The sequence below is a fragment of the Ixodes scapularis genome, unplaced genomic scaffold (assembly GCF_016920785.2).
Source record: "Ixodes scapularis isolate PalLabHiFi unplaced genomic scaffold, ASM1692078v2 PGA_scaffold8__174_contigs__length_109621045, whole genome shotgun sequence".
Taxonomy (NCBI): Eukaryota; Metazoa; Arthropoda; class Arachnida; order Ixodida; family Ixodidae; genus Ixodes; species Ixodes scapularis.
Genome location: NW_024609883.1, coordinates 24,039,434 through 24,111,522, shown reverse-complemented (window position 1 = coordinate 24,111,522; position 72,089 = coordinate 24,039,434). Strand labels below are relative to the sequence as shown.

The 72,089-nt window shown below is 46.0% G+C and overlaps 1 protein-coding gene and 1 pseudogene across 1 annotated transcript; one reads left to right on the top strand and one right to left on the bottom strand.

The window, feature by feature from the left end:
• Window positions 1–24,226: 24,226 nt before the first annotated feature.
• On the top strand, window positions 24,227–63,902 carry LOC115312043. Its single transcript, XM_029970935.3, has 5 exons — window positions 24,227–24,340; window positions 52,032–52,201; window positions 52,838–52,932; window positions 53,019–53,090; window positions 63,699–63,902. Exons 1-5 carry the CDS (start codon window positions 24,227–24,229, stop codon window positions 63,836–63,838), a joined length of 591 nt encoding a protein of 196 aa, XP_029826795.3. The 3' UTR covers window positions 63,839–63,902.
• A 4,833-nt stretch (window positions 63,903–68,735) lies between these two features.
• On the bottom strand, window positions 68,736–69,299 carry LOC115312046 (annotated as a pseudogene).
• Window positions 69,300–72,089: the final 2,790 nt, after the last annotated feature.

The following is a 72,089-nucleotide window of genomic DNA, read 5'->3' as shown; positions in this document are numbered from 1 at the left end:
CCTGCGTCTGCTCGGTTTATGCATTCCAGCCTTTCATACGGTTGGCGAGGGCACCTGCCCGGGTAGCTGAGATAGCACGTCCTGGAAGTTGCGCATTTAGCCTGGGACCAGAGGACTTTAGTGGTTGTCCTCTGGTCCCAGGCTTTTGAAACCCAAGAGGCGACGCTTCGCTTCATGGATAGATGTTGTTTTCTTTCACTTTCAGAGCCAAAATTTCCTTTTTTGTTTTGAAGTGTTCACATGACCGAAGATATGTGGGGTGCTTGCCTTTACATTTGACACATTTCATGTCTTCATAGCAGTCATCGACGATGTGGTCGCCGCGTACCTGGCGCATGTCTCGCGGCCGCGGCAGGACCGCGAGCCATGCCCAAAGCGCTGATAGAGGGAACAACGAACAGGGTTAGGTATGTAAGCTGTACCCTACATTTCAAGTACCCCTCTTTCACGGAAAATGCAAGGTGCTGATTTCAAATGTAAGTACCTGGTGTCGCGTAGGAAGTTCTTTGTCACCTCTATGATTATGCCTTTTACAGCAACAACACCCTGGCTGCGAATGCCTTCAAGAATCACTTCCTCTTGGCTCTTCATCAGGTCGTCTTCAGATATAGCACACCGAATGGTGTTGAGTGTACGGCGTGCAGAGACGCTCACTTTCATGTCCTGGATATGGTTGAGGCACAGCAACGCTGTTGTCTGATTTTTCTTAAATGCTTACACCAAAAGATATCCAGAGAAAGCCTTGTTTGCATTACACTTTTTCCTAACAAACCTTTTAAAGGGCAACGGCAACGAAAAATAAGTCTTTTTTTTTTTTAAAACAGCCTGTTTCGGAGAAGCATATGTCAAAAAACATTTTTTTCGCGAAAAGATTTTTTTTACAGCAATATTTATTGTGCGATACTGATATTAGTTTGCGGCTATTTCGTCATTTTGAAATGGCGCACCCCAGAGTTGGTATTTTACTTCACGAGGTGGCTATTATACGTCACGGCGTCACGTGCAATAGCATCTCTTCTCATTGGCTGAGAGATCGATTGACAGCTTAGATCTTGGTTGTTAAACATTTGTGACATGTAATTTCCTTTTAAGTGGCATATTTCTACTTTAAAAAGGTTTACAAGAGGGGCACTTTCGTTTAGATTCATACCATAGCAAACAAAAAGTTCGCCATTCTTTTACGGCCGCCGATGTCTGTGCTGCCGCCTGTTTCGACTACCTCGACTAGTCGTTTCCCCTAAGCGATCAGTGTTTCGTGTTGACCCAGACGTGTGAGCGAGACTTCCTGGTGTGTTTAGCAGCTGTCGCAGGTGTTAGTGTTGGGAACCGACGCGGAGTTTCGGCTTTCATAGCGCGGTTTGTTACTTTCCTTGTTCTCTTTGCTTTTTTAGCGTGCTTTTCATTTATTTTTATTTGCTTGCGTACCCAAATTTACACTTTTTTCAGATGTCAGTTTCTGTAAATTGGCGCCGTTTCTGTGTAAAATGCCGACAGATTAGTGATTGCGACAGCGAGTCTTTCAGCAGCCTTGCCGCTCCGAAAGCTGAATGCTATTTGGCTGGAGGCAATCGGGCGTTCGCGTAGCGATAACCGTGTATATGTATGTTCTCGTCCTTTCGCTCCGGGGGCCTTCGAGATTCGCACCGGTGCACCGAACTTCCGCGTCTGAGACACAGCTGTTACGTAAAAGCGTGGCACAGCAAGGTGATTACGTAACAGCTGTCCGCAGAAGCCTTCGGACGTCCGAATTCTGCGTTAGCCGACAGATTTGTTTTCTCGGCTTCCGTACCATATCACGTAAAGTTGTTCGAATAGAGTGTGTAGTGTTCTAGTTCCTTCCTACCTGTAGAAAATGAGCCTCCCACGACGAACGGTATTGTCTCTAGAGCTTGCGATCTCCAAAATGTTTTCCCATTGAGTTATGGTGCCAAATAAAATTTCCAACTTTTATCCCTATGCCATCTTTGTTTGGTATAACAACTTTCTTGTCAAGTTACGGTAGTGCCCTAGTACCTTTGTGCACAAAATGAGCTCCTCGCACAGCCAGGGTATAACAAAACAGCGGATTTCTAAGAAAAAGCGAAATTCCTATTGAATGAAGCATGCGATTCTATTTTAGTTGATAACTGAATATCTAAGCCACGTGTCTCAATTAAACTCGCCACACTGTCTCCTTGATCAAAGTTCTGATGTCCTAATCAATATAATCGTAGAAGCAGTCTTAGTTTTCAAAGGATAAGGAAGAAACAAGAATCAGCTGATTGCTCTGTTTGAGTGAACCCGCCGATTTTAATATTGTCAATACAACAAGTTTCACACACGCTTCGTGTCGTTTAGCTCCATCGCTCTCATCCGGTAGGCGACCTGGAGCACAACTGGGTTTAGCATGCCTCCGAAAATGTCGGCGTGATCTGTGATGCAGAAACTACCAGCAGAAGCGACCTCCGGAACCTCCAGGCAGCAGACGCACTCGCGGACCGTCGGCATTAGCTGGCAGCGGCCGGATGGGCACCTGGGGGCATGTAATATCGCAAGTCAATAGCAGCAGTACACAATTTTTTTTTTTTCAGTCTTGACAAATCGAGGAAGTTGCGTGACACCCAATGGCCAATTCGTCAAAGCGTGCCGCGTCTCGCGCGAGAAGGTAGCAGCAACGCAGTTCCGTGTCCCGCCTGACGAAGAGCAACTGGAGTTGAATTAGCAGCGGGTGTCGTCCAAGCGCGCCGAAGGCTTGGGAGGATCAGGCGGAGCGACGTCTTCGTTGCTGGCACAAGGCATAAGTAGATATGGTAGCGAAGCTTCCATAGACGCCCACTTGTCGAAAAAATGGAAGCTCATGGGCAGAGCTGCTTATTTGGAGAGTTTGACCATACATTGGTTTGAATAGGCGAGCATCTCGGGGCCAACCACAGGCCTTGAAACAGCACCCAGCGTTGGTCGTGAGCTCCACATATGTGACACGACTAATTTAAGCCGTTTCAGCGTCGCTACAGTAAGAAGGTATAACTCTTCGTGACTGAAAACTTGGCGCATGTTAGGCTTTCGTCACGTCGATATTCAATGGTAGAATAAACGAACGTGCGGTCCAAACCAGGACCGACTTGCTAGAAGCACCGTTTCAGCTGAGACTGGGGGAAGGAAAGAACTGCCAAAGCCAGCGCACGAGCCATGCGGAACAGTCTGAACCCGAGCCGAGCAAACCGCGTCTCAAGACGCTCGCGCGCCCCACCCTTTGCACTGTTTTAATAATAATAATAATATCTTTATTTGCCTCTCGAGAGCGGCGGCAACGCGGAAAGGCAACAGCCGTACCATGGAGGCCGTGGTGCCGCGTTTAAGGAACATGATATACGATGAGCATATACATGCAAGATGACGACGAGATGGATTGTTGCTATTGCGGAGGATGTCCGTCCAATTTGAAGATCTGCCTCAACATTTCGTTGAGGCAGAGCAGCAGCGGGCCAAGGGGATCCGCAGCCTGCCGTTCGATCGGTTCACGGTAGCAAAAAGAAGCCCCAGGGGCATGATGGTGCTGTCGCTCACTGGGGTTGAAGCATCAGGCTCCAAGGGGTAGCCCAGTCAAAGCAGAAAACTGCCGCCTTTAAGGTACCGAGACTATGGTGCCTGGATCGCGTCTTCGACTGGTGTGTTTAGCGACCTATGCCGCCCATACATTAAAAGTGGTCCCGAAGTGGCAACAAATGACGTCACAGAAGCCGGAGTGTCATGATGTAGCCTGCCGCGATCCTGACGGTTGGCCGTAGAAATGCTGGCGAAACGCACGAGCGAACTCGAGTGTCGCTGTCGTCACGGCGTCCGAGGCGTCCCAACTTCCGGCTGCTGTAGCTTCCGTGAACTGTCAAAGTGGAGAGCAACCTACAGTAGAACAGGCGTCTGCCTTATATGCCACAACTGTTAGGACGCCGCCAGGATCGCGACCGGCGACAGCATGACACTTGTATGACGTGATCAGGCGGAAATCGAGGGACCACTTTTTTGGCCACGGTAAACACACCAGTCGGAGACGCTTTCCAGGGACCATACCGAGACGCAGGGCTTAGATTGAGGCACCGCGGACGCCCGGTGAGGCATCCTCTAAACGTCGTCGTCGTCGTGCTGCTGCGAGATTGAACTCTTCTATTTCACGCTTTAAATATGTCGTTTTCAATATTGTGACATCGGGGTTTGCTGACTGGTCGACGCGTTGTCACATATTTAGTTTACGCTCTAACCTCGGGGGTAATATTTGGCGCTGGCGGCGGCCTTTGCTCCGCTTATTGGCCAAACTCTCCCAATATACGGCCCTGCTCATGGGGCTTCGCTAGCGCCATCTGTGTGTCGTGATAGCATTTCCGGCGGAGCAAAAAAGTGACGTCACTTCTGAAAACCACCATCGAAGACAAAGTGCTCACCAAATTTAAAAATGCCGCAGGAATGAGGTTAAGCACCTTCTTGGAAATCTTGATTCTACCTGTCAGCGACGGTTGTGGCCCAACAAGATCACCAGAATGTGCAAAAGAGTGGCATTGCATTGGCTCTCAAGTAGCCCCGCATCTATGCGAAGGCTTTCTTGCGAGGTGTGGAATAGCCATCCAGGAAGCCATACAAGATTCATGGATAGTGGTTATTTTTAGGTATGTAGATGACTTTCTTATTTTGTGCACCACAGAAGTCGACGAACAAGCCGATGAGTGCCTTATAACCACCTTGACACAATTAAAAAAAAGCTGCATGGGCCTCACTTTCAGGCGCAGATTTCGCGACTTCACAATGCCGGATATCCAAAAACCTTATTGGCCTCTATATGTGAAAAAATATGCCGCAGTGTCAAGAGGAACAATGCACAAAGTGAAGAACAAGCAAGGAAAACAAAGAAGTCCTTCGCAGTAGTCCTGTACATTCATGGGTCACTCACAAATTGAAAAAAAAAAAATAGCAAACCGTCAAAATGTTCATGGTGTGTGCTCGGCCCCCAATAAGGTATATTCCCTATGCCGCGAGATTAATCAGACACAAACAGACAAAACGACACAAGACAAAATACCTTCCGTGCCGAAAAGGAGTCGTTTACAGCATACCGTTAACATGTGGACGATGCTATATTGGACAGACGAGGAGATGCATAAACGACCGTGCACGTGAACATGCGGCCAACGTTAAAAATCTCTCGGGACCAGGACACCTCGCTGCCCATTGTCGAACTTGCAAGTGCAAACCAAAGCTTGAGCAAGCCAGCATCATGGGGCACCATAACAACCAGCTTGCAAGGGAGATAGATGTTGGAGGCCTTAGCTATAGACAACGAAGGAGAAAACTGCGTGAGCTCCGCTTCAATAACCCTACAGCCGCAAGAAAAGCTCTTTTTGAAGGGCGCCTTCTCTGCTAAGTAAAAATAGGAATCAGGAAAAAAAATGTATACGCTTTAGATTTAGTAGAAGAGAAAGACAATATATTAAAAGAGTTGGTAGTCCAGCGAGTGGTTGTCTTTTCTGTGTCTCCTTTCTTAAACGTTCAGCTGGTTCCACCCATAATGAAAAAAATGGACGTCAACTTGGTGTACCTTTTGGTGCGAAAATTAAATATAACAAGAAACTGGGACTGCAAACAAGAAAGACTATCGTTTAGTGACTAGAAAGATTTGTTGGAGACTTTTTAGAAACTGGGACTGCAGGCAAAAAGACAATCGTTCTTTTTCAGTCACGGTTCCTAAGAAGTCTCAAAGAAAGCTTTTTTAGTCACACTCAAAAGTCTCAAACAAAGCTGCCACAAGCTATGTTTAAAAGTTTTTTTTGTTTTTTGTTTCTTTTTTTTGTTATGTTGAATCTACACCACCTCGTTTGGACCCTTAATTTTGCGCGAAAATCGTTCATTCTTGTACGCGGCTGCCTTTTTGAGGCAGTTTGCTTCGAAAAACTTTTTTTTTTTTTTGCATCGCACACAACTACCTTGAAACAGCCACGTTTTGCTTATTTCTTCAGTTTTTTCGGAAATATAGAAGCGGCTTTAAGGGGAATGACCTCGCAAAAAAGGGAATCACAATACCGTTGCTCGAGTGTGTTGGCGTTAGAGACAAAGCACAGTAATTCTAATGCAAGTCCAATGTTACACTAACATTTTATTGACATACAACTGCTTACAACCACTCAGCCAGAACACTAATCAAAAACATACAATCAGTACCAGGTTTAAGGTAGAAGAATCTAGTCGATCAATAAATAAGGCACATTATGGCAGCATATCACATAACAGACTGCACAATTGTCTGTCAGTTGTGTGGGGATTGTCAGAGTATAGACAACCATCACTATCGTGCATTTTAAAGTGTTCCGAGAAACGCTGTGTTCAACACTTTAGAAGACGCAGAAAAATAACAGCTGTTTTTGGCGTTCTTGGGCAACGTTCCATAACCCAGAAAACTTTTTAACTTCCGTACGATGGTGCTGTGTACTCTTGGGCCTCCCCTTGCACGCATAAATTATTTTGGAGCCCTCCGGTACACTGTACGGCATAGGCCAGTGTTTCTTTGCACCTTAAAACCACAGGTTTGAATCAGTGACAAAACCACATGAGCAGTCTGTAAACCAAAACACTGTAAGCACTTTAATCTTCGCGATAACCTATTTTTCGAGAATTTCGCCATTTGATAAAAATCGCAAAGTGAGTCATCCATGGATATGAAAGCGTTAAATATCGCTCTGGATCGCGAAATGCTGCACCTACCAGATTTTCTCAAAAGCAACTCTTTGCGAAATGTCGAGCCCACGAAAATAAAGCATTTGAAACTATGTGAAAGGCTAGAAAAGCACACATGCTGCATTGAGAATGCACTCTGTGTGGTCTCAGGTGTTTAGCCGTTGCACTTGTTCCCGTGCTTTACACTTCGCTGATGCATCAACGAGTTCAGTGTTGTTGTTTTTTTTTTTTCGTAAAAACCAGTGTAGCCTGACTCTAGCAAACAGAGAAAGCAAATTGTCATACACATCGTGGTTACACACAGCAAGAGACGTTTTGACCTCCTGATGAAAAAGTACACTAAGAGTACGCCCTATGCCCTCCTTGGAAATGAGGTTGTTGATGCTCACCTCGAAAACACGCTCACAAGCATCAACGAATGATGGGAAGAACTGGAAGGGAACTGACAGATTTCCAAAGTCCGAGTCAACCGCGCCTTTTACACTCAAATACAGTAGCCCTTAGTTCCGTTAGAAAATCATGCGTTTTCTCCCTTCAGCTCACATCTCTGAAATGTCCCGACATAAGAATGAACCTTGAAAAATCTTGTCGCAAGCCACCCAGGAAAATAAACCATGTTGCTCTCTATCATGGCCGAAAGGTGGTTTATGGGCGAACCGTCTGCCGCGCTCACAAAAACTGAGCCTCCCAAGGGTAGAGGAGCAGAGGTTGCCGAAAGGCCTACCGGAAGAGTAGCAAGGAGGGACATCATGTCTTCAGCGCAATTTGATTTTTCCGTCAGCTTAAACAAGTTGATAGTCAAAAGATGCCTTAACGCAGCCTAAAACTGACGAGAAGTAGAGTTTGCGCTTGCGCAAGAATTTGAACGTATAATAGCAAAGCTGTTCTCGAGTGCATCCTGGTTCAAATGACGGTTTAAAAGGTAGGTAAAACCATAATTAACTGTGAGGTGATCGCAGAGCATCATCAGAGACCTCATTGTCAAGCAGAAGCTACGAATGCAGTTTGGCTGCCTTCTACATCTAAGTACTCGCAGGTTTTCAAAACCTTCTATGCAGTATTTCAAAAACTTTTCATGGACTGGGTAATTATGCATTGCATAGGCAAAGGGCGCCTTAAAACATTTGTGCGAGCTATCGAGGTTGTCAAAGAGATGGTCAATTCTTTCAATGAATTTTGCTGTGTGAATAGCAGCAGCTAGCAATCGCTGAAACGTTACAAAGGCATACATTGCTGCAGCACAGTGGTTGCTAAACACTTGGGCAGCTAGTTTCATCGACATCTTTGAGCGGAACATCGAATTAAAGTGCTTCTCGTTCAGCTTGGGCATATGCGGATATCAAGTGTCCGGTCCTTTTCATAAGCTTCCTCTATGTACGAGCTTTTCACTACGTGATCAAAATTTTTGAAGTCATACTTAAATAACATGTTTCTGAGGCGCTTCAGCAGGTGCGACGCATCAAAAAGGAAAAATAGAGGTTTGCCATTCACATCTATGTAAGGCTTCTCGGCAGTTACAAAGCATGAAAAAAGAGAAACGTTCTGGCTCCCCTGATCACATATCACAGCTACTGGCTCCAGGCCAACATCCACAAGGAAGCTGTAGCACTGGAAAAGGAGATCCCGTAGGACACTGGCAGTCCTGCCTTTATGAGCAAAAAGGTAGCCAGGTCGCTGCTTCTATGGTGTTCGGATTCCTTTTGGCATAAACACGAGAGCCTTTTTTGACAGGTTAGCAGCTTGCACACCATTAAATTGCTTCGAACCTGTTAGATGAGGGGTTGTATGAGAGCTCTTTTTTAATGTACATCTCATCAAAAACTGCCGACCGCTGGCCCGATCGGCTCGTGAAAATGATGTTGCTCGCCCCTCTATCAGCTCGAAAATGTCGGGGGAAAGTCCAACCCTCAATGAAAAACCCTGAAGCCAGAGCTGCAGTGTTGGACTGATGACAACCCAAGCATTCGCCTTCAATAGTATAGCATTTGGGCCATGAAAAAGAGGCCCAAAGCCAGAGCCTTGTTTTGGCTTCACCATCGGCGACCAAACCAGCTCACATTTTTCATCCTAAGCTGGGCCTCAACGAGTGCAGCGACGGCTGGAGACACATGAACGTGGATACTTTCAACTACTTCGGCAACAGTCCTCACCTGACGCTGTCGTTGCAGCCTCTTGTTTCGTTGTTGGATCTGTCGTACCTTGGCTCTCAGTGCCTCCATCTTTCTCTTGTCAGTGCGGCTGCCCTTGCTTGATTCTGCAAGGTCCCAAATGACCCAGATCAGTAAACTGTAAGAGTGTTCATAAATTTGTAAATGGTGGCCAATAAGAACTTGCATTCCTTGTCAAGTTGAACAAGTTATTTTTTTAAACCAAGAACAGCAAAAAGCTTGATAACATTCAAACATATAGATTGGAGCGTCGATGATTATGACCCCATACTCCTGGGGGCAAAACCGGTTAAGGTAAATTTGATTATCCTGGGCGCTTTCGTAATAAGTGCAAACAACGCTGCAAAGTAAAAGCGAATTGAAAGCTAGACATTTCTAGTAAAAACACGCCACGCCTCTAGGCAGTGCAGTAGTGGGCGGAGTGTGGCTTCGTTATTTGTTCTTGTACACATCCAGCCAACGCTGAGAGATTTATGAAAACTAAAACAGTTAGGAGAACACTTTACAAGGGGGACATGGCACCACATAACCCAACGCAGCAGGCATCTCACTGACAGTAAGGAAATATCACGTTCGAGTCTTCAAGTGTCAATAGGAAACCGGTGCACCAAGACGCCAGCCGCGCGGTCGTTTCTTCGGCATTCTTCTACGGAGCAACGTCTCTTCGGCATTCTTCTACGGAGCAACGTAACTGGGGTAATCACGCCGAGCGAAAAACACCTTTTTCAAACTGTTTAAATACCGGTAGAACAATTAAAATATCGCGTGGATAACTAAAAAACTGAAAGCAGACGGACGTCAAAAGCCGGCCCCTTCGCGCAGCACGAGGTCTGTGCAAATTATCGCTATTTTAAGCCAGCCTTGTTCCTTGTGCAGTTCAGAGGGCGCTAAAAACAATATTATTGGTAAAAAAGCTATTTCTGCTTTGTTTCGAACGCGATAAACCTTATTTCAGATAACTAATGATAATATACAACATTTAAAATACAATTTAATGAATTTACGTTCTATTATTTTATTTGTATATAGTTTGTCATAACTTATCCTAGTCGCGCTTCAAACGCACCGTAACCACGTGACCCTTTAGGTTGACGTCGCTGGCAATTGGTTTTGTACCGTGTTTTGGCCCAAGTTTCGCTTCCACCTCTACATACACATTGACTGGCATCCGTGCTCCGCGGCATATCTTCGACAAGACGTACCGGAGGTCGAGACGCTGCGTACGTCGTTCAACTTCGCAGCCAAGTCAATCAAAGAGCAAATCCAAGAGTGAGGGGCGGGGCCTAATTCTCCTCCTCACAGGGCGAAAGAGCGGGAGTCTTGAATGCGGTGAGGTTGTGACTCCGACTAAATTATGTCCTGTGGCGTAAATATTGCTGAAAAAAATGAAAGCCGTTTACAACTCCCTGTAACGCCAAATTTGAGCGCAGCTCTTTAGGAGGAGGAGGGAAGGGTACTGGGGGGATCAGTTGACCTCGGAAGGGGGGGGGTCACGTGACCTGGGAGATCACGTGACCTCGGGGGAGGGGTCACGTGACGATGGCGTCATCAGTGATGATGACGATGACGATGCGGATGCCGATGAAGTCATTGGCATCCGCATCGCCATCGTCATCATGACTGATGACGTCATCAGTGACGTCACTGATGACGTCATCAGTGACGATGACGATGGCGATGCGGATGCCAATGACTTCATCGGCATCCGCATCGTCATCGTCATCATCACTGATGACGTCATCGTCACATTACCCCCCCAGGACCTCGGGTTCCTTCGGGAGGACCTCGGAAGCACCTCGGGTTTCTTCGGGAGGACCTCGGAAGGACCTCGGAAGGACCTCGGGTTCCTTCGGGAGGACCTCGGGAGGACCTCGGGTTCCTTCGGGAGGACCTATACTCCGTTTCAAACATCGCGTGCAACGCTGGGAAAGCTACTGAAGTAGTGCGCATGAAAAAACACACAAAATTGTGTTACTCCGCGAGATTTCGTGGACGAGCGGTACAAGGCGCTGCTCCGGCGATGTCGGCGATGCCGACATCTCGGTGGCGGTGGTTCGAATCCACTTAAAGCGCAAAGGTTTTTTTTTTTTTTTTTTTTTTTTTTTTTTTTTTTTCCTTGACCGATTTTTTGTGCAAGATTGTGCGTATTGCGGAAGTGCATATTTCGATTCCTCTTTTCTTGTTGATTTTTATTTATAAGAAGGTAGACTAGGGGCTGGTATTCCGCTCGAACCTGCGCCGGCCTCGTCAAAACGGAAGAACGGTCGAGATCCAGGGCGTCTCTATTTAAAGCCGTTTATTTACATGGTAGCGTGAAAATCAGAGAGTACCTTGAGAGTGTGGTAAACGGTCCTTTATATAACGAATATTGTGATTAGGGGACCGCACTGCCATTGTTGAGACGGCTTGGCATTCTTTCACGTGATGTGACTTCATGGAAGTTTCCTTCAGAGTCAGAATACTCGCCGGTGTATGAAAGAAGTCATCCAGACGGCAGTATCTCGGTGCTCTGGTGCCGGCGCCCACATGAACCGGGAGTGATTCACAATAGACGCGTACACAACACACGGCACTCGAGATCAGGATCGAGTGTTGTTTCCTTTTCGAGGAAAGCAGGGGCCTCGGAATACAGGCACGGGCATGTGCGTCGTTTACTCAGGCGACCAAGGTTAAGGTGCCTCAGGCAGACGGAGCCGACCATGGTTACGGTCCCGCAGGCAGAAGAACCCATGGACACTTCGGAATGCAATCACGGGCACCGCCTGCTGTAAGGTCCCGTAAGCAGACGGAGCCGTAGGCACGATTCATCACCGACACAATTCCTTCTTGAGGCTTGTTTCACTTTGAAGCCATAAGGCCGATTTCAACACCAGAAATAACAGGTGGCAGTTCACAACACTGTCCGCGTGCTCGGAACTTTCACGTTGCGAGGTCTTCGCTTCGGGGACGCCACCTTGCCAGACACTCCGGTGTCGTTACTGACCGTCTCCAGGACCTCACGGACCGACGTCTCCGGGAAACACGTTCTTGAACTCGCGTACACGTTGGCGATCACCTGCTTGCACTTTTGCGAGATCTTCACACAACGAATCTTCGAAAATATCAGAGCAGGAAAAGAAAGCTTCCCGCGTAAGACGCCATCTTCACGAAACCGGCGAGGCAGGGGCAGCCGCACAACCCGAAAACCCGAAGCGAGTGCGAGTGCCGCACGAACGAAAACGGAAAATAATTTGGAGTAGTTTACATTATATTTTCCTTTTTATTGAAAAAGAATTGGTGTTCCCTCGAAATCATAACGCCACTATTAGTTACTAGCTCCAAAAATGTACACTTTTCGACTTTTTTTTTTTTTCAGGGGCCGCACTATTTTGTGGAGCGAACGTAGTCGCGGTCGGCTGTGCGAACCGGCGCGCTAGCTTTGACTACATTGCACGCTATGTTTGAAACGGAGTATAGGGGGGGGGTCACGTGACCTGAGGGGGTCACGTGACGATGACGTCATCAGTGATGATGACGATGGCGATGCGGATGCCGATGAAGTCATTGACATCCGCATTGCCATCGTCATCGTCACTGATGACGTCATCAGTGACGTCACTGATGACGTCATCGGCATCCGCATCGTCATCGTCATCATCACTGATGACGTCAGCGTCACGTGACCCCCCCCTAGGTCCTCCCGAAGGAACCCGAGGTCCTTCCGAGGTCCTTCCGAGGTCCTTCCCATAATGCACCGCGCGGTTAGGCCGACGGCGACGGCGACGGCGACGCCGACGCCGCTCAAGCCGGAAACGGGCACCTAAGAGCTGCGCTCTAAAACGTTTTTTTTTCGCGGAAGATTTGTGTTGTGACATGCTTGTCCTAATTAATCTGCTTAAAAAAACACTTTAATTTTTTTGCAGTTACCTTTTAAACTTTCTAATATGAGAGTTCGGCTATACTTATTGTTGTATTGAACTCGACCCACTAGCCGAATGTTTGGCGAGGCTTCGATCGCCATGAGCCCTAGTCAGTGCTCGGGCGCATCAGAATCGAGTGTCATGTTGTATCTTAACTCATCGTGAGAAGACGTTTTGTCACGTGACACAAAAAACGTGATGCCGTCACATCATGTGACCACATCGCGTGACGTCATGTCACGTGACATCATGCCCTGACACAATGATGTCACCTGTCCACTTCGCCTAATATCAAGTGACACGTGACGTTCCAATTATTCATCTTAGTGGAAATAAGAAACGCCATGAAGTACCAACGCTTTATTTCTCAAACAGTGAGATTCTCTGTTCGACGATTTTTCCGATAGTTAGAGATACAGCTGAATCATTTTTTGTTTTGCCGAATATTTATTTGTGATATTAAGAAAGTTAAAAAAAAAAAAAAATATTGGGCTGAAACATTTTAAACCGGTTTCCGTTAAATTCCAGAAATGTGGCAAACTGGGCGAATCGGTATGATAGCATGGTGAACAATACAGCGCACAAAACGTCAAGGACAGAGCAAATAAAAGTTATCTTCTTCCTTTTGTGGGTCAGTTCAGTAGCGAGTCAGCGCTTGTCTGTCGTGCATGTTCCTTTTCTCTGTCCTTTCTTTTGTTTGCTATCTTGTTCACCATACCTTTCATTTCTTTTTCGGTTCGCTTATGATTTAATCTCCAGATGGTAGCGACGCTTTTGGTTAGGTTCGGTTCCGGTACAGATGAAATTAACGGTGCCATTCCGCTTGTCGTCTCGGTTCAACATTGCCATAAATAACAAATAGAAGCTGATTTAAAACCAGTGTCGTGTTTTTATCACAGCCTATCCAGAAAAGTAGCAGCCCCACGGTGTAATTCGCAGGCGCGTTTTGTGTGCAGATATTTCAGGCGTTCATTAGTTTCGGCCACAATTAAGTTCACATATGTTCGTGCATAAAAATAGCACTCTGAAGCAAACATTAATTTGCACATGTTATAAACATGTTATAAACATCGAAGTTTTATTATGAACCATAATTTGACAAACATTTCAAAAAGGCATTGATATACCACGAAACAGTAATATGTATTAAAAAAAAAAAAAAAAAAAAAACGTGATAATAAAAAAAAAAAGTTTAGTCTGCTTTTTATTTTTTACGCCATGACCATTGACGCCATTCGGTCGCTGCGGAATGCCTATCGAAAAGTTGGAAAAGAAAACCAGAATTTGAAACATTTAAGTATGTTTCAAATGATTGAATTCAGAAAAGTGAATACGCTAATGTGCACTAGTGACCTTTCGCTACCTCCTGTGTGATATTTTTGGCAAAGTATTTTGTAATTCGTAATGTTTACAGTTAAATTTCGTCGCCTAGCGTTTCTAAATTGTCAGCTACTTGTAATAGTTTTTTTTACATGTAGCAGGAGCTATAATTTTTCTGTGCAAAATTTAAAAAAAAGTTGTTACTTAAGGGCATTTAATTTTGCTATTAGCTTACCTGACCTTTCGGCAACTTGGAACAGGGTTGCTCACGCTGTTAGGCTACTAATTAACATGTATATAGTTATTATTTCGTAATTATTAACTTTAGAAGGCACGTGGCATTTACTCAATATTAGCCCAATCTGCATACTGTATATTTGAATCGCACGATAAAATGGATACACAAAACGTTGAGCACTACTGACGAAATTATTTCACTTCTTTAGGGTGTTTGAAATCGAAATTTATCAAGAAAAAAGCGACAATGATGTCAACATCTCCACCTTTGCTTGGCGTCACAGTAACGACCTCATATGTGATGCCGCACTAGGCCATGCATAAGTACCAACTAGCCCAACTCGCAGTTTTAATCCGGCACTAATCTTTCTGTTTTGTTGCTGTTTACTGTGGCACCTGTAAATCTTGGCGTTTGCGGTTGGAGTTCACTGAACTGCGTCATTTCCTTCTCCGGCGAGCTTTTCATGGTTAAAATAAAGGCAGTTATAAAAAAAGACAAAGATAAAAACAATGCGATAGTGCCGGCGGGGCTGCCCGCATCATATATGGCGTCGTTACTGTGATGTCAAGCGAGGGTGGATATGTTGACTTATCTGGCTCTCTTTTTCTCGAATAACTTGTGCTTAAATAGCCTGCAGACGAAAAAAAAACATTTCGCCAGCAGTGCCCGAACTTTCTTTTGCGCTTATATTGCCGGACGCAGGGCCGAGAAAGGAACGCTAGGTCACGGGCTTCTATAGAGGATTAGCGTTTATTCTTGCTCCGGACGTAACGTTTCTCATTCATACCTGCGTTCCTGTCCTCGAAAGGGCCAGTTCATTCTCGCCCGGTGCGCGCAACGCTTGGACCTTCTTTGCCCAATATTCCAGATAGATACCCACATTAGATAAGAAGCCGCCTGCGACCTTGACCTGTCAGTCTTGTTCTCGCTTGCTGTTACGCCGCTAAATAGACGCCCGCTTTTCCTGCTGTATCGACGCCCGTTCTTTATTTTTGTTTGGCACAAGTTCGCCGATTAAACCTTTATTTTCAGTTCACTGTTCGTCCTCACCTCACCTTCATTCGTGACATTTCTGGTGCACGTGCGGGGTTCGGGCTTCCCGTCGGGGTGCGCCGCGTGTTGGTATCGGCGGGTTGCGGGCGGCGGTCGCCGGGTCATGGCGGCGTAGCTTAGGGTTGGTTGCTCGGGCGGAGCAGCGTAGACAGGAGCCCGTGGTGCGATGGCACTGTAAAGCCCTTCCCCCACAACATCGGCGATGGACAGCGACGCCGGGGGGTCTGCAGCAGGCAACAGTTTCTTGAGCTCTTTGCGAACGACTTGGCGGATCACCTTGCGAAGATCATTGGCGCTGGTGCTGAACTTGGAGTTGGCCGATGCCAGAGTCGAGATGTCGTTGAGCCGATGGCAGTGCCGCGCTCGCGCCGTTAGCGCCCGCTCGATGTTTGTTGCTTCGGCAACAAATTCTTTAACGGTCGTCGGAGGATTGCGAACAACTCCGCCGAAGATTTCGCTTTTCACTCCTCTCATCAGGAAGCGGAACTTTTTCTCGTTGGCGGCTTGCGGGTCGACGCGTACACTTAGACGTATAGCACATCTTCAACAAAACTGGTTACGCTTTCGTTGGTGGCCTGAATCCGTGGTTGAAACGGATCCTCCTCCCACCGCCGTCGATGTTGGCTCGACAGGGCCAACATCGACTTCAGCACGGCCAGGCGGATGTCGCACGTCGTGAGCGAAGCCTCATGGTTTTCAAACTAGTGCCTCGCAGTACCCTCCAGCGAAAAGTAGAGGTTCTGCAGGTATTGCTCAGCGGTCCATCTGTTATGTAGTGCCACGCGCTCGTAGTGCTGGATCCACTCCTCGACGTCCTCGTCAATCTCGCAATGGAAGGGCGTCGGCGTACGAGGGGTGACGGGCTTGTAAATATTGGGGAAGGCAGCGGCGGGAGTCTCAGTTTGCAGGCCCCGGGAGGTCATAGTTGGTTTCGTCGACTTCTTCCTCTGGGGGTTCAGTACAAGTCTGAATTCTGCAGGTTGATCGTTGGTGTGGCGGCTTCCTCGTGGCTCGGTTGTTTCTACGGACGGTCTTCTTGAGCCGAAACTGCGCTTGCGCTGCGAGGCCTTGGAGGGATACGTTTCATGGGCTGCGGTACCCCGCACCTCCACCAGAAATGTCAAGAATGAAGGAAACGAGAGGACGAACAGTGAACTGAAAATAAAGGTTTAATTGGCGAACTTGTGGCAAACAAAAAATAAAGAACGAGCGTTGAGACAGCAGGAAAAGCGGGCGTTGATTTAGTGGCGATACAGCAAGCGAGAGCGAGACTGACTCAACAAGGTCGCGAGCAGCTGCTTATCTACAGTGCGTCACTATCTCGAACATTCGGCAAAGAAGGTTCGAGCGTCACGCGCTCGGGGCGAGAATGAAATGGCGCTGTCGAGAACAAGAAAGTAGGAATAAGTTATAAAAGTTACGACCGCACCAAGAATAAACGCGAATCTTCTAGAAGCCTGTGACCGAGCGTTGCTTTCTCGGCCCTGCGGGCGGCATTCCGTTCAAAGTTCACGGCGTCTTTCGTGAGGTGCGTTAGAGGCGCTGAACGCTTGGCGAAATCTTGCACCAACCGCCTGTAATACGCGCAAAGCCCCAGGAATCTTCGCACGTTCCGAGGGTAAAAGCTCTAAAAAACAACGTACAAGTAAAAGAGACGAACAACACTGAGCGCTTTGTGTTCGTCTTTTTTACTTGCCCGTTGTTTTTTTAGCGCTGTTACCCTCGGATTTATGAATCACTAACCAGCATAAGTGCATACCCTTCTAATCTTCGGACGGCCTTCTTGTCGATGTGTGGTGGAATGCGCGAGGTCTTTTCAAAAACGAACACCTCCGTTACTCCCATCGTGGCCTAGGAACGTCAGTTCGCCGTAGGCGAACCGGCACTTTGTTTACTCGAGGGTGAGCCCGGCGGTCCTGATGGTCTCATGGACGGCCCAAAGGCGTCGCAAGTGCTCGACGAAGTTGGCCAGAATACCACGACGCTGTTGAACAACCCTGCCATTTGAGGCCCGCCAGTACAGTGTCCATGACAGGCTGGAAAGTTGCCGGCGCCGTGCACAGTCCGAAGGGCATCACCTTGAGCTCGTAGAGTCCATCAGGCATGAGGAATGCAGTCTTCTCTCTGACCCGTTCGTCGGCCTCGATTTGCCAGTAACCACTCTCAGGTCCATCGACGAGAAATATCGGGAGTGACGCCGCCAGTCCAGTGTGTCTTCGACGAGGGGGAGTGGATATATGTCCCTTTTCGTCACCACGTTGAACCGCTGATAATCTACGCAGAATCGAGGCGTTCCGTCCTTCTTTTTCCCCAGTACTAACGGAGAGGCCCACGGGTTGCTGGAAGGCTGAATGATGTTGTCGTTGAGCATTTCTTGCACTTGTTCGTGACTGGACTTTTTTTTCCTTTGGGGAGACCCGGTACGGCGGCCCATACACAGGGAATGCATCGTCATTAACGACGTCATGTTTCGCAACTCTTGTCTGGCGCACTTTCGACGTCGTCGCAAGGCAGTCGCTGATTCGGCGAGGAGGTCTTTAAGCTTTCGTCGTTCTGTCGCACTTATCTTGGGCTTAACGTAAAACTGCGGCGGCGGTGAACTGTATGGCTGAGATGGCGAGGGATCATCGGAGATAACGGCGATTTGGGCGGCGTTCCTGAGCTCCTCGACGTGTTCTACAGCGGCAACTTTCGTGGGGTGCTGTGCCGCCTGACGGAATTTTCTCACGAAAACCACAGTGCGCCCATCCTGCAGCTCTGTTATGCCCCTTGCGACGCCTATTCCTCTCCCGAGAAGCAGTTGGACGTCGCCTTCCAGAAGAACCTCCCCGCAGGTGACCGCATCGGTCACGATGGGCACAAGAACGCTCGACCGCGGCAGGAGGTTCACGTGGACGACGGCTGGAGTCAATTTCGATCCTTCCGGAGATATAGGACGAGCTTTCGCAGTGTCAACCTGTTCGCTGCAAGGTCGATCACGGCACCGTACTTAGGCAGGAAGGACATCGTGCGATTGGAACATAAAGTATAAAGATTGGCCTCCGATTTCGTAAATGCCCCATGCCCTTTAAGGTCATTAATTAATATTTCATTAAACTATTTTCGTTAATTTGTAGGCTAACAGCCTTCTAAACAATATTGTTTTTTAATCATTCGGTTCAGATAAAAGGGCTCTCTGTATGACGTCGAACAGGAATTGCACTTTTGAATGTTGTGTTTATATTTTACTATACTTTGTCTCATCCTACGATGGACTAAAGGCCAAAACCACGGGCCGCCAAGTCCAATCACGTTCCACGCCATATTATGACACGCTTAATATTGACTAGGGGTGGAGGATTAATGCTCGAATCCAAAAGCGCCGCGTCATATCTGTAGCTTCGACGCTGCAAAGAGCCTATAATGTCGTGGTTTTCTTTGCGATGTAAAACTGTTGAGTCACTCAGTGCTCTTCGATTCGAACCACTGTCCACCCATGCCCTCATCAGTGATCCGAGACGCGGGCACCTATACGTGCATCGAAGCGAAATACCGCATAATGACTAAGTGGCTCGTGATTGGATCTGGCGGTCCGTAGCTTTTGCCTTTAGTCCATCGTAGGGTGAGACGAAGTATAGCGTACAGCTGGAAAGCAGTAAAAGTATTTTAAAGCAGTGCAGATTTTTTATGGTTAGACATAATAAATATTGCCACTATCTTAAAATAAAAAGCGCCAGAATTCTCGGAAAATTTAATTTATCTGTGGACAGCGATTGTTGAAGTGATAAGGAAAACACGACAGCTGTTAGATCCTTGTTTTAAGGTGAAATGATTATTTTCCTTGAACGAGCTAATGTCATTACAAAAAAGTGGATGAAGTGTAAGGAATACCAAGAAGTATAGTAAAGCTTCTAGACTTCTCATTGAGGTAGATACATTTATAACGCCCCTCGAAGATCAAAGGGATCTACGCTATGTTTTCAGGTTTTTTCAAAGACCATGTCTGAAGCAATTCATCTGCGTATTTCTGAGAAAACATTTGACAGGAACTGTTTAAAGCAGAGTTACCACAAAATAATATTACATTGCAGACCACAATGTTCGCGAAAGACCCAGAGTGCATCTATAAAAAGTGCGAAGAATAAGAATATACACGCGGTCGAGCAAAGGTTACCAATATTATTCTTTCGAATTAATTTCGTTACTTCTCATTGTTGTTTTCAAGAGCGACGCGGAAGTCGGTAGTGGGCTTGCGATACGCGTTTTGTATGCTTGCGGAAATTCGCTCTATCCGCCTTATGGCACTGACGGGTAAATGCACTGTGCACTTCCCGTTCGCGTACGTAAGTATGTTCTTTTTTTCTGATTGGAAACGTCTTAAAGCGTTGAATTGGCATTTGTGTGGTTAGCGACTTCTTCTAACCTTTGGGCAAGAGAAACTGAATAAATATATATATATATATATAAGCACAAGAAAACTACACGTATTAATATTACCCTCGACGGCTCTCTTGGAGTTACGGTCTTCCTGAAATCGTAAAGTGAGTTCCCTTGCTTTTATACATAAAAAGAAATGTTTTCCATATGTGCCTTTGAATCACGCCACTTCATCAAATGAAAAATTATTCGAGGAACGTAACCAGCGCAGGGATAAGCAGTATTTCAAACACAAGTATTTGAAATACGTATTTTAAATACTTTGTGTATTTTTCATTTGTATTTAATTACAAATTGGGTAATGCATTTGACGTGTGTATTTAGATACTAAAACGTATGTATTTCAAATACAATTGTAATTAAATACAATTTTGTGGCCGAAAATACATCCCTCAAATTTATTGTCACGACTAATTTTGCTCATCCAAAGACGTGTCCAGAGCAGGAAGAAAACTACGTTCTGCACCAAATGCAGTGTCACTCAATCAAGCACAGGCGTTTAGTGACTTTGTTATTACGGTGCTAGTCCAGGGCAAGAATGGTGACGAAATCGACGTTAACAGGCAGACTAGCTAAATAAGTGCCTGTTACAACTTGTCATGCTCTCCAGCCTGATTTCCATCCATATTTTTGCCCGGAACATTCTAAATGCGCGGGTCGTCCAGATTTTCGTAAGTGGTGCGAGTTGCCACAAAAAAAAAAAAAATTCTCTGGCTAGTTCTGCACGTCTTGGTCTTCTCGGTTCTTTGTTGGTCTATACCAAAATATAATCGACAAGAAAAGCTGCTTGAAGCTCTGTACTTTTTCACCTATTACGTCCAAGCTGATTACGTTGGTTTGTTTTTTGTGATTATAGTTCTATTACGTTACTAGAGCCTCGCACACTAACTCCAGAGTGTGCGATGCAAAATTAAAATGAGATACCCGGAAACCCGTTGCAGGTGCCCTGAAGTCGCTGACGCAAATTTTGAGGAATGTATTGGGAAAAGTGTTAGGAGGAGACCAAATACATTTGGTTGTATTTGAATCTTTTACTTAAATGCTTTTTTAGAAATGTAATTAGATTTGTAATTAAATACATTTTTGACGAAGTATTTTGTATTTGTATTTCGATACATATTTGCATGTATTTTGCCTATCTCTGAACCAGTGAAATATGTTAAAACATTTTTAAACATCCTTTAAGAATTGTAGTTTGTAAAATATTGTCATCCGAAGAGCCTGCCAAAGTCCAAATCAAGATTATCCGGATTTCACGAAACCGTTAAAAACAATTGATCCAAGGTTGAATGGCGAGAGAAATGAATGTATCGAATTTTGTATGCATCCTATATTATGTGGTAATTATAGTTACCAGGTGCGCGATAGGCCAGACATGTGCAGGTTTGCTTTAAAGAAAGGTCATTTTTGCAGAAGCATTTTCTGTTAGATCAATTCCCAAGCCTATTGTTTAAAGCGAAGCCCATGGTGCAAAGAGTTTTGGAGACATTTTAGTATTTTCGGCTGCTTACGTAACAAAGGAGGCAGCTGATGAATGACTTTATTGCAGAATGTTGGAGCATGTTTGACTACAACCTAAAATGATTCCAGATATGAAGAAATAATTACTTTAGTATGACATGACAGACCACGGGTGTCTCCAGTGAATAGCTGTGTCAGGTTTTAGCTGATCATCTAGCTGATTTTCTCAAATTCGCTAATCATTATTTTTTAAATAGTTTAATACTACCGAATGCAAAGGTTGTATGAGTTCAGGAAATGCAACTTCGTTAACTGTTTGTCAACAACCACCGTATGTCCACTTTTCCATAGAGAACGCTACAGCCAATCGTCGCGTTCAATGCAAAAAGACGTAGCAGATAACGAAGTGGAAAAAGCGATCCTCTTCGATAATGCGATCCACGATTCTCATGAGCCCAATACCTTAGTCGTGGAAGTTACTTCGCTTACGTGCGTAGGGCCCAATAATCGCTATCACTCGCTCGCGAAGATTTTCTATCCTCCGTGCTCTGCGGTAAAGGGAAGCGCAGGCCTTTTTAGTCAGTTAATCAACAGTGCACCTATTGCTGAGTTAAATGTGTTAGATTCCAATCGTTAAATGAATTTTAACGCGGTAGCATTTAGGAGCTTGTTTCGCAGAAAACCCGGCGTCGGGGGAACCAAAAAATCCCATAATGCAAGATACGCAGCCACGTGTGACGTCACGTGTAACATCACACGTGGCTATGAAGTCATGACCCTATTGACCCGCCAAAGCTGGCGGCAAAGTTGTCCGCCAAATTTAGCGGAATGGTTTGCGCTAAATTCAGCGTGTTGATAGGGTCACACGTCATGTGACATAACGTCGCGCGTGGCGCTACCGACTAGACAACGCACACCCGTTTGCACGGCTTAAGGAAAAGCGCGTGTTTATATGAGAAGGCTTTGCGAACAGGGCCCGATAACACTATCGCGTTCCAACTTTAAAGGCGAAGCTTAAGTGTCCTAAAGTTTTTAGAGCGCAGCTCTTAGGGGCCCGTTTCTGGCTTGAGCGGCGTCGGCGTCGCCGTCGGCGTCGGCGTCGGCGTAACCGCGCGGTGCATCATGGGAAATGTCCCATAATGCACCGCGCGAGCCCCCCACCGGGGTCACGTGACCTCGTGGGGGGGCACGTGACCCCCCCGAGGTCACGTGACCACGGTGCATCATGGGAAATGATGTCCCATAATGCACCGCGCGAGCCCCCCCGGGGTCACGTGACCCCCGCCGATGTCGCGTGGCCCCCCAATGACGTCATCGTCACTGATGACGTCACCGGCATCCACATCGTCATCGTCATCATCACTGATGACGTCACCGGCATCCACATCGTCATCGTCATCATCACTGATGACGTCACCGGCATCCGCATCGTCATCGTCATCATCACTGATGACGTTACCGACATCCGCATCGTCATCATCACTGATGACGTCATCAGTGACGTCACTGATGTCGTCACCGGCATCCACATCGTCATCGTCATCGTCACTGATGACGTCACCGGCATCCGCATCGTCATCGTCATCATCACTGATGACGTCACCGGCATCCGCATCGTCATCGTCATCATCACTGATGACAAGAAATAAAGAAGGAACAGCTGTATGATAATTCAGTGGGGAGCTCTTTGCTTTTTGAGGCTAGAACGGGGGTGCTGCGAACGGAAACGTATAGGGCTAAATTTCAGGAAGTAGACACTCTGTGTGACGTATGCAACCGCGAAAGGGAAACTATAGAACATCTAATTTTAAGGTGTACGGGGCTTCGTCCCACCCTCTTGGGGGGGATGACTACGGATTTGGAGGGGGCGCTGGGTTTTCCAGACATGAATGGACGAATGGATTGGGAAAGAATTGCGACAACTAAGAGGAGATAGGAAGATTGGTGGAAGAGATCTAGGGAAGGATAAAAAAAAATTCATGTAAAAATAGGCAATAAATTCAATTTAAAAGAGAGGGGGAACTGTTATAACAAAATTCATGCAAAAAAAATAGTAGAAGGGATGACGAAATGTTAGGCTAGGTGGCGCAAGCTGCCGCCCGATACAAAGGGTATAGCCATTACCATCCATCCATCCATCCGTTACCGACATCCGCATCGTCATCGTAATCATCACTGATGACGTCATCAGCGACGTCACTGATGACGTCACCGACATTCGCATCGTCATCGTCATCATCACTGATGAAGTCATCAGTGACGTCACTAATGACGTCATCGGTACCCGCATCGTCATCGTCACTGATGACGTCATCAGTGACGTCAGTGATGACATCATCGGCATTCGGGGTCACGTGACCCCCCAAGGTCACGTGACCCCCAAGGTCACGTGACTCCCCCTGGTTAGTTTAACCCCCCCAGTGCCCTTCCCTCCTCCTCCTCAAGAGCTGCGCTCTAATTCGGCGTTACAGGGAGTTGTAAGCAGCTTTTACTTTTTTTTTCTTTTCTTGTTTCAAGTTTTAAAAATGTATAAAATAAATGAAAATCTACTATTGCATACTAACATTTCTGGCAACTTGAAGAAAATATAACGGTTATGTCCATCGACGACAGAAAGCATAAAACTGTGCAGACAAAGGGACAACGAACACGTTTTGTCTTCTGAAAAAAAGAAGTGTTCGTCGTTCCTTTGTCTTAAGAGTGTTATTCTTTCTGTCATCTTTGTCCGAAACCCAACACGTTCCCAAGTTTATATTATTTATGTTCATCGCTTTGAAATTTTCTATCCTTGGAAGGGTCATGCTTTGACTATGTCCTCTTTAGACATTTTTGTAGAAACTAAAATCTACAATAGAAAGGCCTTTCCAGATATTATGTCATTTTCATGCTGAGTACTGAAGAGAGACAAGAAAACCTTATTTTTGATATTTCGGGGAAGATCCGGTTGATGAATTTGTTTTTTGCAGGTCGCACATATGGCTTGGACAATAAAGGTAGCTGTCCTATGTGTTGTAGGCACCATAATCGTTGCAAATAAGGAGTATAAATCACCATTACAAGTGTTCCTGAAACCCAAGGACATTGAAAGTGTGAGAACTTCCATTCTAATGTTGGAGTAGTATACTATAAAAGTTAGTACTTAATGTAAATTGACTATTTAATTACTATGCTCTTATCGAAAGAGAGTTTTTGTATTTTTTTTCACTTGTAGCGCTGACCTTACCAATTTTATTATTTTAGAAACTGGAAACGTAAACAAAAGCAAACAAAAAACGAGAAAAATAAATTTGCAACACAATCAACTTAATTTTTATAAACAAACACGCTTACCCTCACATGGCCAGCACTACGCTTGCTCAGCAAACTGTTTTTACGCAATACCAAAGCGTACATTACAGTCGTAAACGGCAAGAAAAGCCCAGGCGAGCGCCTGGCACAGAAGACTTCGGTACTTTACAACGTGTTTTTTAAGCTTAACAGATTTTTTATAAATGAGACTTAAAATATAGACTTATCCGGTTTGTGCAGGTGAGTTATACGGCCAAGGGGACAGTGTAGAAGGCTGATCGAAAGGATCAGTCGGCTAATTAAGTAAAATTTGTCAATTAACTTTTAATTATTAAAAATAGATAGTGGTTTCAATTAGAAACATGCTGCGCGTCATCGAAAATCACTAAATCAGTAACTGGTAGAAATAATTTGAGCGCGTGATATGCGGAGCAGTGCGCTAAAGTCACCACTCGTGCAGCAGGAACAAGGCTACCGGTTAAATAACACTCCCGCGCGATTTTTCCGTCTATTATTCTAGCCCCAGGCTTGTACCTGTTGCACGAGTTGTGTATTTACCGGACTACTACGCTTTCTACGCGCCCAATGTGTTCCCAAATATTAATAATTTAGTGATTATCGATGACGCTCAGCAATTATCTAAACAAGCAAAGTACTCTCGTATTTTGCTTGTTACTAAAACTAAACAAGGAAAATATTATCGTGCAGTTCTTACCAAGAGAGAAACGCGAAAAGGTGCTTGCAAAAGCCAGGGAAAAGCGACTCACGAACAAAGACTTCGGATTATCGACTGACACCGCGGTCTTTGTAAACGAGCATTTGTGCCCGACCTTGGAGACTCTACTTGGAAAGGCGACTGCAAAAAAAAGCGAGACGCGGGATGGAAATACGTGTGGGTGCGAAACAGCAAGATTTGGGCCCGTAGATCTGAAACCGCAGATATCGTATTGATAGAACACGAGGGTGATCTCGACAAGATTTGTCAAGCCAAAATTGTAGGATAAGCGTTTTTCTTTTTATTGTTTTTTTTTGTGCTAGGAAAGGGCAGACAACGATCTGTTTCTTCTGCAAGATATTTGTAACGAAAGAAATAAAACAAGTAAACTCTTGAAACTTTTTCACCTGAATGTTAGATCAGCTAGATCTAAGATAGACGACCTTATGTTTCTTTTTGAGTCATGTAAATGCTCGTTCGATGTTATAATGTTCACGGAAACTTGGTACAGAGATGAAACAGATTTTTTATTCTCCCCCAGTATAATCATTTTTATCAAATTCGTGTTTCCGGGCGGGGGGTGGTGTCGCTATGCTTGTCGCGAGTGATAATTTCGAAAATGTTCCTAAATACACATCTGGTTACGGACGACTATGAAATACTGTGTATAAAACGGGACTTATATTTTTGCTGTTATATATCGTCCGCCCAGCGGGAATGTGGCACTATTTTTGACATTTCTAGATAAACTGCTGTGTCATGCAAACGAAAGCAAATATGTTATTTTTATTGGTGGTGATTTAAATATTAATTTGTTAGAAAATAGCCCCAACGCGGCCGACTTGTTATTATTTTTAACGACGAACAATTTTGTTAATGTAATTACTCATCCCACACGCACTACACTTTCTACATCAACATTAATTGATCTTTTTATTACAAACTATGAGAAGGAAAAGAACAAAGCTGGCGTAATAAGCTCAGATATTAGCGACCATCTGCCCCTATTTATGCTAGCTGACACAACACGAGAGGTACATAAGCGTGACACAAATTCTATGACTTTCCAAAACATTACACCACTTACACTAGACGCATTTAGGTAGATATTATTAGCCATTGATTGGACCGATGTACTGAACTCAAAAGACGTGAATAGTGCATATAACGCCTTTTGGGAAAAATTTAAACAGGTTTACTTTTCTTGTTTTCCAAATAAAACTATTAAACTTGCCCGAAAAGAACGAAAGCCTTGGATGACCACTGCACTCCTTAAGAAGACGCGTATAAAATATAAACTTTATAAAACATTTCTTGTGACACATGAGGCAGTGGCATTAGTCAATTGCAAAGAATACAGAGACCAATTAACAGCGGAAATTAGAAAGTCTAAAAGAATTTATTATTCGAGTCTATTTGATGATGAATGTCTAAAAAAGTCCGATATATTATGGAAACGTATAAATAGTGCTTTTAATACGTCTTACAAGCCAGAAAGTTTTGAAAATTTTAAACATAATGGAGAGGTCTTAAGTGCCTCAAACCTGGCAAACGTATTTAGCAACCGTTTTGTGAATATCGGGAACAACTCTTATTATCATGAACCGTCAGAAAATATTAAGCCTATCTCGGAATCGCTCTTTATGTACCCCACATATAAGACTGAAGTGTGTTCCTCTATTATGTGTCTGAGTAACAGTGGAAAGTCGTGATGCGGATGATTTACAAATTAAACCCGTAAAATATGTAGTAGACATTATTGCCCCCATATATGTCATACATATACAACCTCGCAATATCTTCCGGTATCTTTCCTAAAAAAATGGAAACCGCGAAAGTTGTAGCTTTATTCAAATCAGGAAACGAAAATGAGTTAGGAAATTACCGTCCTATATTCATTCTTCCAGTATTCTCAAAAGGGTTAGAAAATATTATTCACTCCCGCATTATTATTTTTTGTGATAAGCACTCGCTCATTACTGACTGTCAATTTGGATTCCGAAAACATAGATCAACAGAAACAGCCTTATTAGCCCAAAAAGAACATATCCTTAGAAATTTTGAAGACAAGATTTTGACGCTTGGGTCTTTTTTAGATTTCAGCGAAGCCTTTGATTGCATAAATCATTTAATCCTGCTAGATAAATTATTTTCTTATAGCATATTTGCGACCTTCCACTCACACTAATGAAGTCATATTTACACCATGGCGCCCAATTTGTTCAAATTAAAAATCAGAGATCGACACCTTTAAGTATATTATCAGGAGTTCCCCAGGGAAGTATCCTCGAGCCACTTCTTTTTTTGTTATATATAAATGACATAGTGAAACTCGATTCAAGTTGCAAATATATTATCTACGCAGACGACACCAGTGTATTTTTTTCAGATTCATCCGAAGAGGGTCTTGTAAATAAAGCAAATGTGTTTCTTATAAAATTAACAGCATCGGCTGAAGTGAATTGTTTAACTATTAATGTCTCAAAAACAAAAGCAGTAATATTTCGCCCACGTGGTTCGAGCGATAGATTATACAATCCTCTCAACTTTGGGTCCTTGCACATTGAATATGTAAATAGTGTTAAAACACTCGGAGTATTTTTTGTGATAATATGCTCTGGACTAACCACGTAAAAAGGCTCTGCTCTAAACTGGGTAAATCTGTAGGAATTATGAACAAACATAGACATGTTCTAGCGAAAAGCGTAAAAAGGGTTTTATATAACTCATTATTTTATTCACATTTGTGTTATTGCAATCTCGTCTGGGGAAATATGTTTGATTTAAATATAAATATGAAACATTTATTACAAAAAAGGTGATACGAATAATAGCAGATGTTTCTTACATTGATCACACCGAATCATTGTTTCAATTATATAAGATCCTTAACATACAGCAAATTTATAACTACCGTTTAACAATAGCTTACAGAAATGCGACATACGGCCGTTCTAGTACAATTCTTGAACTATCTGAATTAAAAAAAAAACAGAGAATTATTACCCGTCTAGACATCACCAACCTTGGAAAATTCAGAAATGCAGGACAAATTATAGAAAACAAACAATGCGTTATGCTTTACCTTTTTTGTTGAATGAATATTGTGATCAAAATATAGATGTAGTGAAAATTTCAAACAGCAGTATACTCAATTTGTATTTTAATACTTAAGAATGTATTCCTTATGTGCGCACTATATTTGCATTGTTTATTTCTGGGCGCATTTGATTTGTTTTTGTGCTCCTTCATAGCTGCTGAGTGGGGGGTCCGGAGCTCGTCTAGCTGCATTTCTGCAGCTTTTTCTCCGGCCTCCCATTCACCACATGTATATGTGGTGAGAATAAAGTTTGTATTATATTGTATTGGATTGCATCTAATTGGAGTCATGCGTTTGTTTTCAATAATCAAAAAGTTAACTCATTTTACTTAACTAGACGACTGATCGCTACAAGTTTTCCCCTATACTATGTCCCCCTTTGCCGTGTAACTCACGTGCCCAAGCCGCATAATGGAAACTTAAACAACCTTTTCTTAAAAAAATAAAAAAAAGAAGAAAATTTTGTAGAGGTGAGGACAGTTGAGCTATCATCGAACCTATTCATGTAAGTGGCGTTTCAGCGGCTGTTTGATTTTTGTCGCCGCTCCCAGCTTGGTCGGCAAACAATTGCTGAGCCAACACAGATTTTATGCTCTTTTTTGCTCACGCTTGCGGTTTTCCATTGAAAAAGGCCAAAGCAAGATATCGTAGAGTTGAAAGCGCAGTGTTTGTGCGTCGCTTGATAGAGCCTTGCCCGCTTATGGTCTTTTAAATTCTTACACAGGATTGACCCAGTCCCGAAAAAAAAAACTATAATTCACGTTGTGAAATACAATAACAAAACAACCCAAATTCCAAATGCTAAAAAAGCAGCTCTACGAAATCAAAAATATTAATCTAGTACGCTCTTGAAAAGCTGAGAAATAGCCCCAATGTGAAAAGTGCACGCTCATTGCTCCTGTGCTTCTGAAAGTCGTCGTCTGCTTCCCCACAACGAACTACCCACAAAAAAAAGACCTCCCCGACTGCAACTCCCCTTCTTTTTTTTCCCAACAAATTTTCCGGGGGCCCTCCCCCAGTTTCCTCCTCACCCCTTCTTCTTTCCTTCTCTCCCTCCTTCTTTCCTTCTCCTCCTCGAGCGTGGTACGACGCCAGAAGAATCTGTACCCACCACCGGTGCGCCGGAGCGCCGTGTGTGAAAGGAAGACATGGCGCGCTGCTCGTAAGAATGCGCTGCGTGTAGGAATGCGTCCGCATTCCTAGAAGTAGGCAATCTTAAGTTTCTTCGGAGAAGTTTCTTTGAAAGGATCTCATTTGCGTCCCATGTTGAACAGTTGAAGCAGTTGAACTTTTGAACGTGTATATGACTTTTGAACTAGAAATTGTTGCGCGTTATTATTGCTTGTATAATATTGTGAATGAACTTTGCACATCGCAATTGTTGTAAATAGTTGTAATCCTCTTTTCTTGAGTAGTAATTTTAATGCTTCTTCAGTGTGGTTTCGTTTGCTCTTCCTCATCCCTTTTCTTTCTTTTTTGAAATGTTGTGTTCTAAGTATGCTTTCACTAATCATTTTCTTTCTCTTTGATAGTTCTATATTTTCGCCTTTATTACTTACCTCATTCTATTTCTTTCTTCTTCCCGCACTGTCCTTGAGCTGGGGCAGTGCGCACGTTCATGAAGCGCCGTTCACACACTTGCAACCGAGCAGGACGGAGAATGACAAGACCGATCTTTAAGCCTCCGTAGACGTCTTAGGACCGGATGCGCTGCTGCGGAGCTGGCTTTAAGACGTCGCAAGAGGCATAAAAAGCGGTGTTGTCTGTCTCCGTCCCTCTCACTTGCAATGTGTGAACTGCGCTTAAACGTCATTCTTGCACGGTGGACGCCTCGAACAGACTAAGCCGTCTGACGTCATCTCAATGCCGAGACACAACAATCACCATAAAGATTATTCTTCGCATCTAATGTCCATCAAGCCTGATAAATATATGGCAAAACCGGCAGTTAACTAACTTTCACCGTTTTTTTTATGTGCTCGAATTAAAATAAAACACTCTGTATATTCCAAAGAACACACATGAATCCTAAAAGTTCCAGGAAGCACAGTTTTCGGAAAAAGGCTTTTGCAATGTGACAAAGGAAATCATATTTACCCAGAAAGTACGGTTCTTTGTGGGGTCCGAAATATAAACAAAATGAAATTCTAGATTCTCTGAATAGAGAATCGTTATACAAACGTAAAGTGATATTCTTATGTTTGTTTTCGATAGTCTTAACGCCTTAAAAGTGCACTCTAAGCGTTTGCCTTGGGCAATGTGAAGAGCTGCTTCTATAATGTAAGAAAAAAATTTTAATTTGTGCGGTAGTGAGAGGTATACAATTTCCCAGGTCAAGAGTTGCCCGTAATTAATTTTCTTGATACATGAAGCGTCAGAGTGCAAGCTTGTAAATATACATTCATAGAACAAGGCTCTTAATTCCTGTCCCTTTCAGCTGACAAAAATACCGTAAATGAATGGTACTTTAAATTTACTCCATTAAAGTTTCTGTGTATACTGACAATTCTATCACAATACCATTAAAAGCACGAAAGATATCAAATTTAAACATAGATTGCTCAGCTTTGCGATGCCGTGGTGTTAATATAATATAAACCCAATCGTATTAATATCTTTAAGTATAATATTGCACTCATAGCTCACAAAAGCAGATCGTGTCAAAGTTGTAGTATGGAGCAACTTGTCCATACAATTGAAATGGGCTTGTCGTTACCAGCTGTAATTAGACATTTGCTTAACTTATTTGAATACGCGTAATTTTTTTCTGCATGGGGTAACAAAAAAATATTTAAATCATTCTATCAAACAGATTTTTTAAAATGCCAAATAAAGCGTTTAGGGTAATAAAAAGCTATCGTTTTGTAAGCTTTACGGCCGTCGCGACAGAAAAATATAGCACGCTTCATGAAAGCGCTGTGACGGCAGTACGCGACGCGAGGGTAAACCACGTTCTGTGCTTTGCGTGCGATATTTTAGTTTACGCTATTTTTCGGAAATTGCCTGCGTACGCATAGAGTATTTGCGTTCCTCTAGGGAGCATTCGTGATGAGAAGTTGGCAAGGCGAGTACAATCGAGAAATGGCGGCTCTCAGGACAGCGGCTGCGGCCGCTCTGACGGCGTCGTGAGCGCGATGTCGGCGGCATCCTCGCGACTGCGATTTTCAACCCGGGACGACATTGCACTCGGTTTGGAGACCCAGTAAAGGGGTGTCCAAACAGGACACTACAAAACTCACGACTCCAGCAGATCGTGCCGCGCTCTGCCGCGATCCGCTTCCGGCCGTCGGAGGGAAATTTCCCTCCGTCAATTCTTCCCGGGAGGAAACTTCCCTCCGTCAAATCTTCCCCTCGCTTCCTCCACGGCGGCCTTGCTCTGCTTATCACGTGGGTCCGGAGAGCCACTCACACGCTCTGTTGGCTGTCGGTTAATCGCTCAAGGCCTCCGCTCAGAATACGGAACCGCATCGGACGCCATCACGACGAAAGTGAATCTCGACAAAGAAAGCAGATCCGAGGCGGGCGAAACGCACCCTTCGACGCAGGAATGTCCCAAATCCACCCAAAGCCGGACCTCCTTGGCCTTCGAGCCGAGGCGACGGCGGTACGCGAGGGCGTTGGCGAGGTGAGCCAGACGCAGGTGGCGTGTGACGTCAATCTGAAGAGGAGAACAGTCGTGATCGTAAAAATTTTGACGACTCCTGCAAACATTTTCACGACTCCGACAGACCGTAAAAATAGAAGCGTCCGCTTCAATTTTCACGATTTGCCGGAGTCGTGAGTCTTGTAGTGTCCTGTTTGGACACCCCTTAAAGACCGACCAACGAAACCATTTTCCTCAAGGTAGGAAAATGGCCCTCGCGCCCTCCTCTTTTCACACTCTCCCAAAAATCACGTGACGGCAGGGGCTCGTTTCGTGTCGGCTTTTTCTGTAGGGATAATCCTCAAAAACCGCGAAATGAGCGGCTAGCTGCGAACGCCACAACGACCTTGGGACGTCCAGGTGTGTACCCTCAATGACGCGGGCACGCTCAATCCGCGAGATTGAGGAAGCCAGCGCGACCGAACGCTTTTTCCCCATGAGCTGCAGGTCCGAGGCCGCTCGGTCGGTGGAGATCGAAGGGTCTTGGTATGCTTTGTTCGTTCCAGCAGCCGCTTTCTGGCATCGCGCGGCTGCTGGAACCATTCCCGTGTCTGCACAAGGATTGGCTTGCGCAATAAAGGGTTCAGGTCGTTGATAATACATTTATTTTTGAAACTTATAAATCAAGTGGCTTTCCATAATCTCTTCATTACTGTTTGAAACACATCTCTCATAGGTTGTTCATCCCATTTTGGACTCTTTTACGTATTAATTCGTCCTTACCTCTGCTTGATGACTGTGTGATAAATTGATAAAGACCTTTAATATTGGCGCGGGCTTGCGAGATCAACGCTGTCCCAGATTTACCCAAAATTGGAAAGATTGGCGTCAGGAGGAGTTGAAGAAGCAAACTGAAAATCTTGCTTCTAATGAAGACGGCACAAACGTAAGATAGGTCTTTGCTTCACTTGCCTCCACAACGCCCCATCGTTTGCACTATCGGAACTTCTCAGTAACATAGCTGTATACCACATTTTACTCATGGTTACTATAGATGTGGCCCCATAGGCTTTCCCGTTATGAGCTAGTCGACTTTTTAACGACCGGCGACTCTCCTGGATGACATGGAAGCATGGCGTAAAGCAGCTTGCTGGAAATATAAGTCTCTATTGCATTGCACTGGTGTGAAAAATTATTACGTATTTTTGTTTTATTTCTATGCGAAAATAAAAACAGCGTTTAGAAACCGAACACTGTGCGTTTCGAGGTGCGCCGAAAGGACATAAAAACCGGGACAACCTGAACAATACGAGGCGCCTTGCGTCACTCAGCTTTTCCTGGTTTCTTGTTTTTCCGGAGCCTTTCAAAAGGGGATGAAAATTATGAACCCATTGACTCGACTTGCCACATTAGAGCAGTTCATTTTCATTACGACAGGCTCTCTTAGAGCGTCCTGCATAGTTCAGCTTGTACTGGTTCGTTTTTATTTTCGGTTCTTTTCAAAAAGTTAGCTCTAAGCTACTGGACCAACCTACAACATTCAAAATTTAAGGAAGCGGAGAAGTGGTTGGGAGGACCAAGCAGGCAAGGGTTGCACGCCTCTCGAACCACCGTCCGTTACCTTTCCTTAGCGGCCGGGCTTTGCGAGCAGAATGCGAGCTTGCTCGAGTAACTTGGATCCGTTCAGAAGATAGTCCCCTCTAAACGACCATCTAAGCCGCCTGGGAAGAACGTAAGTGGGCAAACGAGACGCCTCGGGGTTTTGCGTCACGCCTGCATTTCAAGGGTCAGACTTACTGGTTCCCGACGCCAGCACGATTGACGGCACCGCCCGCGTCTTTGATTGTATATTGGTACGGAGAAGGAGAAGAGCGCGACGGCCCGCGGCCGTAGTGCGTTAATTCTGGCTCGCACTATGGTGGGCAATCAAATTAAAAAACTACCGCTGAAAACCACCCCGTGTACATACTCGAAAACATGATAAGCATCGAATGGGAGTGAACGTAGACGTATAATGATCCGATACAAAGTTTCGCTTGATTCCTAAATGAATAATGCCATAGCCAAGTACACCTTCACATCAAATTGTTAGACAGAATTGAAGAGAAGATTGTGTGTTTCTTGAAAGAGATTTTGGCCCCCTTCTATCCGGTCCGCTTTTCTATAGGCCCCAAATAACGTGGGCGAATCTTTCCTTTTGTTGCATTTCCACTTCTCCGCTTCCGCAGCTAATGAAATGGCAGTTTGGTCCTGTGGCTTAGAGCCCACGTATTGAAAGGAACCGAAAATAAAAAGGGACCAGTACAAGCTAGACTATGCAAGGCGCTTGAAGACAGCCTGTCGCAATGGAAATGAACTGCTCTAATGTGGTAAGTCGGGTCAGTCAGTTCATAATTTTTCATCCCCTTTTGAAAGGCTCCGAACAGACAAGGAACCAGGACAAGCTCTGGTTGTCCCGGTTTTATATGTCCTTTCGGCGCTCCTCAAAACGCGCAGGGTTTGGTTTCTAAACGCTCTTTTTGTTTTGGCACGGAAATAAGACAAAAATACGTAATAATTCTTCACACCAGTGCAATGCAACAGAGACTTCTATTTTCAGCAGGCTGCTTTCCGCCATGCTTCCATGCCATCCTCCAGGCCGCGAATGTTTGTGCACAGTGATTAAACTATTTACATCTAAATTGACATGCACTATAAATCTGGTAATTTCTTTTAGAAGCAGCATGTTAGTGCACATGAATTCTTCCAGCGTTTTGCCTTCGAATCGTGTGGAACGAAAATGGAAATATCCCGGGCATGATTTGTGCAGAAGGCGAGGTTCAATGGTCGCCTATTATTTCTACAAACTCCCTGGCAGATTCACTACCATATAGCCTACTGTCCTTCCTCCAAGAAGCGAGGTTTGATAGAATTTCGTTGCTCGGCCGCTATCTTTTGTAGTGGCGCGAAAAAAAAAAAAAAAAACAGAGAGAGAGAGGAAAGTAACGGTTTTCGCAAGCTGATTTTTTTTATTTTTTTTTTAGCCATTGCGATATTTTGTTGTCTTTCGGTATGCTTTTGTGGTGTAAACAATTTTACGCACTTCCCAAAAATATTTCATCGTCAACGAGAGTTTTAAAGTATTATGCACTGCCTCGGGTGCGTTGACCTTGCGCACTAGAGCGTCACAGGAGCGGGTATTTCCGCAAAATAAATACGAGGATCTATTTCTTCCTTTGAATCGACCACTTTTGTGGCATCACGACAAAGATACTTTCACCATGAAGTCGTAACAAAAAATGACTGATGATGAAATCGATTGGTCCCCAACAGTAGAGCCACATTATTTAGGTTGCAAATAAACTGGACGTCGTTCATGCAATGTGTTTACTTCCACGTTCGAATATGTTGAGAATGAGTAGCCGAAAAGCGCAATCTGCAGGCTGCTTCCTGGAGTGGCCTGATATTTCCCCAACTCGGAAAAGGAAGGGGAGGGGGGAGAGAGAAAAGTGTGGATGTTGTGGGAAGGTGATAATATTTATTCTCACTCAGGAGAGTCGCCGGTCGTTAAAAAGTCGACTCGCAGATAACGGGAAAGCCTATGGGGCCACATCTATAGTAACCATCAGTAATACGTGGTATACAGCTATGTCACTGAGAAGTTGCGATAGTGCAAACGATGGGGCGCTGTGGAGGCAAGTGAAGCATAAACCGATCTTACGATTGTGCCATCTTCATTAGGAGCAAAAGAATTACGGTTTGCTTCTTCAACACCTCCTGACGCTAATCTTTCCAATTTTGAATAAATCCGGGACAGTGTTGATCGCGTAAGCCCGCGCCAATATTTAAAGGTCTTTATCAAGTTATAAAACAGTCATCAAGCAGAGGTAAGGACGAATAAATACGTAAAAGAGTCCAAAATGGGATGAACAACCTATGAGAGGAGATGTGTTTCAAACAGTAATAAAGAGATTAGGGAAAGCCACTTGATTTATAAGTTTCGGAAACAAAAGTATTATCGACGACCTGAACCCTTTATTGCGCAAGTCAATCCTCTTGCAGAGACGGGAATGGTTTCAGCAGCCGCGCGATGCCAGAGAGCGGCTGCTGGAACGAACCCAGCATACCAAGACCCCTCGATCTTCACCGACCGAGCGGCCTCGGACCTGTAGCTCATGGGAAAAAGCGTTCGGTCGCGCTGGCTTCCTCAATCTCGCGGATTGAGCGTGCCCGCGTTAACGAGGGAAGACACCTGGACGTCTCAAGGTCGTTGTGGCGCTCGCAGCTAGCCAATCATTTCGCGGTTTTTGAGGATTATCTCTACAGAAAAAGCCGACACGAAACGAGCCCCTGCCGTCACGTGATTTTTGGGAGAGTGTGAAAAGAGGAGGGCGCGAGGGCCATTTTCCTACCTTGCGGAAAATGGTTTCGTTGGTCGGTCTTTAAGGCGGGCAACGATCACCACAACCTGGTGCTTGCGACGCCCGAACATTTCTCGGCGAAGATGCGGTGCGCGAAGGTCAGAACGCGAGACTTCTCTCACCGATGGGACGCAAGCGGGCGTGAACGGGCTACTGCTGCCGTCGCATTATCATATTTAAACAAATCTAAAATGCTACCATAAACAAAAAAAAAAATACAAAAGAATTATGTTAAGTTACATCATTCTAGGGCTGGTCAATTGATCGATTTACCTTCCGATTAATCGATTAATGCTTTCATCGCAATAAATTTTTTACCCGGTTAATCGGTTTTTCAATTGGTACCTAAAAGGAGGTCAATCGGATGCACGCACGGCTCTATCCTGGAGGACCTGCACGAACTAGGGGTGACCAATGCCGCCCCCCCCCCCCCCCCCCCCCTCTCCTCCCCAAGAAAAATTCTGCATGGAGTTCATTCGGCCGCTCTGTCTCGAGCAGTTTTCCGTTTCGAGCCAGGTGCTATGGGCAAGGTTCAATTCTCGCGTTCGCGAAACGTCACGTGATAGAGAATGTGCATTGCAGTTCTGCCGAGGCCAGACAAACCAGCCGGGCCTGCAACTGATTTCCGCGCGACCGCAGGACGTCACGTGTTGAGGATCTTTTGCACATCCGGTCCAAGCCAGACAAACAAGCAGACGAACAAGCTGGGCGGCTAAGAACACCATTGTTAATTGTTTCAGTTCTGGCCCGTAAACATGGACGAGTTCACGAGTATGAATTGCAATCTCGCTAGAAAGTTTGGGTTCAAAACAAACTCCAGCTTTCAAGTATTTCTCTCGAAGGAAGTCATCTGCAAAAAGGTGTTTTCATACTGTGAAAGCGTATGTTCGCTTCAATATCACCTGCCAGCGCAGCACCTAAGTACGCCGCTGCAGCAAGGATCATGTTCAAAAACGCAGACAACAATTGACGCCTTCTCCTCGGGTCCACTTTCTCTGAAAAAAGAAAGCTTGTCTTGGCTTGTTTCCGCTAGCCGGCCACTGAACATTGTTGAAGATGCAGGATTGAAGATTTTGCTTCAGATAGCCTTAAGCTCTCCGACCCACCAGCTGCCTTCGCGTCGCGCAGTGAGTACTAGGGTGGACAGCCTGTACAACACCAAAAGAGAGTCTTTAAGAGGGGGTGCAACGATTTTAAAATTAAAAGAATATACATCTCGTCATATTTACGCAGTTTATCATGTTTCAAATGATAGAGAAATTATTTCCTTCATTAAAAAATACTGGTGTTTCTGCTGCATAGTCGCAAAGCAAAAGTCGAGGCTTTTCCCCCATCTGCAGCCGCGAGTGGCAGCCGAAGGAACTACGGCGAGAAGCTTACGTGACCTAGCTCGGCTCTAAGCTGCAGCATAACGCCCGCTAATGTCAGCAGAGAGAGGGAGAGGAAGCGTCCTCCAAGAGTGCACACAGGAATCTACACGACCCTCCATAGCCAGAAACAGGCCATGCAGGGTCGGGTACGGGAGTGTCGGCATTTTAGTTGTACATGACGAAACATGTGAGATTTGCCAAGGCCCTAGAGGGTCTTTTATAACAACCTCTCCTTTTTTTCTTTTTTCTTTGGCAAGTCGAGATTTTTATGACAGGCCTTTCTTTATTCCCACAACGTTCGAAGAGTACGCTGAGCGAGTGCACCGGACCGTCAAGGGTTCAAATCTCGCGCCACGACGATGAGGTTATCCGGACGAATGCGCGTCTCGTTTCAGTGCTAGTGGTACGCTAGTGAAGAAAAAAAATTTTTTTGAAACAAAGTATGCTTCGCCGCTAACGGCGGATCCAACAAAGGCATCTCCCAAGGGTGACTCGCAATCCTCGCCGGCGACTACGGTGTCCTGACAAGCCTGACAAGTAAATCGTTTTCAACAAAGAGGAGGTCTCCCTGGCGTGGAAGGTCGGAAGGACGCGAAGACTTAAGTGAACAAACATCGTTGCTCGTAGAGTTGCAGCTGGAAGCGGGAACGTCCTCCTCTGAACAGATTATCCGTGCCTCCGTTTGTGCACCGGGGGAGTCCGGCTATGCAGGAGAGTATGCTCTGACGAAGAGGTGACCATGGAAACAGGCACCCAGCTGCGAGGTCATTCCAGTGGTGCCTCCCGTGGGACCCCCAAACCGCTTGAGGCAGAACTCACTAAAGGCAGACAACATGAAAACAACAACAACCATCAGAGTGTCACCGTCTTTCACGGTTGCAGCTGGAGGCGCGGCGCCTGCGTGCATTACCGAGTTAGTTCGATACCCGACCAAGCCTTGTTAAGCATCTCTGCCTGCGTTCGTGCGCGCCGGTGTTATGTTTTGGCTGCTCGTCGCCACCTTGGCCCAAGGACGCCTGTGATGCAGTTTCTACGGCTGGAGCCCCGTGTTCGAGAATGCCACTTCATCTGCCGGTGTCTTATTTATTTCTGCGCTTGAACTTTTGTGATGAGCAAAATTAGCACTAGATTTCGGAAGTAGTTCGTAATTTGAGTAGAAGTTACCTGAAAAATGTAGTTAAATTAAACTACTAATTAACCAAATAAAGTTATAATTGAAAGTTACCAAGTTACTCGGAAAAGTAGTTGAACTACAGCAGTTTGAGTAGAGTAGTTGAACTACGTCCAAGTCTGCACCGTACTGTGGGTCATTTTAAGCACATTTCGAACCACCGAGCCGCCCTTTCAAAGCACGCATATGATCTCGGAGCGCCAGGCGGAGGCGGAGGAATAAACTTTAATATGGCGAGCCTTCTATAATCTTCTGGGAGGAGAATAGTGACGCCTGTGCTAATCCGGGAGGCACAAAGGAGGATCCTGATAAAAGGGGAGCTCCTTCTTCCTCTTTTCTCTGGAGGGCATCGGAAATGACGTCATGTGCAAGCCACGCAAGTTCGGCGGGTTTGGGGTCACTCCATGGAGCGGGTGCTGCAAGAGATCTACGAGCGGAGGATGACCAACTGGAGCCAGATCTGCGAGCGGAATATGCGCGCTCGAAATGAAGCGCTTTTGGAGCACTCGAGATCTGCGGAGAAATTCGCCATAAGTTGTAAGGTTCAATGCGCTTCTTGAATTTCTTCCCATATGTTGTGCACGCCTAGCTGTAGTAGTTTCTCTGTTGCCGTGTTGGGGACCCTCCCAGTGCGGTTTTGTAGGCTTGCCTTATCGCAGTGTTCAGTTTGACTTGTTCGGGGTTTTTTAGGGCTATAGATACAGAGTACCATATGCTATCCGGGTGATAAGGATGGCTTGTATGAGGCGAAGAGTATCTGTTTCTTGGAGACAATATTTTAGGTGAGAGACGCGATGGATGAGGTGCACGAGTTGTATGAGAGTACGTTGCAGGGGGTTGATTGTTTGGGCACCCGATTCGTCTTGGAGCATGGTTGGTATGGTGAGCCCGAGAATTCGGAGGTGGGGTACGTTGAGGACGGGTTGACTATTGATGCTGAGCTCCCGATCTGGTGTAAAGTTGGCGCGCTGTTCAGGTGTTCGTTTGCGTAGTGTAAGTAAGGCGGATTTTTCGGGGCACATTCCAGCCCCCGTGCTTGCAGGTATTGCTGTGCTACATAGTTGGCAGTTTGGAGGGCGTCTTGCTGGTCACCTATGGAGCCCGTAGCTACCCAGAGTGTGAGGTCATCCGCATATATGGCGTGTCGGAGGTTGGGGATCGTTTGTAGCAGAAGCAGTAGGTCCTTCATGCCGATGTTGAAGGGTAGTTGAGATATCACTGATCCTTGTGGGGTTCATTTAGGTATAGTTTGGAAGGCGTCGGAACGGAAGTGTCCGAAACCCACTGTTGCGGTGCGATTGGTTAAGAAGGAGATATTGTAGTTGTAGAGACGTTGGCCGCAGTTAGTGGAGGCGAGACCCTGAAGGATTGCTTCGTGCGTTATGTTGTCAAATGCTCCTTTGATGTGTAGCGCTAGGATCGAGAATTTGTGGTGATTTGTTAGTTTGTCTATGATGCCTTCTTTCAGTTCAAAAAGAACATTTTGGGTTTAAAAATGTGGACGGAATCCATACATCGTATCCGGGAAGTAACCGTTTTCCTCGATGTGGGGTGGAAGTCGGTCGTTGACCATATGTTCTAGGAGTTTTCCCACACAGTATGTCAGGGAGATGGGTCGTAGATTTTTGGGGTTTAGGGGATTTCCCGGTTTAGGTATGAGAGTTATATTCGCGTGTTTAGATTGTGGGGTTAGAGAACCAGCTGTCCAATCATTGTTGACGTGTTATAGTAGGTTTTCAAGGGCTGTTGCGTCGAGGTTTCGAAGTAGTTTGTTTAGAATTTTGACTTCTCCCGGAGTAGTGTTTCTTGTAAGGTTGTGCACTGCGGCTTCGATTTCGGCGATTGAGAAAGGTCAATCTAGTTCGGCATTGGGGGTACCAGTTTATGGTGAGAGAACTTGCGGTAGGTTTGACGATGTTGCTTCGAGGAGTTGTTCAAGTTCTTCTATGAGGTTTTGCTCAGTGCCTGGGTGGTTGTGTAAAAGTCTTCGAAGTTGGTGAGCCGTAGTTGACTTGGATTCTTTTGTCCCCATGAAGGAGCGGGGTAGGTGCCAGGTGCGACGGGTTCCCAGTGTTTCTTGGAGTTTATTGCAGAATTGAGAGCAGTTTTGTTGGCTTAAATGGCAGGCGTAGGTTCTGCTTTGAGGGTTAGTTTGGCAATGCGGAGCTGCAGCTTACGGTTTGTTTTGCGTGCTTTCCATCGTTTAAGGAGTCCGTTTCGGGCGTCCCAGAGGTGGATGAGGTGAGCATCAATGGCTGGGTTGTCTTGAGTTAGCGGTAATTATTTGGTGTGTTTGACGGCTTCTCCAAGGAGCTGGGTGGTCCATTCTTCTATATTGTCAATTGGGTCGGTGGGGGAGTTTTCTCGAACTTTTTCACAGTTGGTTAGTCAAGCCGTGCCAATTCGCTGCTAACTGTTTTTGCGGTGGGGGATTTGAAGTTGAATAATGTAGTGTTCGCTGCCTAAGGTTTCTTTCAGGCAGGACCACGTGACGTCTTTGATGTTATAGGTGAAGAGGTGTTTCTTGAAACCCTGTGTCCGATGCGGGTGGGGGAGGGGGTATTGCAGAGGTGGAAATGATTTCGTTTTGCGGCTTCTTGTAGTTGAATGCCTTTTCGGTTGTTTCTGAGATAGCTCAAGGCTGTGTGTGGAGCGTGAGGTCTCATAGGACAACAAGTTTGCAACTTTGGTGCGTTGTCATACGTATGTTAGTAGGTGGTCTATTTCAGAGAGGGGTAGGTGGGGGAGCTGTATATGTTTAGAATATAGAGGCTGGTATGTGTCTTCTTGTGGGGCAGCAGTTCGATGAATGTGTAGTCTGTTATAGTGGGTAGGGTATGTGGTTGGACCGTTTGGGTAGTCTGGACTAGGATCGGGTTTCTGGATGTGGGGTCTGTGGTTTATGATGTGTATCCTCGTAATGTAATGTGGTTGGTGTCAGTTTCTTGTAGGAAAATGATGTCAGGTGAGTGCTGCTGTGTAAGTGAAAAGGGTGAGGCCTGTTTTCTTCGGTACGATCGACAGTTCCATTTCCATAGGGATAGCGCGGGGCGCGGGTGGATGCCCTGAGTCGTCCTTAGGTGGATTGGAAAGTGTCATTGTCAGATAGGATGGTGTGCCCCGTATTGTCGGGGTCTTGCGGTGCGTTGCGGTGCTTGGGTTTTTTGTGGGCTTTGCGTTTGGTTTCTACGATGTCTTCGAAGCGTCGTTCTACGGCAGCAAAACGGGGGTTGATCTAGTTGCCCATGTCATGTATAAGGCGTTCTAGGCGCCTTATTCGAGGCGTGTCCGAGGGAGTAGGTCATGTGTGTCGGCAGCCAGTGAGGAAAGGGGTATTTGCGGAGCAGAAGAGGCACGTGATGATGTTATGAGTTCCATTTGGGTTAGTAGCTGCTCAATACGTTGTTCAATGGGCTGCAGTGCTTTTTTCAGTAGCTTCCAGTTGTCGGACTAGGAGCGCGTTTCCTTCTTCGAGAGTGTGGATGGAGGGGTGGGGAACCGAGGTAGTGGGTGGGGTGGAATGTGTGGGCAAGGGGGGAAATTGGTCAAAAGTAGTGAGTGGGGAGGCGACAACAGCTGACCAGCTCACCTGGTGTTGCGTTGAGTGGGCGTTGACTAAGATGGGGAGTTGGGCGGGTTAAAGGGGGGGGGGGGGGGTGGAAGGTCTGGTGCTTGGGGATGCACGTTCTCGATCACGCAGGGGTGCGGGCGATGGGCGGAATTTTTCGCGGCAGTTCTGCTGGCCGTGGGGTGACACAGACCTCAGAGTTGGCACGTGGGTACACAGTCATCGTCAGGCGTGGGGTTTTTGGTGATGCACAGGGCACATACAAGCGTATCAGAAGTAGGAAAAACGTCCCGTCTGTGTCCAAGGTCACCACACCAAGAGCAGCATTGCACAGTTTGTCGATACGGGCGGCATCGTTTGAAGAGGCCCTAGGCTTTGATGTTAAACGGCACATGCGGTCCTTCGAAATCTACTACTGCAGAAGTTGAGGCTCCCAGCATTCGTGCATGCAGTGTACGGGGTCTGTTGGGTGCGAGAATGTACGGTAGTTGTTCCGTGGTGGTGTCCTGGTTCAGTACGTGAATCACGCCACGAACCGAACCTGGAAGTCGCTTTAGGTGTAGTAGGAATTCGTGTGTTGTTGCGCCCAGTTGCAGCGCGGAGATTTCACTGAGTGCCGTGGTGCAGTTTTCGTCGGGCGTGCTTGCGACAATGAGATTATGCGATGCTTGGGGTTTTATTGCCACGTAGGCGTTGAACGCGTGGTCGGGGATCTTACTTGCCTGTTGTATGCTTTGGGTAATTTGCCGGTCGTTCCAAGCAGCTACACGGAGTCCTTTGCGAGGTCGGTATACATGATTGCATTGTCTGTATCGGGGAGTCGAGGCACCGGTGTGGTTCGTGGAGAGGTCGGCTGAGTGCGGGGTGCAGGATGCGGGGGTGTGGTTGCTGCTTGTTTGAAGTTGCGGCGCTCTCGTAGTATTTGCTGCCAGGGGCTGAGGGGCGGAATTGTGCGTCCGCTGAGCGCGTAGAATTCCATAGGGTTTCCCGTAGTCGTGTGCGTGTCAGCAGATTCGGTGTGATTGTGCGCCGGGAGCAGAGCGGCAGCTGAGGCTTGGTTATGCAATAAGAGCACCAGCGAGGAGGCGGCGGCAGCCATCTGGGTGGGGCGGTAGTAGGCCTGGCGGTGGCTGTCGGCGTGGTCGGTTCTTCAAAGGGCGATTGTGGCCGAATAAGTGGCTCGAGGTCAACGTGAATGATATCAACGTGACGGGCGTGGTTGTAGAAAGCCGTTAATAACTATTTAACGGTTATAAGTGCACTTGGGCAGCCATGAACGGTCGAAAAAGAGAAGCTCATGCGAGGTGCGTGTGAACTGCGTGGCCCCCTGGTGGGGTAAGAAAAAAAAAGCTTCAGCAAGATATCGCCACGCAATGGGATAGCACCTACATAATGATAAACAGCATGCTCGAACTGAAGGAGCCCTTGCTCCGCGCCACGGTGGACGACAGTGCAAGCAAAGCGACTGAATTTTCCGCTTCACAGACGTCGTCTGGGAGGTGCTAGAACAACTTCGGGAGGCTTTCAGACCCCTCCTTGAGGTAGCGAAGCTTCTTGGAGGAGGCGATTATGTAACAAGGTCCGTCGTCATTCCAGTCATACAGCTGCTGAAGAATAAAATGAGAATAAACGACTGTGACCCCGCCTTCATCTGCCGCTTCAAGGCCATGCTGGTGGATACAATCGATGAGAGGCTGAGCGCGTGGCCGCACTACAACGATTACGGGATGGCGACGTGTCTCGACCTTCGGTTCAAGAGCCTCGCTTGCATAGACAAAGATCGCCGAGAACAAGTGTGGTAAGGGCTTTCCCAGCTGGCACATATGTCGCCGGACACTCATTGCGTCATCACACAAAAGAAAAGGAGAAAGTACGCCTTTTCGGAAGAAAGTGAAAAAGCCACTGTCTCCTGCGAAGCGACACTTCATCGTTCAATGCCAGAAGTAACAGACGATGGCCTGGACCCGTTGCAGTGGTGGCGAGCGCACGGCTCTCTCCTTCCCGAGCTATATATATATATATATATATATATACCAGCATGGCCTTGAAGCGGCAGATGAAGGCGGGGTCACAGTCGTTTATTCCCATTTTATTCTTCAGCAGCTTTATGGCTGGAATGACGACGGACCTTGTTACATATATATATATATATATATATAGGGATGGGCAGTATTTCAAATACAAGTATTTGAAATACGTATTTCAAATACTTTGTGTATTCTGCATTCGTATTTGCTTACAAATTGGGTAATGTATTTGACGTGGGTATTTCAAATACAATTGTAATTAAATACAATTTTGTGGGCGAAAATACATCCCTCAAATTTATTGTCACGACTCATTTTGCTCATCCTATGACGTGTCCAGAGCAGGAAGAAAACTATGTTCTGCACCGAATGCAGTGTCTCTCAATCAAGCACAAGCATTTAGCGACTCCGTCATTACGGTGCTAGTCCGGGGCAAGAATAGTGACGAAATCGATGTTCACAGGCAGACTGGCTAAACAAGTGCCTGTGACAACTTGTTATGCTTTCCAGCCTGATTTCCACCCATATTTGCGCCTGGAACATTCTAAATGCGCGGGTCGTCCAGATTTTCGTAACTGGTACGAGTTGCAACTATAAAGAATTCTCTAGCTAGTGGTGCGAGTCTTGGTCGTCTTGGTTCTTTGTTGGTCTATACCAAAATGTAATCGACAAAAAAAGCTGCCTGAAGCTCTGTAGCTTTCTTTACCTATTACGTCCAAGCTGACTACATTTTTTGTGATTATATTTCTATTACGTTACTAGAGCCTCGCACACTAACTCCCGAGTGCGGTGCAAAATTAAAATGAGATACCCAGAAACCCGTTGCAGGTGCGCTGAAGTTGCTGACGCAAATTTTGAGGAATGTATTTGGAAAAGTATTTGGAGGAGACCAAATACATTTGGTTGTATTTGTATCTTGTACTTCAATGCTTTTTTGGAAATGTAATTAGATTTGAAGTTAAATACATTTTCAAGGAAATATTTTGTGTTTGTATTTCGATACATATTTGCATGTATTTTGCCCATACCTGTATCTATATATATATATATATATATATATATAGTGACAATCGCTAAGAGGGTGATGTGCGTCCCAGCCACCTCAACGCCGCGTGAGCGTCTCTTCAGCGCAGCAGGCATGATCCTGAACTAACAAAGACACTCGCTTCTGCCGAAGAATGTGGACATGCGTCCCAGCCACCTCAACGCCGCGTGAGCGTCTCTTCAGCGCAGCAGGCATGATCCTGAACTAACAAAGACACTCGCTTCTGCCGAAGAATGTGGACATGCGTCCCAGCCACCTCAACGCCGCGTGAGCGTCTCTTCAGCGCAGCAGGCATGATCCTGAACTAACAAAGACACTCGCTTCTGCCGAAGGATGTGGACATGCGTCCCAGCCACCTCAACGCCGCGTGAGCGTCTCTTCAGCGCAGCAGGCATGATCCTGAACTAACAAAGACACTCGCTTCTGCCGAAGAATGTGGACATGCGTCCCAGCCACCTCAACGCCGCGTGAGCGTCTCTTCAGCGCAGCAGGCATGATCCTGAACTAACAAAGACACTCGCTTCTGCCGAAGAATGTGGACATGCGTCCCAGCCACCTCAACGCCGCGTGAGCGTCTCTTCAGCGCAGCAGGCATGATCCTGAACTAACAAAGACACTCGCTTCTGCCGAAGAATGTGGACATGTGTCCCAGCCACCTCAACGCCGCGTGAGCGTCTCTTCAGCGCAGCAGGCATGATCCTGAACTAACAAAGACACTCGCTTCTGCCGAAGAATGTGGACATGCGTCCCAGCCACCTCAACGCCGCGTGAGCGTCTCTTCAGCGCAGCAGGCATGATCCTGAACTAACAAAGACACTCGCTTCTGCCGAAGAATATGGACATGCGTCCCAGCCACCTCAACGCCGCGTGAGCGTCTCTTCAGCGCAGCAGGCATGATCCTGAACTAACAAAGACACTCGCTTCTGCCGAAGAATGTGGACATGCGTCCCAGCCACCTCAACGCCGCGTGAGCGTCTCTTCAGCGCAGCAGGCATGATCCTGAACTAACAAAGACACTCGCTTCTGCCGAAGAATGTGGACATGTGTCCCAGCCACCTCAACGCCGCGTCAGCGTCTCTTCAGCGCAGCAGGCATGATCCTGAACTAACAAAGACACTCGCTTCTGCCGAAGAATGTGGACATGCGTCCCAGCCACCTCAACGCCGCGTGAGCGTCTCTTCAGCGCAGCAGGCATGATCCTGAACTAACAAAGACACTCGCTTCTGCCGAAGAATGTGGACATGCGTCCCAGCCACCTCAACGCCGCGTGAGCGTCTCTTCAGCGCAGCAGGCATGATCCTGAACTAACAAAGACACTCGCTTCTGCCGAAGAATGTGGACATGCGTCCCAGCCACCTCAACGCCGCGTGAGCGTCTCTTCAGCGCAGCAGGCATGATCCTGAAATAACAAAGACACTCGCTTCTGCCGAAGAATGTGGACATGCGTCCCAGCCACCTCAACGCCGCGTGAGCGTCTCTTCAGCGCAGCAGGCATGATCCTGAACTAACAAAGACACTCGCTTCTGCCGAAGAATGTGGACAAACTTTGTCTTCGGAGCTGGAATCAAAATATGTCTTTGAATCGTTGAACCAGGCACGTAGCCAGGGGGGGGGGGGGGGGGGGGGGGTGTGGCACGGGGCCCGGCCCCCCCCCCCCTCGCAATATTTCATTTTGCTAGGGCCCCCTCTCCTCCCTCCCCCCAAACAGCATTTTGTCGTGGGAGGCCCCCCCCCTCCCCCCGCCCCGCCCCCCCCCCCCCCCCGAAGTAAAATCCTGGCTACGTGCCTGCGTTGGACTATATGTATCCTCAATTGTAAATGTGCTTTCCACCGTGTACAAAGAGTAAATTAAACCTTCAAAGACAAGACGAGTTGCCTAATTATTTTTCATATATTATTAAAAGAAATAATCAACGGAACCGACTAAGCGATTAATTAATCGATTAAAGGGTGGTGATTAATCGGTTTAAAAATTTTAATCAACGACCAGCCCATTCATTTTGAGGATGAAATAAATGGTCACTGTAGCAGTGTTGTGGAGTTGCCACTCCAGAGTTGGAATGATTCCGGAATCATTCCGCATTTTCACGACCCCGGAATGGAATGGGAATGGAATGGCGGCAACGTTGAGGGGAATGGAATGGGAATGGAATTAAGTGCCTTTTGCCCGGAATAGAATGGGAATGGAATGGGCAGGGTTCTTCTTCTTTCTTTGTTTTCTTTAGTGTTTACGGTCAGCTAAAGCGTGCCAGTCAGTGAGTCAGTTGCTCAGAAATATAATTTAAAGGCCGACTTACAAAACCATTTTCCGCAGGGTAGGAAAGTGCTCCCCAACAACCTTCGCTCCCTCCCCTCTCGCACTCCTTCCTCCTCCTCCCCTGAAAAGCGCGGGTCCTGAAGCTAGTCTCTGTGAAAAGGAGAATGGGTTTCCTCCTTTCTGGGTGGCAAGGAGGAAATCTCTTTACTCGCGGAAAATGGTTTTGTAGGTCGGCCTTTAACGGGAAACTGCTAGCCTGTGAGAAGCCCTAACAAACTTATACGCAAAAAAAAAAATGCAATTCAAAAAAAAAAGCGTCAAAGCAAAGATCAAAGGGGGAAAGGGGGGCAACGTGGTGACTTTCACGGACGCACAAGCGTCGGGCTTCGATGGCGTTACACGAGAGCGAAACAAGAAACCAAGCACCAAGCAAAAGAAAAGGGAGCGGCAAAGAAAGAAACCGCCATGCACAACTCCCCATCGTACTTCTTGTCATTCTTTTGTTGTTGTTGTTGTTGCAAGGGTTTGTAGAATGCACGCGCGCGCACAGACTGAGATCTGGGAGCGGAAGCGACTCATAACTCGCAGAGCTCTGATAACCCGTTGACTCGCGCGCCGTCGAAAGATGATCAGGTATTGTTCCTTTATAGTTCGGGTCGCGTTGTTTAGCAGGCAGGCAACCCTGCTGCCTTCCACGTTCATTCGTGCGCACTCCTTTGAAGTGCGAAATGTGGGTTTGCTTCGGCATTAAAACAAAGCGTGATTCAGTTCCCTCTTCTCCCTTGCGCCTTGCTCCGAGGCTTGTTTTTTTTGTACTGCATTTCTAGTGTATGTCCGACTACTACTTGGTCTTTGTTCCGATGCTTGTTTTTTTGTGTTATATGTTTTAGTGGGTTGGGATTACAAGCAAGCTAGCGGATTCCCGCTCATTTTCTTTGACTTTAGTCTCTGCAAACTTCGTTTCACCTTGCGATGGACCGCTGCGGACCCTACGAGTAACCCTCGCAATCCAGCACCGTGAGCGGACTGCAGGGTCACGCGACACTCAGAAAGCACTGGATTGGTTTCGATGGCTCTCGTGCTGTCTGTTGAGGTCCATCGTAAGGTGAAGTAGACCATCGTCGCCGCTCTTGGTGTGACCGAACTGACTAGACCTCCAGAAAGACCGTCCCGCGCCTGACAAGGCACGACCGTTGCTGTGAGGGCAACTGAGAAGGAGAGCTGGGTGCTAGCTGCCACTGAGGTTTTGGCTTCCGCGCGTCTCGGGTGTCCTGCCTGCATTCGTGCTCCTTGTCCTGGACCCTATTTGAGGCGGTGAGAAGTCAGTTGGACGGTGTTGATGAGGAAACACGGGGAATGTCAATTCGAGCGGTGCGGTATTACCCCGTTAATTGCATCTTGATGTGAAGAGCTTTGTCAACGCTCATTTCCCGACCCGTCGCCACTACGCGAACAACCGACACCGAGGAAGAAGAATGAATCGGTTGGTACCGTCTGCTGCCTGAACCCGCCACTCGATCAGCGCGAAGAGGAGCATCACAATTCGGACGAGAAGACAAGATAAATACAGATCGAGTCATGGCATCGTAGAAGACATTTTTCTACATTAGTCGAGAAGAAAATAAACAAGCTGCACGCTGAAAGTTGTGTAACGAAACTATACAACGTGCAGTCGGCGTATATCATCGAGCTTTATTCGCCATCTGAAGAGGAAACACGAGAATGAGTATGCGAAGGGTGGAAAAGGGCAGGCGAGCCAGCCAAAAATTGAATTGAATATGATAAGAAATATCGAGATTCGTAAAGCAAGCGTGATGCGTTTTAAAACAGGTGTCGTGACATGGTCTACACGGTCCCTCGTGCTGTGCCGCAGAGGTTGCATTTTGTCAGAGGATGTGTTCTGCGGCTATGCATGGAGTCGCTTCCAGCAGTGTACTAGCCGTGTTGCTGTATTTGAAGAATACAGTAATATAGCTTATTCCTGCGCCACGCACGAACTGGATATTTTTTATGGTCTTATGAAAAAAACACGCTGGCCGCGTATGTCTTAAAAGTCAAATGCAAAAAAAAAAAGTTTAAAAAAGAAAAGAAAATGAGTGGATTTAAGTTTAGCTGTTTATTGCGAGCCATGTGGTCGCGATACCGATGCCTTAAACAAGCATCGACATAGCAAGGGGCTTTCTCGGTGTTTGCAGTACATTTTAAATAAACACTTTCTGCCACCAGTGGTCCGCTTCGTAAAAGTCAGTGCTTTTTTGAGGAATTTAGCATTTTTGTTTCAATTGTATCTGCATTTCATAATGTCGGCTTTATGCTGCTTATGCCGGCAACAAAATGTAGCTGTCAAGTGCCCATTTTTACGTTTAGGAATTAAAGGAATGAAATGGAACGATTCAGCCATTCCAGGAGTGGGAATGGGCTCAGTGTCTCAATTCCTAGGAATTGAAAGGAATTGAATTATCGAAAACTTTAATTCCCCGGAATGAAATTGGAATGGAATGGGGGTGCCCATTCCGCAGCACTGCGCTGTAGCTTGGTGGCGTTGCAACGCTGCCGCTTCGCTGCTTGGTGGCTTGGCTCACTGCCCGCTAGATTGCGAGGGCTGTACTGGTTGGTCATCACTCCTGCATTCCAGCTCATATCGCTAGACATTGTACCTCGTGCACATTTCATTTTAAAAATCCCGGAAAAATATTTTAAGCAACCGTTGTGCATATTACGGTCTTGCGTTTTTGTAACGAAATGTTATTGCATTGTCATGTTTCTTGTATTTCCTGCTTTTTCTTTTTTTGCCCCTTTGATGTTTTTGTTGTTGCCCACTGAGCAATGCAAACGCGTAGCAGGGCCTCATCCGGCAGAGAAATTATGCCTTGTGCCTTGCTTCTCTAAATCTCGTGTCTGTATATAAAAAAAAGCTTAAGAACAAACAAAATGGAGAGGTGTTTTGAGGGGTGTGATTTTGAAAGAAACACGAAATATAGATGGAATTGTCTGGTTTTTAAAGTTCACTGATGAACACTGACCAACACTTCCTACAAAAATATACGGTACTTGGTACTCGATACTTTTCATTCGATGAATATTTCTGTGTTGTTTCAGCTTAAAAACAAATTAATCCACTTTCTGTAAAAGGCGCCGAAAATGGTAAATATAGCCTTCGCAACATCATTTCACAATCCTTAACTGTAAGGTTGGTTAATTCAATCATTAAAAAAAAAATAGATATTTTACAAATTCGACAAGAAATGAGAAAAACACAATAAAGTCCTCAAGTAAAAGATTAATTCTTGTTGGTGAAGTTCGCATCTGCGGCTCATCGCAGCCAAAGAATACTGACATCTACAGAGTCACCACAAGTCTCCGCTCGTGAATGACCCAACTGGTTTAAAGCACGCTGTTTTGCGTTGTACTGATCTTGCAAGTCATCGTCTGTAACCGTTCTGTTCTGACACTGCGTTCTTTTGTGACGCGTTACTTTGGCCGTGGTCAATTTTTGTCGCCGCTGGGCTTTCTTTGACGTTGTGTTGCAGTGCTGTCCCAGTTGCCGAAAAACCTGCCGCCCTGGGGTTACACGTGAGTTCATGAAAAATAAAGACGTTGCGAGATTCGTTATCGTCCTCCAAATGTAGCAAAATACATTTATTTACAAAAATATAACGAATGTTACTTTTAAGTTATTTTAAATTTATTCATGTCTGGCAGCAAAGAGCCGCGGACGCGAACTTCGACAAGAATTAAACTTTTACATAAGGACTTCATAGTGTTTGCCAAATTTCTTTATCAGATCTATAAGAATATTTTTTTTTTATTCCTATTGAGTTTACGTTAGTGTCTCAGTGAAGGATTCTGAAACGATGCCTCAAAGAAGGCATTTTCTATCTTCGGTGCAGTTTTAAGAATACGATATAATGTACTAATTAGCACAAACAAAACAAATGTGTTAATCAAACATATCGAGTAACATATGACGTAATTTGAAAGACGATAGTTAATTAATACAAAAAATACTTTACTATGTAGCTTTTTAGAAATCTAACGATCACGTTACTGCGTTACTGACATGAGTAACGTGTACCACACCTAACGTCGTTGCTTGCAACGCTTTACTTCCAACACTGCTGGGTTTTATTAGAGTTCTGCTATTTCTACAGTGTTTTTTTATCGCATGTTCTTTTACAGGGTACTGTCCTGTCGCTTTCAAGTTTTGATACATATTAAGCACGTACTGAATAATTTTTTGTGTTTCATTTGTGCAGCTCTTCAAAATGAGGAAGACGTATTACGTAGCAGCGAGTACAGTCCGAAGAGGTCCCTTGGAGTTTCCACGTTATGATTCCTACTGTGGTGAAGTGAGCGTGATAAGATCAGACGTGCCCTTTTTAATAGAGAGGCGCTTTCTTTATTACGCTAAAGGAAGATGGCATTGGTATGTAGTCACAAAACCCGCAATTATGTAAAAAGTGATTCTGTAGAAGATTCTGATTGACAGATTGCTAAATTGAGTGCATGTACCGCTGCGCTCGCATAGCGTCCACGTTTTATCAACATTTACCACCGTTGAGACTCTCTTGAAGGAGAGTTTTCATCAGTCGGCTCCTTGTGAGGCAGTCAGAGATATTCGTGTTTTTTTTTTGGACTTGTGACTCATATAGGATACGTTTTCAATATTATAAATCGTAGCCTCTGCATAGAGAATGTTTTGAACATAGCCCTATTACCAGATGCCAGGGCCCCGCACACAACCGCTCGTGCGCTTATGTGGGATATGGGAACTGCCATATAAATTTTGAAGTATGATAAACTGTTGTTACCATTATTAAAATAAGTAAAGAAGTAAAAAAATTGTTTCTTCAAGATCGTTGCGAACTATTTTGTGTCATATGAGATATTGTTTCACGTGCGCCAGACAGACTTCGGCTCCAATTTTTTATTCAACCCTTATTATTACTAAGCGCACACATTACGCCGTCATATTCTAAACATGATGCCGGGACACGAAAGAAAAAAGAATTATCCGGTAAAAGAAGCACCGCTAGTTTGTTCAATGAAAAAATTGTTTCAGGCTTAAGGCGAACTACAGCGTGAGCATTGAGACAGACTGGACTGGGGAAACGCCTAGAGACTATGCTGCGGTTACATCTATGCACGGAATGAAAAGTATGTTAGTTTATTTACAATGCCAACTATGACTGCCTTCCCACGCTTTGTTTGAAGAGAAACGCACGATTTGTTTCCCCCGATAGCACTCGTGCAAGCTCTATATCTACTTTGGTTAGAAAACAACACTTGCGCTCTTTTCTACGACAAGCATTCAGGTAAGTACACGCTACTTCGCAAGTCAGTGTAGTGGTGAGTGAAACTTAAACTTCTTGGAAATATTGACTACCAATCATTTTTGAAAAACAAATCTATAAATGCGGGAAATTTAAACTTTTTTTCGGATCCTCAGTTGCACGCATCACTCAACATTCGTATTCACGGCACAGGGCGCAAGTTTACTTCCATTCTAAAACTTAATTACATGACTAATTGCCTTGCTGATACAGCTGACATGCGATGCAGTTACAATACGAACAGTCACATTTAATATATAAATAATAAAAATTATACATTACTGTTAAGTAACGAATGATTTTGTTAGAAATAAGTAAGATTCGTTTTAGAAAAGTCTATCTTTCTACAGTTGCGTCGGCATTGTTTTTTTTTTATCGGCCTATGTTCGTGTCTGCATTTTTGGGCGTCGTCCGCCTCCACGCGCGGGGGGCTTCGAGCAGCCACGGCGCTTGGGGGCGAAGAGTCGGACCCCGGTCGTTAAGAAACGTCTCGGGTTTCAGTTTGGGGCGCGGGAACACCCTGTCTTGGGCTTCTGTCCGCACTTGTGGCTTTTAAGCGGGTGTGCTTGTGTCCGGCGTATTTCGCCGCTTAGTGTAGAAACTTCGCTTTGAATCGACGCAATAACTTAACTTGGTGGCGCCAGCCAGACGGCGAAGAAAGCATGTAGTGACTCTACAAAGAATTTGGGTTTGAGCGTTGAGGTGTCAGAGGGAAGTCACGTTGACAGCACGCTGATCATTGGGTAAGAGTGTACCACGTGACAATGGGCAAATTTGAAGTGATTGGTCCGTTTCTGGAAGGAAAGGAGGCCCCTACGAGTCTAGAAAAGGGCTACCGAGGGGATTCTCCGAGACTCGGCTTTTGGGATCAGGTAGATTCGGTTCTTGAGACTGGGCGACTAAAGTATGGGTTTTCATTTTGGGAGTTCTGTAGTGTAAATTACTGTTGACTTGTTGTCGTTTTGTTTGGAAATAAATGTGGCCACACTGGCCATCGTAAACCAACCAACGTCGTAATGTGTCCAGCGGGATCGGACAACTTTTATATTTTTTTCTTATTCGACTTCCCGAGGGACTTGCATCGGGCGAACATCATCATCGGTCGTCTCGTCACCATCCTGACCGACCAGCCTCCTCGTCTCGGAAAGTTGACTGTTACTTTTATACAATTATAAAACGAGCAATTAATGATTTTTATCTAGAGAACATATCTGTAAAATACTTTGCAATAGTCCATTTTTCCAGTCTGCTACACCAATCCCGAAGTATCGTGAATCTGATCGCGAGGAAATAGAGGCGGGTTTTATTGGCCAGAGGACTCCTAGTTAGTTTTGGTGAGCCTTGATGAATCAAGATTATTCACTTCTTCACTGTCTCTGGTGGTTAAGGACGGCTAAACTAGATATGCTTGCTTGCTTTTTTCCCGTTTATTACGATACCGCACTGAAGAAAAGAAAAATAAAGAACCAGAAAAAAAAAAGGGGGGGGGGGGGCTGCCAAGTTCTGTTGCTAGTAAAAATATACTGAAATTTGTATCATCACAAAAAAAAATATTTGGTTTGTGATAGCCCTAGGTTTTATCAGCAGTCTCTAACGCTGCATTTCACCTCATCAATTGTCACGAATGACAATTGATGAGGCAATGATAACTGAAGAAACTAAACGTTTAATGGGGCCGAACTTACGCCAAAAACAAAAAGGAAACAGAAGATAACAGTAGTGCGTCGAGGGTTTCCGGAACACTCGGCGTAGAACTTTCGGCACGTAGAACATTCTGAACTCGATCAGACGAGAATGTTCTCGAACTTATGAGAACGCCAAGTCTAAAGAATAAATAAAGAGACATTCAACTGACTGGAATCGAACCTAGACCTTCTGCGCGACAGTCAAGCGCGGTAACCATTCGGCCACGAAAGCGCTCTCCCGGTGCGGCGCGTGGCAGTATCATAACAATTAACAAAATATTTGGTTTGTGATCGCTTTAAGTTTTATCAGCAGTCTTTTACCCTGCACTTCACGTACCCCCTCCTGAACTATAGAATCTGTTCTGTTGAAAGTATGCGCATCTTGCTCGTCCTCTTCCGAAAACCAAATTTAGAATAGAGATGTCATAGCTGTTTCGGGAACGAAGGTTACCCCTCTGAATTCGTGCTTAAGCTGGTGGATGTTTTGTTTCAATATCATTATGTGGCATTAACTATTGCAGGCTTCCAACTTCCAGCGGTTGATGTGATTTTTTCTTCCTGGCGTGTCCATAACTTCTTTACTGTAGTCTGTTTATTGTTCTCTCCCCACCCCCCCTTCCCGGTGCTAGGCAATTCCGTGCTGTTTCATTTGTAAAACAAAGAAACGTGACCCTGGTTTTTTTATACGAAAAAAATGTATATATACAGCAAAGGTGTAACCGTAATTCAGTAATTTTATTATCATTATCATCTCAGTATAATTTATTACATCAGTAAGATAACAGCACCCAAAAGTGATAAATTATATTACTAGTAAAACAACAAGAAATAATTTAATTACAGTAATAGCCTTACTGCCACCTATGGGGCACGGTATCTACACAATGAAACCTCTCCGCGCGACTGCTTCAAAACAAAGCACGCGGTGGTTCAATTTGTGCAACTTATTGAGCTCGTACAGCGAAAAACAAGAGTTGGAGGAAGACTAAACTGCCCATAAGCATTCTTTAAGCTGAATAGATAGGGCACGCATGTTACAAGATGAGCTGTCTCCAAAGAAATGTTTTTTGCGCAATATATACCTCGCGAGTCACAATTTCTGTTAGAAGCAATTCTGGAACATGCTTCAATATTTCTTTATACTACTTCCCCTAAAGTTTTTTCAATCATTAAAATAAATCAGTGATGCAAGTACGCAAATATATATATATATTTTTTTTTGTAGAGACGGAAAGTGCATTTTGCAACGTAATACGTGTCCTATAGAACCACTAAAAAAAATTATAAAGTTGCTTTTTGCATTTTTTTGCGCCGCGTTTGCCTCCTTCCATCGAGCGCTCTATTTAAACGCTCAAGTGCAGCGACGTGTTTGCCATCAAGCGAGGGAAGCTTTCGGACGTCTATTGCGAGAGGAAACCGCGGCATGTTTACAACATGAAGAAGTATGGGTACTCTGCTTGCATTTCATTCAATAAAGATGGGGATGGAGAATTCTGTACTTTTTTTTTAGTTAGAAAAAGTAACTAAAATTAACGTCTTTACTTTTTTTATTAGCTTTGATTGTAGTGAATTACTCTTTTGTTGCGGTAACTGGGTAACTTTCCAAATTTTTTTTTAGAAAATATTTATAACAGCATCAAATTATGTTTTGAAGACAGTGTCAAACTCACTACTGGGCCTTGAAAATTTTTGGTTTTATATCTAACTTTTGATTGAGCCACCCGTTCCTTTTGACATTTTCCTAAACAAATAAACAATTTGTATCTCGTTTCGCTTGAAGTTGGACCGCATCCGACGCGGCGTTCCAATGGAGCCAATGAAGCAAGGTCGAAAGTTGTGGAATCTTCCTCGCTGCTACGCGTCTCGGAGAATGGCACAACGCACTCGTATTTTATACTCCGTCTCACTAAAACCGTGCAGTACAGCCAAAGCTAGAGGGGAGAGAGCGTATGCTAACCTGTTGAAGAGGAGGGAAAGGAGGAACAGGAAAGAAGGGCTGGGATTCCCCCGTTCCTTCTTTCTCTCCTTTTGAACAGGTCGGGATGCATTCTCTCCCCTCTAGCTTTGGCTGTACTGCACGGTTTTAGTGAGACCGCGCGCGAGCTAAAGAGCTCTCGCGCATACGCTGCGACGGTCTTTCATGGCGGTGGAGCGCCGCTCGCATCGCCAATTCGCGACTCCAGCAAAACGGACGCCGCCAAGCGGGAAAACCGGGAACCAGTCGGTCCAGGTCGCTCCGCGCCCCGCCGCGTCTCTGATGGCTTTCGCGGACACGTGCTGTCGGCGCGGGGGCGAGCAATGTAATTTGACGAAGGTCCGAAAATTTCTTAAGTTTGCCTGAGTGTTCATTAGTGTGGTGAAGCCTCAGCAGATTGTTTCTTTCCATCACGTGTTTGAAAGCCCGTTTACTCCACTTCACACGGTCGCGTGCTTTCAATTTTTTGGATGAGGAGGAATCACGGAAAAACGTTTTGATTTCTCGTCTGTCTCTAATCACATTCAAAGTGACGACTGCTTGGTAACTGATAAGTGGTTTCTTTATAAGGATGTAGAACAGTGGACTGAGGTCGACAGACGAAGTGTTTCACTGGAGGAAACACCAATGTTGCAGTCAAGTGAATGGGAAGGTTCGATAGCTGCTTTCCTTGAGTTTGGTTGTGCTCGATTAGCTTCAATTTAATTTAGCCACTAACGCCGGCCGGTGCGTTGGCTATTCATCTTGGCGGCTTTTCGCTGAAAAAGACCACATTGAAGGAGTTGGGCTAATTTCGCAATTACTTGATTCAGAAAATTTGCTCGCTGCATATGATTAACGAGGGAAATTATCTGCTTTCAAAAGGTGGGGGACGCGTCTCGAAAAGTTAGAAGCTGTCACGTCATTAGGATCTATCGCGCCTCCAATATTTATATTATAACCCCTGTCGAAGCCAGCAGCAATATACGTCTACATTGCTCAGGTTGACCGGCCACAACAAATACTCATTTTATCCGTTCAGGATTCAAAGTCAAGTTCAATGCAGAGAGGTCTGAGTGAATCTCTGATGAAGACTCTCCTCAGTTTGTCCGCATTCGTCTCCGTTCTACCGGCTAGAACCATTTGGCTAAGTTTAAGTAGTATCTCTCTGTCAGTCAAATATACTTTTATTCAGCAGTTCACCTAATAGTTAGTTAATTAAGTTTATATTTCAACCCGGAGAATATACTAATATCGCTTTAGTGGGACCATAGTACGTAATATAATACATAATCCGCATATTCGTCAAAATGACTTCTCGGTTGCTACTAAAACCTGAAATGAAATACGAATAACAGCTGCTTAGGGAAGCGCCAGCGACTTGACATGCTCCTTTGCTCAAGAAGCGCTTGCTTAATTTTCGTAATTTTCCTGCAGCCTGTGTTCTTGACCGAACGCGGACAGGCACAAAAGCTCAATTTCGCGGACAGATAAGTCGCATGGTCGAGGCATGCGAGTTAGCTAAAAATTACTCTCGGTGGAACAATTTTGTAGCCCTCGCCGCTTTCCTTAGACGATGAAAATTAATTAGAGTCTAATACCGTTCCTCTGGAGCCCATAGTTTCGGTTTTGAACGAAGTCTTCAAAAATAATGTTTGACATGAAAAGAACAAAAAACACCGGCAAAACAAAACTATGCTCGGCAAGTTTATGCGCACCGGCTACACTTAACTGTCTCAGTTCAAATACCCATAAAATTGGGCATTCAACAAAAGAAAATTTGTTAAATTAAATGCGCCACCCATTCAGGCGGCGCGGCCGAGCTGACGCGACCTGGACTCAGCCGCCATGTTTGTTTAATGGTGGCGCCCCCTATAGGTCGCTGGAGTCGCGAATAGCACTTGGCACCCTCGAGGTGGAAATGACCACGTGGGACTTACATGCGGGAATCCTGGTACAACGCAATGGATCAACTAAGCTTCCCACAAAACTCCCCCTTCAAAAAAAGAAAAGAAAAAGGGGGGCGGGGGACGGTTTGCATAAAGCCCCTTTATACGGAAAAGTAGCGCCATCCTTTGAAGGTTTGCCGCCTGCTATCTTGGACCGATGCAAGCGGCGCTACAGTCGACCGCGAGTGTAAAAAAGCAAAACATGAAGATAAAAGGTGTGCGCGTCAGAGCAGGAGGCAGAAGGAGTGCCTATGCTGTCGGAGTGCAGTGCATGCTATGAGCTCAAGTCGCCAATCAAATAACGCCAACTGTGTGACGTCACGGCTTTCATCGTCTTTCTTTAAGCACATTCTTTGAGGCTGGTAGACGGTGACAGTGCGCTTTTTAGCCAGTGTGTATGTATTTGCGTTGAGTATCTTTCAGGCCTTTGACTGCGCTCTGACTCAAGTATAGTAAAACCGTCTGCTATCTTGGGCCAAACCAGGCGGCGCTACAGTCGACGGTACGGGCGGCTTTGCAGTAGAAGGTTCGAGCGCGGGTGTAAAAAAGCAAAACATGAAGACAAAGGGTGTGCGCGTCAGAGGAGGAGGGAGAATATGTCGCTACCTTTTTTATTCAGGGACATTAGGTTTAGAAGGTTTTTGGGTGGCCTTCATTCCGGATCACCCAAGGTTGCTTCTTCGCAGGCGGGCGAGCGCGGGCCCGACGTCAGAACTTCCGAACGGTATACAGATGCGGCTGTGGAGGGCCTGATGATGCGGGCTGTGTGGCCGCCGCTACGTCTTGGGCACGAGGCATTAAAATTACAACAGAGTAAGGCAATGACGCTGCAGGAATAAGTGGTCGCGCCCAAGAACGGCGCCGGCCCAAGTGCAATACACGAATATATTTAGAGGAAGAGGAGGCAAGCGGGACGTAAGGCGTCTTTTTCCCATCGTAAAAGAGCCAGGCAGACCAGTGGCACGCCATGTCCTCGATTGATAGGGTGCTTACGATGCTCGGTTACAAGGCTCGACTGCAAGCTGGGAGACTTCGAGGCCCGCTTTCGCGAAGACCGCCACCCGGCCAACACCGGCGCCCGGCCAACACCGGCGCCAACCCCTGGAGCCCCCACACGGGGGCGCTGGACCCCCTGCGACGCCGGAAAATTCAGCTGGCTCGTCTGCAAGCCGTACACGCGGGGAGCCCTCGCCAGGCGCTCGAGACCAACCGGCTTGACGTCAGCAGCCCATGGCGGCCCCGCGAAGACCACCGTCGCGAAGACAGCTGCAGGCATAACTCTTCACCCACTTCAACCACGAGATCAATCCCTCACCCTCGTATTCAAGCTCCATTCCAACCATCATCACCGTTTCCTTTAGAATTGATCTGTAGAATACCATCTCAACATCCTTGGACATGGCGCCGCGGGTCTTCGCTGTATGGGCGACTTGCCGTTCTGCGGCGCCGCGGCTCTGCTGGGCCGAAATGAATATATATAACTATCCCAATCAATATCATTATCACTATCACTTTGGGATCGTGCTTCCTCTTTCGCCGTCACAGGTTGTATTATGGCAGAGACTGTGTGGAATCTTCCGTGAGGTGGTCCGGATCGTTCCCATCTGAAGCTTGCGACATTTCAACGTTTTGGGGCACATAGAAAGCTTTTAGGTCGGAGACACGAATGGACTCGCACACTTCACTAGATTCGCGATGCATCAGCTCGTAAGACTGGTTAAAGTGCTTCTTGCTAACGTGGCAGGGGCCCTCCTATATCTTTGCTAAAGAGGCAAAGAAGCCTCTAGCAGCATCCCTCAGAGGATGAGCTCGCCTCAGCAGCAGAGCTCCTACCTTAAACTGCAGATTTCGCCTCCCCTTGTTGTACTGGTTGGCTGCTGCAGACTCGGAGACATCAAGGCTCTCTCGAGCTTCCCGTAAGTTCTCTGTGAAACGCTTCCAGAGATCTTCTGCGAACTGCGTAGTGATTCGCTGCATACTTGCTGGATATGTGCGAAGGAGGCCATCTCCCAGGGAAAATGCTAGCTCTTTTCAAAATTTATGTTGAACCGGAGTAAAAGCCGTGGACCGACTGATTGTCGTGCTGGTACCGAATGCCATTTCTGCAAGTTTTGTGTCCCAGTCTTTCTTTCGCTCCTTATGCGCTACAAGCATTAGCTTCAGGTTAAGGCTGAAGTCTGAAGAAGAGGGTCCCCGATTTTTCTAGGGTATATCGTGTGCAAAAGAAACATTTCGAACCACTCAGGGAAGATGGTCGGTCACTATTAGTTAATAATGATTGCCGCGTGGACTACGGGAAAAGGACTGTCGTTGCATGCTCCCAGGGGTATTCGCTTTCGACCGACTGCATTAAATCTGGTGAGTTACCACCTCGCGGTTGCGCCTTCTGGCATACCCTGCAGCTACGTGCATATCTCGTTACATCCTGCCTCATGCCTGGTCACGTTGCAATTCGGGACAACTTTTTGATAGCACTCTGATTAATTGACCGTCGTTTAGATTAAAATGAGCGGAGTTATGTTTCGTTTTGTATGGCTCCTAGCGCCACTTACATTGTCACATATATCTCCAATAAAAGGCCAGCCCCTCTAGAGCAGCCATGTGGGCACGTCAGACGCTTACCTTCGTGAATCGCAACCAATGTGTCTTTGTGATATTTCTTTCCGGAACGCAACATATCAAGCGGGAGCACTTGGACAAACATTTGACACAGAAGAAACAGCAAGTCCCGTCTGGATCGACCACGACGATTCGTTGGGGCCCGGGAATTTAACTCACGCGGCGTCGACTTGGTACTCAAGTGAGTGACTTGATAGACACCGAGACTTCATGGTAGGCACTCTCGATTTTTTTTAGATAGGCCTAGGCAGGCTTTCGGTACTTGAGGAACTGAAACATCGGCATGATGGTAAAGTCTCTCCTGCAGCAGAGCCAGACTTGTGCCTACCTCAAATACTCTACTCAAGGTGCTGTATTTCAAATACTTTTTGAAGTGTCTTAGTATCTTGCAAATACTTTTGGTCCAGAGTATCTGATAATCTATTTTAATTACATTTCTGGGTATCTTGTACTAATTATCTCAAATAATTTTTTTACATTCCACCATTTTTTTAGTTTTTCGGTATGAAGTGTTCAATCTCCACCCCTGGCCATTTCGACCTGGATGAGCATTGCACCGGCGTGCTGTCGTGTATCACTAGTGCATGGTGCACGTTAAATACTCCAGGCTTGCGGTTGTACTGCACTGGCTAAATTTCTCAATTACAGCTGGGAGAGCCGTCGCCCAATGAGGCTGACCAAGTTCTAGCCTGTATAGACATGCACACAACCCCCATTTTTCGGTATAAAGTGGCGTGGGAGTGGCGCGAGCAGACGTGAACATTCTTTCGAGCAACCAAACCGTGTTGCTAGATCCGATTAGCTACGGTGGCTTCGATTGAGCTCCTGAAAAAAAAATCGCTTTTCTACTGATTGTGACTCATATTTCAGCCCAAAGTTCGTACGCTTAAGGCTCTCCCCTCGACCTTCCCAAAGGCGGCTTTTGTTTCCTAGAGTTCCCCCCAAAAGTCCTGAAAAAAGGTGGTTTTACGAAAATAAAGATTGCCACACTAAGGCGCAGCGCAGACCTGGCAACGACCTACGACAACAATGGAGATTTGAGTGTCAAAAACATAACAAATAAAAGAAAATAAGAAGTGAACACACACACAAAAAAGAAGACATTTTTGTTTTGCTTCTTGTATATCTAACCCTGCTATGGCAAAACGTCGAGGTTTTTTTTGTTGTTTATTTTCCTTTCGCCGTCAGTCCGTCACTTATTGCTTTCGCGAACACTGTAAGCAAACATTGATAAGCAGAGAACAGGAAAGGGAACGTACTAAAATCTGGATGACCTCTCAAGATCCCAAGAAAGCGTCCCCCAACGTTAAGTGCCTTTCTGAACACCACCTAGTTGAAGAAGATGCGACGAAGGTCACGTGACCTTAGGTGCGACCACTGCCGTGGCTATTATGTGGGCTCGTTTTGTTATCCATTCACTCATATCCGTATCCCATGTTCGTTTGCAGTGAACTCCATATTTAGGGAATATGGATTGTAGATCAACGATGCGTCTGAGGTGTGCCTCAAAACGTGATATTCAGCGATGTCACTATTGGGGAGGAGATCAAACAGCCACGCCTCTGGCGGCACGCTTCAGCTGTGGGGACAACAAACCGAATTTTTTGTTTGTTTTCGATCAGCAATATCGATGGTGAGGATTCGAATGGCCGCTCCTCGTGCAACCAAAGCACTGGTAAGAGTGAAGCGCTCGTGTCCAGACCGTGCACGGCCGAGGTTATAATTCTTTGTTATTCTCTGTTAGTAATTAAACACCGGGCTGTGGGGACAACAAGCTCGATAAAGCTCCCCCTATAGTTCGATCTCCTGTCCAATAGCTAAAGCGACCTCTTTATTTCTGTCCCAAAAATGTTTTGTAACATGTATCAGTGATATTGCCACGCGCGTTGCCGAGCGAGCGCGTGGCCGAATGGTTGCCGCGCTTGACTCTCGCGCGGAGCTTCCGGGTTCGAATCCAGGGAGCGGGCTCCTCTTTTGTTTATTCTCTCAGCTTGAAATTCTCGTGAGTTCGAGAACCTCGTCGTGTGATCGAGTTACGAATGCTCTACGCGCCGAAAGATCTAAGCCGAATGTTCTAGAAACCCACGCGGGTACAAAAAGTGTTTCGCGTGGCGGTCCGGAGTCAGCCTCGTCCCAACACTCGATTCTGCTGTTTCGCCGACATCGACGCCTGCGACGCTAGCCTTTCTTTATTTTGTTTTCGGCACAAGTTCACCGTATTAAAGATTTAGTTTCCTCAGTCATTCGCCGCTTCATCATTTGTCATTCGTGACAATACCCTAATCTTTATAGTTGGACTGCATAGAATAGCCCTACGATGCTCAGTGTCAGTGTACTCTTTAACGCGGTCCGTGAACTGCATAGCCCATTTATTTTGTTGCAGGTGACTGCGAGTCTTGGGAGTTCACAAGGCGTCCCCTTAAAGAAATAGGACAATCGGACTGCTCGAAGTTAACAGTAGTATGCCAAAAAAGATCTTCTATTCGCTACCTTGAAGAATGCTACAAACATCATGAAACTTAAAACTCATCGATGCCTCCAAGCTTGTTGTTGTTCACCAATGACAAATAAATGGTGTCTGAATTAACGAAGCTCGATCTAAAAATGCCGTAAACATCGGCGCTTGAACGTTGTAATTGAAACTTTTCCTCAAATGTGTATTTCTCAGGTCGGTTTGATTTTGTAAAATTACAAAGCGTTGCTTTCTTTCTATAACAAATAGGACCAAAAAACTTGCAAGGGTCAACGGCGGACGGTGACGCCCATTAACGACCGAGAAGAGTGGTGCGGTGCGCTTGGCGCACGTATCGAGAGTTGGCGCCGCCTCCTTATCGAAATTCGTCGCGGCGGCCGTTGTCTATTCAAGTGAACATAATATTTTTCTGTAATGTACCCTTGTTTTTAAAATGAATGCAGACAATAAAAGCAAAACTTGAAGTATAAAAACGGTTGCATAACGACGGCGCTTTTGCTGCCGACGAATTTCGTATGCGTGACGTCTGCTTTCGCTGGTCGGCTACACCTTCCGGCGCTGAACACAGGAGGACTTTGGAGATAAAGATCACTGCCAATTTTATTCTGTTGAAATACGCCTTCCACATTATCCAATAATAGAAAGATGTATACAAGCACGTTGTTGGGAGGGCAATGCAATCTTTGAAAATACACTTGCTTGTTCTTGCCCTATTACGCATTAGACTCGGCATAGGTGCCCACAATACCTTATGAAGATTACGTATGATATATGAGCATGTCAGATTGATGTTTGACATTCATTTATTTTGATATCCATCAATTTTGAATGAAATGACATAGATGGGCACATTACAGTGTGTCCTCCCAAAAAATCACAGAGTTTTACTTACCGAAAAAAATTAAGCGCGCATAAATTGAATGCTCATTATTCATCGAAATGCAGTGCGCCAGCATACCAAACCATATTCCAAAGTTATAGAGCTAACCGTTACGGTAATTCAAAATTTATGTGATTTTATAAAATTATCAATGGGAAAATGGCGGCCGACGGAGCTCTCGATTAGATGGAGCTGAATGGCGTCAGTTACCCAAGAATAGCAAAAACAGGGGTCCTATGTTCGACTTTCTAGAAACTAGAAACAGATGTGACGTAGCGGCAGGAGGAGTGTAACCAAGCAACGGCGCGCACCGCGAAACCGCCCTCTTTGACGCCGTGACGACAAGGCAAGATTGGTGTCTGTCACTCACTTGAGAGGCGTCAAGAGGCAACCCCGAAGAGCGGAAGTAACTACGCTGTCCCCCTGCCGTACCTACGCTTTTCCGGCGGTACCTATCTGGAACCTAGTCCCTACGCAAGCGTTCGTTTCTCTGGCAACCGGAGGAGCATTTCCTGCTTTTAGTGAAGTGATGGCAGCCAATCCCTTGCGGCGGCAACCTTCACATCGGCTCTATTTTAAAGAAACTTGTGAAACTAAAAAAATACACGTGTTCTATTGAAATGAACAACTGATTTTGTAGCGGTTCCAGAAAATATTAGATGGAGTTAACTCGCATAAAAGGTTAGAAGAACATGCGGGACGCGGATGAGTGCCTAGTTCAAATCACTGTAGCTGATGACGGCTCAAGGAACAGGAGGATGTGGCATCTCTGGTACGCGGCGCAACTGAGCTGAGCCCGGCGCTCTCCAGAGGCGACAAAGTTCGTCTCTGGAACGAGCTAACCTCCCGGCTCAACTTCCTCGGGCCTCCGAGGAAGGAGCCGGAAGGTTGGGAACGGTACTGGGACGTGCGGGTGTCGAAGGCGCGGGCTGCGGAGCTGGCCAAACAGGCAAGGTAATTTGCGTAGTCTACTCATAGTGTGGACCAAGTTATTGAATTACTTCCTTTACCCGCAGCCAAACAGGGGGCGGAGGCGCCCGGGTGCGCTCACTGGTGTCGTCATACTCGCGTATTTTGAGGCTGGTGGGCGAGGACTCGGCCCTGGGCGCTCCCGGGTATTCTGTCCCGGCATTTGAGGACGAGGCCGAGGTGAGTGCACACTTGAACATAACATACTATTGCACATATAGCTGTTCAATCCCAATAAGGAGGAGAATATCCGTGAAGGGTATTATCAGTGAGCTACGATGCATACTGCAATTAAATGTGATAAATATGAACGTAAATATATCCATAAAAGTTCCGGCACTTTGTAATTCAGCGAATCAAAGGGCGGATTAATTCATCCACGTAAAGGCGAACCCTAAAACAAAAGCACCTATGAAAAAAAGTTAGATTCAATTCAGTGATACGTAAGTTTCTAAAAACTACAAGTGTAGTTTTCGTGTAGTCCTTTTTTCTTGTTTTTGTGGTTGCTGCAACCCTCAGTTGTATTGTATGCACATTGTCGTAAGATGCCATTTCTGTATCATAGAGGTACATTTTCACATAACATTGGAAGTGCGACCTTTCAAGCTGCCACTAGACATATTTGGGAAGTTAATCCTTGACATGAATGGCACTACCTCTGAAACAGTCTAATTTTGTTTCCCCTAAGTGGAATGCACCCTCAAGAAACCCACTCTCAATATCTAGAAAATATAGACAAGTGCTGTGTGCTGACTAAGACTTATAAATTCCCTACTCGGAGAGGCCCGTTGGTGCCCCTGCAGGTCACCGGCAGCAGGCCGCCGAGCCGGTGCCCTCCACCTCACGGGGTGAGATCTCTTATGAGGACAACTAGGATTGTGTGACATGACATAAGCATTCTTTGTTTCTTGGCAGATGCGAGGTCACCTGCAAGGCTCCGGGTCCGGCCAACGGCGCCTTGCAGTCCCACCGTGAAAGTGGGGCTGCAACAAAGGGCAATGGAGATCCACAAAAGCATGATGCAAACCGAACTGTGACATATGCAAAGCTTTCACGCCCTCTAGGTGTCTAGAAATATGTTGGTGCTGCGCATTAAGTGCCCCGTCTTTTCAGCTCCTGCGTTCCATTGAGACACCCATGGAGGGTGTCTCAGAGGCCATCCAGGGGCAAGCCCGTGCCGCACAGGTGGTGGCCCTGGAATTCCAGAACACGACCCGAGTGCTCGTCGAGGTCGTTCTGCTGCTGACTGCCGAGAGCAGCCAAGCCCAGCGCAGCCAAGACCTGCCTAGGCCTGCCCAGCCACCCCCCGTCCAGCCCCGCTTCGTCCAGCCCAGCCCCGCCGAGCCCAGCCGCGCCGAGCCCAGCACCGCCGAGCCCAGCACCGCCGAGCCCAGCACCGCCGAGTCCAGTACCGCCAAGCCTAGCCGCGCCGAGCCCAACACCGCCGAGCCCAGCACCGCCGACCCAGCCCCGCTGAGCCCCGCCGAGCTGAATACCGCCGGGTCTAGCCACAAATAATTTAGTTTAATGGGCGATTATTCTATGTGCCCAGTCGGTATTTTTTTCAGTTTTGTTCTCCAGGTGGAGACAAGAAATATGTTCTTTTGTGCCACTGGTATGTGGTGCATGTTAATGGACAAGTTCCTATGCACACTGGGCTCGCCGTGCAGTGAATAATACTACGAGTGAGCCATCGCTTAAAGGAATGCTGATGTCCTGCTGTCTAAACATCTTTACAACAAAGTTGACATCACGGGAAAGTCTGCCCATGCTTTCAGTGGATATTTTGTTTACAAAAAACTGTGCCTTCTGCGTTTGTTTATTGGAGTCAATATAACCAGTGAAGCAAGTTAGTAATATTCTCTCGGCGACAGGTATGACAGATATATCCTAAAACTAGCCATTCCTCATGTTTGTGGGACAGCAATATGTACTGTGTGCTTTTTCATCAAAGGTGTCAAGTGGCTTGTGTCATCGGAATTTTATCCATGTCGTTTTCTTTAGTTGGAACCAAGAGGTCTGCACTCTAGCCACAACTTGCCACCCGCCTGAAAATGGCCTCCGAGTTGGCCATTTTTCTTATATCTTAATAAAGTAGAGATCTGGGCCAGTTGGTTCATGGCAAACAAAAAAGCGCCGAAAAAAAAAACAACACAGGGACGCAGATGAAGAGAAACAGAACAAGGCGCACTCTCAACTGAAGTTGAATTTTCAATAAACTTCAGTTGAGAGTGCGTCTTATCCTGTTTCCCTTCCTCTGTGTCCCTGTGTTTTTTTGTTTGTTTGTTTTCTTATATAATTGTTGATCTCAACATGCCTCTACTAAGGAATCTGTCATGCTTCGATGTGTGACAAAATACAAACGAAACGGGAGTGTGCTGAATTGAGTGAAGTGTGAAATAATGTCTGTGATATATCGTTGATAATGAGTCAATGACAAAGAATTTATACGGTGTTTACTAGTCCATGCTTAATTTAACTTTAAAGAAAGTATTACAACCTGTGTTTTCAAGCATGTCTATTTTTCACGTTTCGGCATTGTTATAAAAAAGAAAGCACTTTCAAAAACAAACTGCTTGTTGTCTTCTTTATACATTCAAACTGACACATATCCGATATGCGATTATTCAGTAATACACCTGGCTCTGTGGTAGCCAAAATAGATTGTAAAATTTAACAGGGCAATGGAAATGTAGAGAAAATGAATCGACGTCCAAACCCGATAGAAACGATATGTTGCGGTAAAAAAGGAAAATGGATCTTACCAGTAGCCTCATTGAGTTCTTAGTTTCCTGCAAGGGCGAGCCAGATGCCCCGCTGGCTAGCTACATAACCCTACAATACATTCTGTTATTGTCCCACGCATTCTATGCACCCTGCTTGCAAATTTAAAAAAAAGGCTCTATCAACATTACCGTGATGCACCGAATAGCTTTTCGAAGGCAGTACTACATGTCCGTAAAGGTAGCACAGTGGTTGTGCGACGAACTGCGCAAGGCGTTGGAGTTGGCACTGTGGAGGTTATGGACGCCCATGACTGTGGAGCAACAAGTGAAGTACATACTGCCACGGGGAAGGCTTGTCTGGTGGCGAGGGCGTCAGTCAAGGTGAGGACGACGAGGGGTTCGCTGTCGCCGGTGGCATCCCTGGTATGCGGGAGTGCCACCGTGGTGAGGACTATGAGAGGCTTTCTTTCGCCGACGGTGTCCCTGATGTGCGGGACCTCCGTTGTGGCGACGGACTCCTTGGCGCTGGTGGTGTCACTGGTGGGCAGGACTGCTACCGTGGCTTGCGTGGGGCTCTGGGGAGGCACGGCTGTGGCGGGTTTGGAACTGGGCAACAAGGCGCTGCCTCAGAGCCCTCTCCCTGTCCGAGAGGCTGACCCGAGGGTGGACAGGAGCCAGCCTCTCGTCATCTGCCGCTGACCCCTCCGAGCACGACTCAGAACCGTCCGGGTTCGGCCCAGACTCCAACCCTGGCTCGTCTGGGTCAAAGTGTGGCTCCGGTTCTGGCTCCTTCGATGAAAGACAGATATTGTGGAGCTCTGCACACGCCGATAGAATGACGGTGGCTGTTGTTGGATGAAAATACAGAGTCCGGTGCCTTTGCAGACACCGGAATCTGCTTTTCAACAGCCCAATGCAGCGTTCCGCAACGGACATCATCGAAGAATGTGCCTTACTAAACCGGCCGCAAGCGGTGGAGGTCGCGTGTAATCCAGGGACAGGGGTGATAAGCCGAGGCTCCAAGGCGTAGCCGCTGTCACCCGCGCATTCAGAGAAGAAAATGTGTGATATTAGTGCTGTTCTCTTTAAAAGAATACTTCAGCGAAATTTTAAATATACCCGTCGTGTTCAGAAATAGGCTGAATATGATCCACAATACCCGTAAATGACAATCGCACATTTGTATTTTGAGCCTGATAGCTGTATTTTTTGTTATAAACAGCCCACACTGGTAAGCGCTCGGAGAGCAGCCAGCAGGGAGCACGTCACATCCGGTGCAATTGTGATGTAGTTTATCTCGGGATCGCGGCCATCGTTGTCTTCGTGGGTTGGCTATCATCGGCTAAACCAATCACGTGCAGGAAGAAAGCACGGGATTGAGGCGCATTCAGTGTGTGTAATTGGTTCATTCAGCGATAGAAAACGCGCAAGGACGTTGAGCGCCATGACGATGAGCTTTTGCCGCTAACTGATTGGCCCTTAGGATTGTATGCGTCGGCTGTGGTCGAATCAGGAGACTCTGAAGGGGTATACTGATCCTCGCCGAGGTCTTGAATATGGCCTACACTCTAAGAAATGTCTGAGCCTCTCCTTACCTGCAAAACACTCATAGAGCCAACTGTTGCAATCTAGGAGATCAGACCACCGAATGATGAGGCGGAACATCCGTTTACACCTAAAATTGAACTCTGTGCTATGGTGTCACGCAATGCAAAGCGTCATGCTTGCATTGCGTAACGTACCACGGGCTGTACAACGCGATGGATGCACACGACGGACGTGGGGCCGCTACTTCGGGACGGTCGTTTGTGGTACCGGCCGATCACACTTCGAGCGCAGAACGTCGAGCGGAAGGGTTACAAAAGCGAAACAATCTCACGACAAACAGTTCATGGAATTTTGTCGTCGTTGTCGCCTGCTCTAGCGGCCGGAGAAGCGGAGGAAGAACAAACGCCATTGTCTTCCGGTCATGAGCTTCCGTGCTCTTTCGGTTTCAGTTTTGAGCAGTTTTTTTTTGCTTTATTAAATATATACGTGACTCTGTAACAAAATATTAATTAGGTAGTCTGCTGACATCAAAGTAAATCAACTAGCAAACAAATTTTTTGGGGGGGAGGGGGTGCCAGTATCTTTTTAAATAGGACAGACGCGTCAATTACATTATCGGAACCGAAGGTTCGCGTCGCGTACCGATTAGGCACCGAAGACAAAAGCACGGTGTTATCCTCGCGATATTCTAAACGGCACGCTCAAAAGGGGACTTTTTTTCTTGACGCGCCTATGACAACCTCCGTCCGCCGTGGAAGTCGGAGTGAGATGTTCAACACCATTTTGGTCCATTGATGACGTGACGATTAAATAAATCACTTTGATGGTATCAACATCAAAATCCAATCACATGACTAAATTAGCTTCTGCCTGTCGTGGATACAGATACAAATACACGAACACAAAGCCGCATCGGTAGCTCCCGAGTCAGAAGCAAAGCGCAGGCTTACGGACCCCCAGTTGGCGCTTTCAAATACCGGCCGAGGTGCTCGCAATCTGTAAGAGGCATATTCCGGAGAATGCGCGGTTTAAGCGAGATTTAGACTTCAGATTAAAAGATTCCCAAGTGGTCAAACTTAATCCTCATTTCTCCGCTGGGGCTTGCGAGATGTTTTTCTTTGGTTTGGCGTAAGTAAATAAAAACCAAGATTTGACTCCCAAAGTAAACGGAATGGACGGGGTCTGGGCTCCGTGAAATTTGCACGCGATCACGGGGACGTGAAAGTGCAACACACCAACAAAAACCTATACACACACATACAGGTAGTTAATGTTATCATCAGCCAGCAGCCATCATGGCGTCGTCGAAAGAAGTGCGCGTGGTACTCTCGGGATCGGAAGGTATCACCCATTTTCACTAAAAGGAGATACAAGCGGCGTTCGTGCATTTTTTATTATTGCCATGAATAAATAAAGATTCAACAATGAATCTAAAATAGGAGTTTCATCGTTCTCTAAATATTCGCCGCCTAAGGTCAAGTATTTTTCTCAACGACGGACAACTTGCCGGAGGCTATTGTTAGAGAACTTATTGTTTTGAGTGTTCAGATATCGCTCCAGTTTAGCAATCATTCGGTCGCCGTACATGAACTGTTTTTCGGCTTATTTGGCCACACTGGAAGCGTCTGTGCCATTTAGCCACAGTGTTATAAAGCGTCATAAATGTTGTTCCCCAACACTTTTGGTGCTGATATTACGAACTGTTGGAACGCCCCTCGTATGAGGTATTAACTTAAAGTTAAACAGTTGGCAACTCTCTGCCAAGTTAGGAATACATACTAGACAAAAATAGGAACTTTAACACAAAGTAAGGAGTACATACGGCAGAACGGCTCCCGTACGTTCGCGCGCAAGTATTGCACCAAGCGCAGTGGGTTTGTGGAAACCAGTGTTATTCCCCAGAAACGCCCTCATAAAAGTTACAACATGCTGACAATGGGGGCTGGTGCTCTTGGTACCAGCAGCACGCGGTGTTGTGTGAACGTCCTGCTGGCGACATTGTATGACAAGGTTGCAAGGAATGAATCGAATAATTCTGACAACGCTTCTCTGCTCTTGGATCTGTCCATGAAAACGGAACTGCTCCTTTGCTTTACAGCTCAGGACGTCGTGCCAAGCTCCCGAGTTGCGACCTTCACGAAGGTCCTTGCAAAATATTCATAGTAACAAACGCTTGGG

Bases quoted from the DNA above. Each gene is read 5' to 3' on its own strand.
- LOC115312043 (XM_029970935.3), top strand. From the start codon at position 24,227: ATGGCTTGGACAATAAAGGTAGCTGTCCTATGTGTTGTAGGCACCATA. The intron at 52,933-53,018 runs GTATGTTAGTTT...TTCCCCCGATAG, and splicing joins ATCTATGCACGGAATGAAAA to CACTCGTGCAAGCTCTATAT. The intron at 53,091-63,698 runs GTAAGTACACGC...ATTTTGTTGCAG, and splicing joins TTTCTACGACAAGCATTCAG to GTGACTGCGAGTCTTGGGAG.